The following is a 64128-nucleotide window of genomic DNA, read 5'->3' as shown; positions in this document are numbered from 1 at the left end:
TGATCATATCGATTACCAACGGACCCGTTAAATATAGGTACATGCATCCTAAAACTCCAAACAACATTATTATTTTTCGTTTTTATGATTTTTTGTTTTTGTTTTTTTCCTGATCGAGCCAGAGACTGATCGAGTAAAAAATATGTTTCTTAGTTAGGCATTAATTGAATATTAAAGATTTTGTAAAAAGAATTTTCATATTTTTGACAAAAAATGCACTAACATTTATATGTAGTTACATGTAGCAAGATAACGCTTCAATAAGTAATATTCCAATGCGCATGAATTAAGGACATATCCTCGATATTTCAGGGGTTCCTATCACTGCCGGATAGTACGATGGTGATAGTAACCCCTGAAATACCGAGGATGTCCTTTGAAGTAGACATTGAAGGATTTGTACAACTTTTTTTTTTTTTTTGAGAACAAATCTTTAGATGACTGTATATATTACCGCTTTTTTGAGTCACAAATTTCAATTTATGTGAACGTATTTCACTCTTTCGCATTTTGCTGGATTGTAGAAATCAAAATGCGTTATGCGTAACTCTAAATACAATATATTTAACGCATTATCTCATAACCAAAACTCAGGAAAATAAGATTTGAATGTTTCAGATAAATAATACGCAGGAACTCATCTTGAAGTACAGAATCTGGATATTTTTTGTCATACTGCGGTGTTGAGATCGGAAGTGATCAGAATCCCTGGTTATATAAGAAACGAAATTGAATGACTTACCTTTATTTCCATAAATACTAGTTTTGAGATAAATAGAATCTTACATTCGTTGCTACTTACATGTAATATGAAATCTAATAATTAGTTGGACAACTTGTGCCCGATCCCATTGTATATTATTTAATACAAATCAAATATGTTTCAATCAAATAAATCAGTAATAATTAATTTGATCATTTTATTAAACTTGTATATGGATTTCATATTACATAAACACTCATGTAACATCACAGGTTTGCGATGCAAAAAAAAACCAACAACTATAAATAACTCTTTTTTGCGCGCGTCGTAAACCTGTGGTAATATCCTTTAATTAAGTCTGTGTATCCGTTGCTATGGATTTTAAAGTTCAAGTGAGAGCACTGACGCCGAAAATAGTAAATATGAATATGAAAAGTTACCATTAAGCGACCATTAATAAGAATGTCGAAAATATGGTTGTAATGTCAATGGAGTTTCTTAGAGTCTATTATTCAGAGAGAAAAAAAATGCAAATTATTGATCATGTTTTAAATTATATAATATATATTATTATATTTCGATGTCTGCGCTGAGCCATTATCATGATCATCGTCGGAGACCCACGGGTGATCTCATGATCAGCGATATCAACTTTTTGTAGAATAAGGGAGATAACCCCTGGTTAAATATGCAGCAAGCATTTATTTCGACCACACTGGAAAATACATATAGATGATCATATTTAGACATTTTAGTCATCGATCAAGACCAAAACCCAATCAAAATATAAAAGTCTCTACATGCAGATCAAGGATTTATAAGTGACTTCTTGATGAGGATGAATTAAAAGTACACCAAATGAATGCAAGATTTTCTTTTTAAAACTAAAAAATTAAGGATTCGTGATAATATGACATACCCTGTTTCCAATATGTGTTGCTTTTACTGCTGTTTTGCCCAAGTGCGCAATATAAATTGTATATGACATCGCAAGGAAAGTCGACATGCACTTTAAATTGAGTGAAGACATATCATGTATATCGGTACGTATTGCTGACTGGTATATGAAAATTTCAACATTTTCTAAACAAACCAGGGAAATATGTTTCTTTAACATGTTCAATGCCGGCCTATAAGAAATTTCAGGAAATTTCAAGCATACACCCCGAAAGCACAATACTATTGTAAAATTTCCAAAATTATTTATATTTAAGGCCCGCTACCTTTTCCCAGCAAAATATAAAGGTTTCTTTAAAACATTAAAAACATCAGAAAATATACACCGATGACCTAAGATGAGATTACAATACCAAACATTTGCAAGATTTCCTGCGTAATATATGAAAACAGTGGAGAGTCATTTCGCTGTTTTGCCGTTTGGTGCAGTGTAAGTCAACTACCGCGCGAGGTATTTTGGACGACGGCAGGAAGCATAAGACTACCCGCGTTGTGAAAATTAACATTTTATTTATTTTAATTAATTTGTTCAGAAAGTGGTGGTAAATGTAGTATTATCAATAACTCAAAAGCCTTTTCGGATAGGTAGTGGGCCTTTAACACTGTCAGATATCTCGTCAATGTGATATTCGATAAACATCCTATAACGAGAGCTGACACCAGAGATGGAGTATAGTAGATAACATCCTATAACGAGAGCTGACACCAGAGATGGAGTATAGTAGAAAAGACCAAAAGTAAGCTACACAATTCTAGAGATTTAGATACCATCCCATCAAAATCCAGTGGATCGAGGCAGCCAGGTTTGAATATAAAGCCAGTTGGTGAAAATATTACACATTTTTTAGAATATATTTGCATAAGTTGTATTTTGGCAAACTTATTTTCAACTTTCGGTTTCCATGGTAATATATTATAGTTTGATGAGGGGAAGTAACTCTGGTGGATCAGAATGGCTGATTTCGTGGGGGAAAAAACCCAAACTTTTTAACTTATTTAAACATTTAGGTGAGAAAAAAATGCAATTTTTATAATATCGGTCAAAAAAGTAAAGTGCCGCTCCATGTGTTAGACAAGACATAAATGTATATGTTTTATGTTTTAACTGTCTTCTTGTATGGGACCGTATACAGGGCGACCCACTTTCTCCTAATCTATTTACATATAAAAAATTATTGCGGTTATTATGACATATTTAAAATGAAACAATATAGATATAAAATGGTGTGGTGACTGGTTTACAATTCTTTTGGCGGTACTTAAATCTTAAATGAAGATTAGTCGATACCTGCTTGCATGATGACAGGATAATATTTTTGGGAATTAAAAACATTTGAAAAGTTTTCTTTTGAAAATAAATGCAAAAACAAAATATACATATTAATTTTCCCTGAAAAAATACACCTTTTTTGTAAGCCTAATTTTGCGCCATTTTAACAGCAATACCGACCGGTATACCACTCCATTTCTTATAATTTGAAAAAGGTTTCATTAAATTAGTCAAAATAATCTGAATAGCTTAATTGTATAGCGTTTTGTTAAATCTATAACTTCATTAACTTTTTAATAACCACGACACTTTAAATTATGTTATATGGTTTTCAGTTGTGAAAAACACTATCTTCCTCCTCAGATATTATAATATACTTGCGGATTTTTTAAAGTCTTTTAATATACGATAATTGGTGACATTTATATAAACTGTACGTATTATAGTTAAAAAAAACCAACACTGTATCTCCCGTATAAAAAGGCAAATAGACCTAAAAAAATAAGTCAAGAATGTAGCACGCGGGTACCCAATCGTGCGAGTCCTCTGTGCGTTTGAATGAGACTTATTTTCCAACGCCGAGTCAAGTGTGTGTATGACGGCGACTGTTGTTTATTTTTGCTAGGTAGCGAGCGGTAGCCAGTCATGATCCAGGCCGTTCATACAGTGAATTAGAAATGTGACGCAAATGGGGATATATTTACTACCAGACCCAGCTGTAAGCCTCAATGTCCATCTTTGTTTTATTGGATTAACGGATGTCACACGATTTCTGGTCAATTGTGTCGATGCCCAATGCTAATTAAGGTTAATTAGCAAGTCTGGAGCCGGGAATTTAGAATTCAGTGAAAGATGTAAGAACAACATGGCTGTCAGTTTGAAAACTATCACCAGACGATAGAAGTGTGTTTTCTGCTGTAAGGATTTTTTAATTGTACGTCTGACGAAGTCTATAATAAAGTTAGAGGTGAGTTTACAACATTTTGTAAACAGTTATACAGTTACAGTTAGCTAATTATAGACTCTTAATTTATCGCACCTGTCACCATATTAAACTTAATTAATTTGCACTTTAAAATATAATTATAAGCTAATGTGACGGGGTCAGTCACTCTTTTTTTGGTTGTATTTGAGGCCAAATAAAGACCATTTTCCCTAAGAATTTTGGTGTATTTTCCCAATTCCTTATTGTGAATTAATCCCCAAATATAAAGGAAGAAATATACAAAAATGTAAGCTTACATATTTCAAGGAAGTTAATAAGGTATGATTTTCCCAATCCAATAGGTAGAGGCTCATGTTAAACTTTGTAAGCTAATTATATTTACTTTTCATGTTTAAATGACTTTTCATATAAAAAGGGTTCATCCCATCCTTGATACTCCAGGGGTTAATATCATAGACTTTATATCCATCCCTGGAATATGCCATACTATTAAAATTAAGGCAACAGAAGACAAAGGTAATTTATTCCTTTAATGTTCACCAAAGAAATTATATTTATAACAGTCAGACAGTACACTGTGGTTGAGTAGCTTCTGTTACAATCTTCAAAGGAAGTCTCTGCAGGCCTGTGATTGGTCAGTTTTTTCCCCATGAACTGCCTCCAATTTTACTATAGATAGTCCAGGGGTGAATATTATGTCAGTGGTAGTAATCCCAGGAGTATTGAGGATGCTTTCGTACATATTTGTGTATATATAATCTATAATCTCTTATGTACCGTCCTCACAGGATGATAGTTAATGATACTAGTACATGTGTATGTATACCATAATAAAGTTATTGATTGATGGAAACATTTGCTTTGTTTGATTGATGTCTTATTACAGTCAGGGTCATTTGAGGACATGCTAGGTTCAGATAGTAGAGTAAAACTGGAGTACCCCGAGAAAAAAACACCGAATAACAGCCTTCTGGTAATTGTCCCAGATGGGATTTGAGTTTGTGACCCAGAGGTGCATGGAGAACCTGTAGTAATATGTCAAGATATCTTAACCACTTGGCCACCACGGCTCCCAGTGGTACTTAAATTTTCGAGAAGGAGGGCCTAGCTATGTTAATATGACAACAAGGATGATCTGATAGCATTAGCTGTAGGATGCTGATGGTGACAATGATGATATAAAGTGTGTTTTAAGATAATGAGTTTTTTTGATGAAAATCAAACCTTTGTTTGTGATGATACAAGTGAAATGATTACCCTATCCTAGAGCAGGGTAAGATGACGTGTGCTGATGACTGATGATTGTTTCAATGATAATTATATAACGACTACTAGCGAGGTTTCACAACTGTACTGTTATGTGCCATCCTGTTTAGCTGGTAGGGGCAGAGTTAAAATATCTCCATGTTTCCAATATCTATCCTGTCAAATAATTGTATTAAAAGAAACTCAGTGAAATCTATTCTGTTTTTGAATAATACAGAGTCATCTACCCTTGCAGGTAGGTATTGATTGTGCGTCACGTGTTTCATAGGGTAACAACTTACTTTTCAGAGAAATTAATGTGACTTACGCTCACAAAATAATGACGTAATAATGGCTATGTCTACCCAAAAGGGAGATAACTCTTTAATATACAAAGACAGAGTAAAAATTAGAACAAAGACATATCACCTTCGACTTTCAGGTAGGGTGTAGAGAAGTTGGTCCTGACAGCCCCTTATTGCATGAGCGTAAAAGGTGATCAAATTTGGATTAAGAATAATATATTTTTCTGTCCATAACAGTTAACATTCTTTTTCCCAATGTCTCCCAGCTACCTTTTTGCCTTGAGATAATAATAGTTTATTGCTGTGATGAATGATCTGGGTTACCTCCCCTTTGCATTGAAAATTGTTCCTCTATATGATAGTCTGAACACAGGCTTTTGACTCTATAGATGCACAGGCATAGTATAAAATTGAAGTATGAGATAACACCTAAACTGTGTAATATGATACACCAACAAAAAAATAGATATCAGTGTCTTCCTCTCCAATAACCTTATCATCAACAATAGGGTGATTGGGTGGTGTAGTGGTTAAGCCACTTACTTTCACCCAGCCGGCCTGGGTACGAGGTTATAGGGGTCACCTGTCCGATGATCACGTGGGTTTTCTCCCCACACTATGATCCCTCGCGTGTTTACATCCGGGCCGTTGAGAGTGATTTAAATAAATTATTCAGGCCTTTTTCTCACTGCTTTGGGAATGGACCCTGTGGCTTTGAATTTGGGAAAATGTGCGACAAAACCAGGATTTGGGGAAAATTATGAAATATGAAATAAAATTATTTCCAGTGTAGTTTAGGTATTTTTCTTAACCCAATTCACAAGTATTTAAAGTCTTAACCAACTAAGTTCATGTAATATTTTTGGATATTTTTTATAGAAATTATGATTTTGGGAAATTTAAGGCTTGAATTGGGAAATTTTTAGAGGTTTTGACATGGGGAATGGGGCCGATTTACGGAATCGGCCCCAAATCATGTTGAAAAAAAACCCTGTTGTATAACTTGTTTCGTAATCGATGTAAAATTAATAATGTTTATATTTCAACAATACAATGACAATCTCAAACAACATCTACCGGTCATAGAGTTTTTAACATATATTTATACATTCTGCATTGATTATAAAGTTCCGTTTCATTTATGCATAAATCACTGCAACTTTGTGCTTTGTTGAGGAAGGTTTGAATTTTTTTGATAACTTCGTAAATGACTACTCAGATATTTTCTGCAATGCACATGTCCTGGTGTTCTCATGATAATACTTGTAAATAGCTACATGTAGATCTACAAAGCATTTCTGCAAAGTAGTAAAATATATCATTTTGGTCTACATTGGTACGCATACAAAATGCCTTTGTCATCTTGTAAAAGAAAGATTACAATTTCTTTTGTGCAATTTCTGAAAGGAAATCAAGAAAAATGAGATACAAAGACACCTTTTCATTTTTGTGAAAAGATTTCTGTAGTGAATAAGTGTCAAATACTCAATGGACATTTTAACTTTGAAGTTTAAAGAACTGAAACGTATCTCTTTTAAATGTAATTTTTTGTGTGCTACACAGTCCTATACCCAATTATTATTTAAACACACCTACAACGTGCATCTGAATTGATTATACCCTGAAATGACCCAGCCTTACAACAGTTTAAATACCATTACAGGTGAAAAAAGAACAGGTACATAATCAGCCCAGGCTTCTCCAATGATAAAAATTCAAACTAATTAACTAATTACAGTTGTGCTGATACAATCTTGAAATCATCCGAACCTTTACCCCCCTAAAGACACATTTGAACTTTAATTATTCAAAGTTGGAACTGGTCATTATAGAATACAGGGTGAAATTAGTTTTACAACCTAAGAACTTTTCTCATAGAGTGTAGAAAGAACATTTGATTATGTCCATTATTTTAATGTGTGATATCAATCAATTTCCATTATTATACTGACAATCTCTTAATTGCTCTAAGTGTTTCTTTCTCAATTTCAACAAAATTTTATTTCAATTATAATGAAAAGGGATTGAGCAAAAGGCAATGCCTATGTAAGGTTTTCTTTCTCCTGACTATATACAGAAGTGTTATCTCCTTGTTGCTAAGGAAAATATAATTGTATCTTTTATTGAGGTGTAGGGGATTGGGTGAGAAGTTAAGATGTCATGACATATTACCACAAGCCCTTCACCTCCGAGTCACCAGTTTGAATCCCATTTGGGGCAGTTGCCAGGTACTGGCAGCTGGTTGATGTTTTTTCTCCTGGTACTCCGGCTTTTTCCATCAACAAACAAAGCTGGCACATCCTTACATGACCCTGACTGTTAATATGACATTAAACTAATAAAACTAAACCTATACTGAGGTAGGGTAAAGACCGCTCAACTTACCTGAGTTTAACTTTTATGTGACATACTGTAATCAATCGATCATAACCTAAGGCAGTACATGTCACACTTAGTCAATAAAATCATTGATGTTTACTAAAATGACAAGTCTTTGATGGTGGCATGTGTGGAGAAAATTCCACTTTTTAATTGAAATTTTTTTTATATATATAAATAGATCTTTCAAAGAGACTTGTTGAAGTTTTTGTCTGGTCAGCACTTGGCGAGCTTCTTGCTAACCAAGCAAACCCTTTCATTGAGTCTCGGTTGACATATCCCTTATCTTCTTCACAAATTCTATAAGATTATCAAAGTATTTTCTTGTGACAACTATTTAGATGATTACCCTTTTTGATACTATATTGTATATATAAACCATGTACATAAGACACAACACGAACATATCGCAGTCTCCCAAAACACGCACCTCGTGCTTCAAACACACTATACACTACATACATGGGAGGCCGTCGTTACATGACCATAGCTGTTGGTCGATGAAATAATCAAACAAACAAACAAACAAGTTAAGTATACAAAAAGATAGGAATTCAATCATGAGAGCATTGCCTTAAGCTTGTTTTCATGGCTCCAATATTGTTCCTAATCATATCTCTGTTATTAATTATCTATGAAATAAAATATTTGTATTCTATTTTTAGACGTGTGAGGACAGCGAAAAAAATGGGGAACGGAGCATCATCCGATGCCCCAACTACGGTACAGGTCAAGGCCGCGCCTGAGAGTGCCCGATCTGCACCGTCCTCGGATCAAGCATCCTCATCCAAATCACCAAGTCATTCCAAAAACACAAAGGGTCAACCGAAACATAGAAGCACTCGATCAGAAGCTTCTACCCCTCGTAAAGGAAAATTTGAAGAAGTGGAAATTCGTAAAAATGGTGCACCTTCACGTCCACCTCAAAGAAGTCAAGGTCATTCAGGAGCGAGCTCTGTGGCGGCTAAGCAGGGCAAGGTAGGTACCTCTTTTAGAATGATTTTGTATAAGTAAGGTTCTCTGAACAATCGTTTGTAGACTATAGAAACCCCAACATTTCTCCATCCCAAGTGGTTTTAGTGTATAGAAATGTATAATAGAATATAGATATGTATGTAAGCATTTTAAAAACCTTTTTAGTATGATAGAATCCAAATAATTTTCTTTTACAAGTTTTTTGGGTTTTTTTGGTCTTGTGACATTTGCAGGTATCATCTCAGGGGCTTGAAGCATCTGATTGACAGAAAGCTTGATCAGGAATTCTGTATTTGCATATTACTGACTTATCTCCCCTTATGTATTGATATTTATTGTGACATCATGTGTTAATTTTACAAGCGCAATAACAAAGATACAATCGATAAAAACACCACAAAGGATACCTACCAGTAAGGGCAGATAACTCTATTATAGACAAAGACAGAATAATTGAGCTTCAGCCCCCGAGATAAAATATTTTATTTTTATAAAAGCAAGTCCCTGTGTAATCCACCTTCATGACTTAGTAAAAAAGACAATGCTTAGAATATAGAAAGAATACTGAGTGAGATGCTTCTGTTGCCTGCTAGCTAGTTGTAGGACTATATATATTGATTATCCTACAGTTTGTCACCTGTAGCAAATAACTATCACTAGCTCCACTGAACCGAAGATCTCAGGAGATTGAGTGAAAATGACATATGTATAAACGAACAAAACGACCCGCAGAGAATATTTTTAGTTTATTTTTCAGTGTTTACATCAAGTCACATTAGATTGATGAAATATGGCAGGAATTATGGTGATTTAGCATCCATTTATTTTTTTTTTGTGTTTTTTTTTTTACTTTTAATGAACTCGCAAATTTAATCTTGACTTGTTCTTAAACAAATATAGAAAAATTGTAGTTTAAGTAGAGAGTAAATTCCAAATTCCTGGTACACATATATAGCATTATAAACTCTAAATTTCTTCTGGGCAAATAAAAAAAAATCTGAGTGATTTCATTTCCAAGAATTCAGTAAACCCCATTTTAAAGGAAAACTATTTTATAGCATGCTTATTAAAGTTGGCCGACTTTTGCTGTTCATACCATAATGAAAATAGATTCAATACAAATATGTATTACCCACCTATTAGAATCAAAAGCATTTAGTCATATATCTTTGAGACGTTAATTTGCATAGTAATATGACTTTAAATCAATTCATCATATTTGTAAGTTACAGGAAACACTTCCTGCTTCTACGCTTACTGTATGCTAATTTTAGTGTAATTTTTGTATTTATGAAAACGATATGGTTGAATCTATACAAACAACAATAGGCCATGCCAGGGTGTTTCTCACACGATCAGCTATTGCTTGTTTTGTAGACCAACTCAACTCCCGGGGGCCAAACCCTGGAGAATGCATCGGTGAGCTATGAATGTTTAAACATGTTTTATAATATTTCACGGATTTGGATCTGGCAACTAACACTGGCATGCTTATAGTGCAGCTGTTTATCCTTGAAGAAACGTTCATTCTCAAAGTTTGTCGTTTTTGTTGTTTTTTGTAATTGAATTCCATGAAACAATATTGCAGAAGAGGTGGTTATAATAGAATGAAATAAAAATTGTAGGTTTGACCTCAACGATTTGTCATTTTTCCATGGCTTTTGGTCTTGAATTTTCAAAAAAAATATATAAAAGAAAAATGAAATTTTGTTATTTTCAAAGCAAGACACTTTGAGGAAGTTTTATAATTTTCAAAGCAAGAATGTTTTTTTTATTATTTTAACATTTGTTGATTTTGTTAAATGAATTGAACCTCATTTATGATTTTTTTACATGATAAATATGCTTTGTGAGAATCAAGAGATATATAAAAACCTCATGACCTCTGTATAAAGACCACCTGCGTAATAAGACCACTTTTTCTGTGGTCCAAAATGGACCCATTTGGACAAAAATTGACGAGTATATAATGACCACCTGTGTTTACCAGTAAAGACTATGTTTGTCTTGTCCCTCAGGTGGTCTTTATAGACAGGTTAGATTGTGGCTACAATATTTTGATGATACATACAACTTTAAATGAGAATGAAACTGAAGATTTCCAGCAGCACTATTGTCAATGTCAAACACCGCTTTATTTTGCATGTCACAGATTTCTTTATGTTCGTTTTTATTAGTACTTGATGTCACATTAAGAAAGTCTAATCCTGACTTTGTGCCATAAAGTGTTTATACTTATATGTATATAAGTATTGTGTATAGTTTCTTTGTAAGAGTGATAACATTTTAATTGGCGTCACAATGGAGTGTGTTCAACGTTCTGTTGTAGCGACTTGCACGATATGCTTAATTAACGTGCTTATTTTCCACAATAATGACTATGGTATATTATACTTTAAAATTATCCAATTGAAGTTGACTTTTCATGATATGTAGTTTTCTCATAAATTTACTCGACATACATGTACTAGATGTCATACTGTTGCTGTTTTTAGTATTGTTTGTAACAAACGCCTTTCATGAAGAATAAACTATTAATTATTGAACAATTATGAATTGTAAAGTACCCAGGTAGTTGATTTATAACTTTTCACATAATATGATACATGTATAATCAAAACAAACAGAAAAGAAAGTGAGTGAAAATAGCAAATTTAGGTTTAATTTTTTCTTATCATATTTGCAGTAAAAAATGCAATTTTTATATAATACTTTCAATAAGAAATGCAATTAAATCTGATTCTAGATACTACATATCATATTTTCAGTACGAAACGCAATAAATCTAATTCTAGATATCGTATATCATATTTTCAGTGAGAAATGCAATTAAATCTAATTCTAGATGTTGTATATATAATATTTCCTTTTGAAAATCATTACATTATCATATATCCTAATCCCCCGTCTGTGAATAAGCCCCCCCCCCTCCCTGACCCACCCATTACCCTTGTAGTAGAATTTTAAGAGCAAGTATAAATATTCAGAACTGGTACGAAGTCCTGACAGAAATCCCTTGTAGTAGAATTTTAAAGAACTGGTACAAAGTCCTGACAGAAATCCCTTGTAGTAGAATTTTAAGAGCAAGTATAAATTGGTATTCAGAACTGGTACAAAGTCCTGACAGAAATCCCTTGTAGTAGAATTTTAAGAGCCAAGTATAAATTGGTATTCAGAACTGGTACAAAGTCCTGACAGAAATCCCTTGTAGTAGAATTTTAAGAGCAAGTAAGTATAAATTGGTATTCAGAACTGGTACAAAGTCCTGACAGAAATCCCTTGTAGTAGAATTTTAAGAGCCAAGTATAAATTGGTATTCAGAACTGGTACAAAGTCCTGACAGAAATCCCTTGTAGTAGAATTTTAAGAGCCAAGTATAAATTGGTATTCAGAACTGGTACAAAGTCCTGACAGAAATCCCTTGTAGTAGAATTTTAAGAGCAAGTATAAATTGGTATTCAGAACTGGTACAAAGTCCTGACAGAAATCCCTTGTAGTAGAATTTTAAGAGCAAGTATAAATTGGTATTCAGAACTGGTACAAAGTCCTGACAGAAATCCCTTGTAGTAGAATTTTAAGAGCCAAGTATAAATTGGTATTCAGAACTGGTACAAAGTCCTGACAGAAATCCCTTGTAGTAGAATTTTAAGAGCAAGTATAAATTGGTATTCAGAACTGGTACAGATTCCTGACAGAAATTTGTCTACTAAGTGTAACAATGAGAGTATATTATTTTCATTTATAACTTATGAGGTAGATTGATCATTTGAATCAGGTGCCACCTTTGACTTCAGACCATGATAGTGTATGGTGACAGATTTTCATTAACAGTGGTATTGAAAGCTTGAAGCTTTGATATGCTTTCACTCCATGATTGAGGGTTAGGGGTGATCAGAGAGAATAAAAAATTCAAGTACTGGTTAAGTGAAAATTAAATATTTTTTTTTAAAACAGTGGTATTGAAAGCTTGAGTTTTGATTATTCTCAAGCTCTCACTCCTTGACTGAAGTTCATGTGTGCATGATCGGAGAATGAAAAATTCAAGTAGGTGAAAATGAATATGTCTTTAGAAATATTGAGTATGAGCATGAAAATAGTGTGTACATGTATTTAGAATATCTGTACACTGAAATATGCTCTGAGTTCTTGTATCTTTGTTGTGTGTAAGAATCAATGGATTTCTTGCAGAAAGTACAGTTTAGCATTATATATTCATACAGAACTTATTCTGAACTTGAGTATTTTTTTGAACCCAAAAGAAAATGCTCTTATCGAATCTGGGCAAACAAAAACGCCAGGCGCCCTAGCATTGCTAAAAGAATATGCATCGTGAGGAAGGTTTTGTATGTCATATTCTTTGATAACAAGGGTCAAATCATTCAAATCCCTGTTCCAAAAGGCAAAACTGTCACAGCGAAGTATTATAGAGATGTTGTACTTCGAAAACTTAAGAAAGTCTACAAACGTCGCCGCCCACAGACAGGTTTGAAGTACCTCAGGCTCTTACATGATAATGCGCCAGCATACAAGGCGCGCATTGTAATGGAGTTTTTGAAGGCAGAAAAGGTCACTGTCCTCCCACACCTGCATATTCACCAGACTTGGCCCCCTGTGACTTTTTCTTGTTCCCCAAACTAAAATTTCACCTGTCTGGAACAAAATATAAATCAAGAAATGCCCTTGGCTCTGCCATTTACCAGTATCTTATGAGTATACCAATTCAAGAGTACGAAAACTGTTTCCAAAAGTGGATCAATTGGTTGAAACGATGCATAAATGCAGAGGGGGAGTGCTTCGAGGGACAGGGCAAAGTAAAATGATCAGAATTACTTCTATCAAAGAGAAATCACCAAAGTAACAATAATTTTGGAACACCCCTCGTACATGAATGGATTTCCAAAGTGATTCTTGTGAGATCTGGTTCTATGATCCTAATGCTCAAATTAATGCCATCATCTGAATTAATAATTGTATAACCATGCATGGGTGCAATTTATATTAATGTGGATTTCTTGGATATACTACCGTACTTGACTCAATAAGCACCCATATCCCTATAAACGCTGCTCCACCTTTTGAGGCCTCTATTTCAATTGCCAGCGAAATAAAGACCAAAACTGTATAGGTTTGCAGTAATTTTGTCTTAAGTACCTTTTCATTTTTTTTACCAATTTTTAGATGTTTAGGGCGCTTATTGGGTCAAATACCGTATGTCATGTGATGTTGGAGCATAAGTTCATGGATATATCTTTGATTTATTGCTAGTCAAGATGTTGTAGTATCATTTACCGTATTTTCCCTAATGAGGGCGCCGGGCGCGGGTAAATGGCCAAAGGGGGCGCCGTTATTTGAGACCATTTTTAGATGTTTTTTCTGAAACAGACTATAGTCATCTTGCTTTTAGTTTCGTATTTTTCTGAAACTTACTATAACCAACTTACGTTTTGAAGTCAAGTAAGTGTTGAAATTACATAATTATGAAGAAATGTATGCACCAGAATTATCAAACATTGGTTAAATATGTCTGTTTCACGGAATTTTGGCATTTCATGCTAGCCTGTTTGTTTACCATGCGTACACAAAATGGCGGACGGTGCTTTCGATCGCTACTTTCGTTTTGTGGCAGATGGGAATTACCGACAAGAGCACACAATAAAATGCTTAGAAATGATAACATTCCTGTTATTTAGGAACCTTTATCATAGATATACAGTAAGTAATCATTAAACCTATATAGACATCGCTAAAATGTTGTTGCCAGTTATTCTTCATCCATACACGTGTGTGGAGCATTCAAGTGACACGTTTTATTTTGAATATGGCGTTCTCGCTATTTCTATGTGTAAACACTTGGCAAAGATGTCCTAAGTTGTCCAATGCAATAAATTTAGTGCTTATAAAAGCTGATCGGATATCTGTTAAGCATCAGATTGATGTGAAACAGTAATTTTTCAGCGTCTGCAAAGACAAATCGTCACAATCTGGCACAAAAATTGTATGAAATTAGTTAATTTTTTCAGCAAAAAACGTGGGGGCGCCCTTATTAGAGGAGGCGCTCTTAATAGGGAAAATACAGTATTTGATTTTTGTTTTACATTCTACAAATAGCCATTGTCACTTATTAAAGATGTTCCACTGGTGACAAATGGTAATTTTTCACTTTTAAAAACAGGAGCAGACTATTTAGTATTTTTCTTCAATTACAATTGTTAAACTTTACACTATTACCACCATTGAAAAGTTTGAGCTTGTGATTTTACTTCAAGTTAAAAATATAAAAAAAAATATTAAATTGCATGCCGAAAAAAATTCTGTGCCACTATATCCTATATGGAATGAAGTACTGATTGCACATGCACCAAAAGCAAAACAAATTATTTCATATTATTTTTTGTGTTAATTAGACATACACGATTAAACCCTAATTATTGTTCAAATAATGAGTATCATTTATGTTCTGTCAGAAGTGGAGCATCTTTAGTTTAGGAAGGAGAGAAAAGTTGAAAGTACCATGAGAAAAACCATTGACCTTTGATCAGTACATGGTAGCTGGTTCCCCATGTGGCATTCAAACATGAAACCCAAAGGTGGAGGGCTAATAATATGTCATATAGTAGAATGCATAATATATCAGTCTGCCATTGCATGAGGTATCGGTGTATAATGACTTGTTCTTGTTAGATACTTTTAATAAGGAATTAAATATTAAATTAGTCGCCACCAATAAGTCCTATGTAATTGAGGTATACCTTTTGTATGAATTAATAGGTATATTTAGTGAACTGTTGGAATTAATTATCATACCAGCACTGGTATAAAATGTCGTACGTTGACAAGTCTTAGTATACAGGATGTCACACTTCATCAGGTTCTGCTGTAGATCGTGTTCAGTCACCCGTACTATCTGGTACATTTGCCTGTTTATCATATATTGCGCTTTGTTAACAGTATTGAGTAACAGCATGCTACTTCAGAGAGAGAACTTACTCAGAGAGAGAACTTCATTCATATATACTGATAATATACTGATGTTTACCAGTACTTTGTATTTTGAATCGGAGAAAAAATGCCTTTATAAACCAACATGTATATATATATATATGTATATAGTTGTCAAAGGCCTATACATTATGTGTTAGAAAATCCTAAATGAACAGGAATAGCCAATTTATTTTGTAATTGGCAGATATCAGATAAGTGGGTGCATTTATTGAATGACTATGATGTCACATCTGTGAGTGTCCATCATGTCACATCTTTGAGTGGACATGACTTTACACCTGAGTCTGTCTATGACGTCATATCTGACACTGTCCATGACGTCTTGTCTGATTTTGTCCATAATGTCACATCTGAGTCTGTCTATGTTGTCATATTTGTGACTGTCCATGATGTCACATCTGTGAGCGTCCATCATGTCACATCTTTGAGTGTCCATGACGTGACATCTGTGACTGGACTGTCCATGACGTGACATCTGTGACTGGACTGTCCATGACATGTGACATCTGTGACTGGACTGTCATGACGTGACACATCTGTGACTGGACTGTCCATGACGTGACATCTGTGACTGGACTGTCCATGACGTGACATCTGTGACTGGACTGTCCATGATGTCACATCTGTGACTGGACTGTCCATGACGTCACATCTGTGACTGGACTGTTCATGACATCACATCTGTAAGGGTCCATGATGTCTTATCTGAGTCTGTCCATGATGTCACATCTGAGTCTGTGTATGACGTAATATTTGTAAGTGTTTATGGCGTCTCAATTTGTGACTATCCTTGAAGTCACATTTTATCTCCAGGTCATAATATGACATATAATTCATTTGAAATACATTTAAAGTAATTCACAAGATATACAACAGATTCTGTTATGATGAATTTTGTTTTCTTCACATTGCCATGAATATCAAATATTGTAGGATAGACTTCATATATATATGTAGGGATGTTTTTGCCGCTTGCAAATTTCACATTTGTACCCGAAAATAGAGGATATAAATGTAATTTCCGCCACTTCATATTTTCGCCATTGAAGATTATAATGGAGGTGAAAAGGCTAGCTGTGCATTTAAAGACTGCTCTTGCTCAGGACTGTTCTGATGAATATTTCATTTGCTTATTTTGTTGATAAGATAAACATCGGTCATATTTTAGTCCTAATTTTCGTCGAAGTGAGAAATTGGAGTGTTAAATGTATAGAGCAGTAGATCAATCATTGCAGCGTTAATGTTGTCCCATACACAATGGTTGTCGGGGGAAATATTGACAGGGAGACGCTGTGTTATTTATTGGGAATCAATACCTATAAATATACATCTAAGGACAGAGTAACAAGCATAGCTAGTAACTTTAAAACCAAAAGCTTTTGTTCTGACAGAAGTTTTTTTCATAAAGCTTACTTTTTCTATGGACTTTACCGTACAGGTATTTCAACACAGGATCGTATACATATATACTGAAATAGCATTTTAAATAATTAAGTTTTGAAATATAAATTGGTTGCTTTTCCATCAGCTCATTGAAAGAAAAATGTATTAACTGACGTCATTAATACTATGCCATCATATCAAGAAATTCAGGATGGATTTTATATAATGTATTTGACCCAATAAGCGCCCCCTCCCTCCTCTATGGCTATTTAGGCTTCAATTTCACTTTAAATTAGATGGAGACTGAAAATATGAAAAGTGTGTCAGTTTCCTTACTGATTTCTTTTGCTGATTGATTCATGGCTTAATTTGTAGAATAATTTTATGAATGGCATAAGTCCAAATTTGTTTCTATTAAGCGCCCCCTTATTTGCTTCAATTTTACAAGCACCCAATTCATGGGTCAAATACGATGGTTGTTTCTGTTTCTGTGTGCCTGAGAATGGTAAAGAGGCCGAAAAGGAGAAGGTACGTTAAGACTCAAATATGGCCTCAAAATTAATTCTCCAGTAAAGAACAACATATTTTGCCATATAACAGTTGAATACATTTGCTAACACATAACATCCCGAAAATATCCCGCATGTGCCAATTATGTTCACTATGACGTCATCAACATGCAGTTTCCCGCCATTTTTCACAAAAATCCTTGAAAAATCATACTTTTTGAGTGGTTTTCTCTAAAAATGAATGTGGCCGCCATCGTGGAGCAGAAAGAGATTTTCACACATTGTGTATCGTGTATTTACGCATATTCATGCAAAATATAAAGTTGCTCCAAGGTGGTGGCCAAATTTATTTCAAGCCATATCTAACCTAAAGATGATGAATTTCTAGCAAAATTTGGCGAGAAGAGGAAAATCATCAATTTGATGACGTCATAGGTGCAGCACATCGTGTACATGGTTATAAAAAGTTATGTTTTGATGAATTGCAAGTATGAGAGTATTTATTGATGTGAAATTGATGTGGAGCAGAGTTAATATTTTTCGGCCTGAAAAATTAAGGCCAAATACTGGTCCTATCATATCTACTCCTTTGTGAAAGGAGAGACATTTGTATGGCTTGAAAAGTATATAGTTTTATGAAAATTTATCACATTTTTAAAACAGGCTTGAACAAGATCACCAAGTGGCTAGTAATTTACTCTATTAAGCTTTTCACAGAATTAAAACTTTATAAAATTTTAAACTGATCATAAATGAATGACATCTCTTTATAATCTTTTAAAATAATTTTTCACAAGAAGATGAATTGGAGTATAAGAAAGATTTTGATTTAGAATATTCCTCCAAGAGTTTTAAGTAACCCTTTAAAGTTATAGGATCAGCGATTTTAAACTGACCATTCACAATTGGGTCATTAACTCATTCATCCCTGAGGACACATTTAGACTCTTCTTACTCAAAGACTAGACCAGTCCATTATGAAGTTTCAGGGGTGAATTAGTAAAGTCCACTTGAGTGGGTGGTAATACCAAACTTCACTTATCAAGTTACGGTAATATTGACATTGTTAAAGAACATTTATAAATACATTGGGGAAATTTAACTTGCGGCTCTTATAACTTCAGTCCATGTACTATACGAATGTTGACTGGATAATGAATACATGGTCAAATTTAACTCATAGGTTCTGTTACTTTAATTCATGTACTGATATTGATACATAGGTCAAATTTACGGTAACTTATGGCATTTTTAACTTCAGTCCAATATGGTACTGTACAAATAATGACTCGATAAGTTGAATATATTGGTCAAATTTTACTCATGACTCCTGTAAATTCAGTCCAATATTGTACTGTGCGAATATTGACTTGATAAACTCAATACCGTCGTAAAAATTTAACTCATGGCTCTAGTAACTAATCAGTCTGTGTACTGTATGAATACCATTATGATCTTGATTGAGTACATTGGTCAAATTTACCCCTAACTCACAGCTAGCTCCTGTAACTTTAGTCCCCGGTGTTCGATATGAAATATTGACTGGGTATGTTAAATTTCTATAGTCCTTTCATTGATAAAACTTATCATAGCGAATGAGTCGTACAGCACGACAACCACTCAGTCACAGTTCTGGGCTATGGTACAAGGAGCTCGATAAGCTTAACTTACATTTATGACAAAGCTTACAGAAACTAGCAGTAAGGTATTCAAAACAATTCTATAAAGGGTTAGTTTCATAATATCATTTCAGTTACAGAACAAATGTTGAGAGCTTTAAGTAAATTCACTGTCAAATAGTTAAATGTAGTTGATATTATATATAATATGAACTCTATAGTGTTAAATGACTATTTTCAAGCTAAGATTTTTCTTGGGCTTTTCAAAGCTTTCAAAACATGCATTGCTGGGTACCAATTGTATAGTATATGTACGCTATATTCAATTGGCTATATGACGTTTTGAGACAGGCAGTCTTAGGAATTATAACCGATTCCTTGGGGGCAAGGGGTCCAATTGGTTTTATGGAAATTATAATTCTTTACTCTTTTGGGGCAGGAGGGGCTGGGCCCTTAATAGCGTTGGGTTTATTAGTTAATGATCCTATTAACAACCAGGGTAATTCAAGGACGTGTCAGGTTTGTTGGTGGAGGAAAGCTGGAGTTCCTGGAGAAAAACTGCTGACCAGCGTTCAGTACTTTGCAACTGCCCCACATGGAATTTGAACTCTCCAGAGGTGGTGGGCTTTACAGAAAAAAATTCTTTGAAGTCTTCTTTCTCTGTAGAAATGACTGTTTTGTCATATGATCATTATGATATCCAGATGAGCAATACGGCCCCTCTGTGCCTCTTGTTACTGTTTTTTTACCTTGATTTCATAATCAATGGAAAATTGATATTATATGAACTAACAATGGCTTTAGATATGTATCAGAAGTATTGTAGCGTTCTGTGTATTGTATAAACACGCTGTTTGTCAAAGATTCCTACAGATATACACTGACAGCCTGTAAACATCATTATAACACTGTTGTAGATTTCTCTGATATTTCATATGGCACATTCTCCTCAAATAACCATCATTTGACTAGAATAAAATTCTTTGTGAAGCAGTATCCTTCAAATTATTAAGAACCATTTTAAATTTTAGTAACAAAATCTCCCAATTAGATGGAAAACTTCATAGTTCCACAATTATCCATAAATAAATGATCGGGTAATGTAATTGTTTAACTACTCGCCTTTCTCCAAGCTAACTGGGATTTGATTCCCGGCACAGACATGAAAAGGTCAGGGGTCACCTGCTTAATCTATTTCCTTCCACTTTAAGACCCTTTACATGCTTACATTCAGGCCATCGAAAGTGATTTGTATCAGTTATATATCTTATTTTGAAAGTGATATAAAATAAATAAGTCAATTATTACATACAAAAACTGTTTGTTTGAAAAAACCCCAAAACAACTAAATTCAGTTTCAAATAATCTGTCTCCTGCTTGTATATATACTGTATTTGACCCAATAAGCGCCCAGTGCGTTTAAAAATTTGAAAAAATGAAAAGGTGCTAATAAGACGCTATTACTGCAAATCTATACTGTTTTGTGTAGTTTTGGTCTTTATTTATGCTTGGGAAATTGAAATTGAGGCCTCAAAAAGGGGAAGGGGTGCTTATAGGGAGATGGGCGCTTATAGGGTTGAATACGATATGTAAATACCCTCATGGGCATCAAAGATATATATTCAATCATAAATGATCTAAACTATAGTTGTCAAGAAAGACTAAAAGACCTCCTCCCCAACCTGCCAAACCTCCACCAACCTATGATCAGGCGTCGTCAGAGAATACCGCACCTTCGTCGTCAGAGGTAACACAGGTGAGGGGTGTTGGTGTATAAAATGGCTGGTCACTATGCTTTCAGTCATTTACCTATATCTGAATTAACTTCGATCGTTACTGATCGACTTGCATATTAACTTGCATGCTCCTTTCATGATGGGTGAATCTTTGTAATTATTGGAATAAAACTCATCTTTTTGTTTTAAAAATTACATACTTCTCTGATATATATATGTCTGTAATATAAGATTGCAAACTTTTGTAATCATGTACAGCTTTGATTCTTACATTAAATCCTCTGCAATTGCATACTAACATCAAGTCACAAGATCTTGAAACAATCCTAGACTTGAGATTTTGCCTAGCCAATCAAAAATGATATAACTTTTTGTAACATAATCTGTGATTGGCTGGAACAAAACTTAATAAAGATATTTTAGAAATTGAAACTGTTTCTTGATCTTGGGGCCAAGTGCTTAGATCTATGGTATCATATGATGTGGTGGACTTTCTAAAAGTAATTAATCAGCCTATATGTGATTTTAGGAGTCTGTTGTGTATATTGCCAGTATAATTAAGTTGATACAGTAATATAAACTGTGTGAATTACAAGTGGCTATACACATAAAAAGTGCATGTTGTTGGGTGTGATGCAATTTTGTATTTTTAACACATTAAAACAAAATATTTTTAGTGTCAATGTATTGTTATTGGAACATTCGAATCAGTTATATTAATGAATTGTAAATAAATGATATTATTTATAACTTAATAATTCTTTATTGGCTATTTATAATGTGTGTATGCTCTCACTTCAGTCTAAGTAGCCTGAGTGAAGTGGTCAACAGATAGTCAGCCAATCGAAAGATGCATAAAATCATGTGATGTAGTCATGTTTAAAGTTCATTCTTTCAGCCAATCAAAGGAAACATTAAATCAAGTGATTGATAGAACAGTTGAAAGTCAAGGTTAAAGTTCATTCCACCAACCAATCAAAAGATATGTTGAATCATGTGATCGATAGAACAATGATAGACAGGGTTAAAGTTCATTGTGTCAGCCAATCAAAAGATACATTGAATCATGTGATCAAGAGAACAATTGATAGTCAGAGTTAAAGGTCAGTATGTCAACCAATCAAAACTGGATCAAACAGAGTTACATGTATACCATGTTTTGGATGCCCTGATAGATGAAAATGTTCATTTGTAGTATTGTAATAGAAATCAGAGCGTATTAATGACAATACTAAACTTACATGACCATGATATATTCGAACTATAGTTGTCAAGAAAGACTAAAAGGCAAGTCCCACCCCCTCAACCTGCTAATCCTCCACCGTCCTACGATCAGTTGGCGTCGGAGAATACCACACCTTCGTCTTCGGAGGTAGCACAGGTGAGCCTTGTATGCGGGTGTATTCTACAGTGACTGTTAACTGTACTAACTTCAATGTGCTTTAGGACAAACTAAAACTAATTTGTCAATAATTTGTACCACTGTAGAAAGTTTATAACCTAAATGTTAAATTAATCAACATTTGTAATTTTTATTCGATACCATAATTGAAGTTGAATACCTCTCAGAGATCAGGAAGTATTTCCTTAATGAAAATCTAAACATACCATGATAATAATTTAAACTGTAGTTGTCCAGAAAGACAAAAAGACAGGTCCCTCCTCCCAAACCTGCTAATACTCCCACCAATGATCAGGCGTCATCAGAAAATCATGGGCCTTCGTCTTCAGAGGTAGCACAGGTGAGCGTTATTATCGGGCGTATTCTATAATGGCCAGCTGTTAACTTTACTTCTTCAATGTGCTTAAGTCAAACCTTACATCAACAGTTCCCATCGCAGTAGAAAGTTTATAACCTGAATGTTAAATTAATCAACAGGTGTAATTTTTTATTTGATACCAGTAATCAAAGTTGAAAACCACTCACCTAGATAGAAAGCAGATTGTTTGTTTTTAATGATAATACTAACATATACATGTTCTAACTAGTTGTCAAGAAAGACTAAAAAGCAGGCTCTGCCTCCCCAACCTGCTACCCCTCCGTCGACTAATGATCAGTCGGCGTCGGAGAATACTGCACCTTCGTCGTCAAAGGTAGTGCAGGAGAGCGGACAGGTGAGCGGTGTGGATGTGTACTTTAATGTTAATTATACTACATAAGTCAGGCTTCAACTAATTTGTGATTGTTATTGACAGCTTATATAACATTCTATACCTGCTTCTTTGTATCAATATTGTGTGATACACATATTTATAATTTCCTGGCCCTGAGTTCTGTCTTGGCCCTGACCCTGCCATGGTTCTACCCCTTTGCCCTGAGTTATATCCCCTGCCATGGTTCTACCCCTTTGCCCTGAGTTATATCCCCTGAACTTGGGTTCTGCCCCTTTGCCCTGATTTATATCTCCTGACCCTTGGTTCTGTCCCTTTGTCCCATGTTATGTCCCCTGTCCGTGGGTTCTGACCTCTGACCGTACATTATATTCCCTGGTCCTGCAGGATTTTCATCTTTGGGCCCTGTTTTCTGTCCCCTGTTTCTGAGTTATGTCCCCTTGTCCTGTGAATTCTATTCCCTGGATCTAAGTTACCTGATAGACTCTGTGGCCCAGCCCTGTGTTCTGTCCCATGGCCCGTGGTTATGTGCCTTAGTACTTGGTATTGTGCCCTGGCCCTGTGTTCTGTGCCCTAGCTGACCTTGAGTTCAGTGCCCAGGGCCCTATGTGCTGTGCACTTGCTTTAATTAAGTCAGTATTCCACTTGGCCATTTGGCCCAAGATTATATTCCCTAATCCTGTATTCTGTACCTTGGCCCTGAGTTTTGTACCCAAGGGCCTGTGTTCTGTCTCCTGACCTTGTGTTTTGTCCCCTAGCTGATACTCAGGGTTACATCTTCATTTGTTCTATACCAAGGCCCTGTGTTCAGTCTTCTTCCCCAGAGTTCTGTCCCCTTATCCAGTATTATGTGGCCAAGCCCTGGGTTACATCTTCATTTGTTCTATACCAAGGCCCCGTGTTCAGTCTTCTGCCCCAGAGTTCTGTCCCCTTATCCAGTATTCTTTGCCTTCATATCAAACAGTTGGCCTCCATGACACAGAGGTGGAGGGCTTACAGTAAAATGTCTACTTGCCCACCATAGGTATGATACACCATTTACAGCAAATCACGGCCATTCAGACAGTTTCACACTATCAGAGGAGTTAACATGGTGTAAATGTAATCTAAAGTACCTCTTTTAAGATGTATCTAAGTTTTGATCCCTCGAAACTGGATGACAGTGAATTATTATGTGCCAGAATGAAAATATCTCAGATATTAGCTTATGGTTGATTTCTAAGAACTACGTGGTATCAGGTTTGCTATGGGAGACTATTATAAGTTTGAGAATTACCGTATTTGACCCAATAAGAAAACTGAAAAAAAGAAAATGTGTTCAACAAGACTAAATGATTGCAAACTACATATACAAATGTATACGCAGTTTTGTGTAGTTTTAGTCATTATCTATGCCCCGGGAGTCAATTGGGGATTAGGCGCTAATTGGGTCTAATATGGTATATGAACGGTACATTCTCCTTTGATATACAGGTCCTATAATGATTTCTGTGATATAGACAGATTTCTATTCTCTATACTAAAACAGTATTTGTTATTGTTTTTATTAGTTGTTTGTAACAGATATTCAGAGCTTGTTTGATGACTAATCTCTTTCTATAGATGTGTGGTCAAAGGGGCGATGTTATTATTCAGCTTTGTTCAATAACCAGAAATTTTATTGTTTGCAAGTAACCTGAAGATTATTTTGTACTTTTAGTGTTAAAATAAATATATTTTTATATGTTAAAAGGTTAATATATCTAAATATCTAGATTATCCTTCACTAAATAATTGGACCATATGCAATCATGTACTGGTAAATAAAATCATATTAAAGAAGATTTAGTTTAGATTGTAGTTATAAAAAAAAATATATATATACTTCCTGTTTCTTCAGATGATATAATATATATCTTATACAAAAATAAAAATAAATGATATGTAATAAAAGTATAGAATTTCGAATTTTTCCACAATGGTTTCAATATCCTGGCTTCTTGTTGTAAATGTATCTGATACAAGCCCTCTGGGCCTTCTTGTTGTAAATGTATCTGATACAAGCCCTCTGGGCCTTTTGTTGTCATATATATGATGTATCTATGGTAGTTCTTTCCATGGTAACTATATAGTTATTGTATTTTGGAGTGCTTTGTGTAATCTATTCATAGTTGTGGTCATTATACTTTTAAAATTGACTCATTCACCCCTGAAATTTCATAATGGACTGGTCTAGTCTTTGATTTAGAAGAGTCTAAATGTGTCTTCAGGGGTGAATGAGTTCAATTGTGTCTGTGACCGAATCTTGTTTTACTGTACAGCAACAGGTACCAGATGGTTCGTCTGCCTCTCAGCCAACTAAGGTGAGAATATTTATTTTGGAATTTCAGGGGTGAATAAGTTAGATATTTCAAAAGCATAGATTTGAAAATGATATTTGAATTAAAAATAAATGATGAAAGTGAAATATAAACTTTCAAGTGAATAATTAGCAATTATGACTAGAATTAAGATATCCTGGTAATTTTTCGCTGTCTTTTCCGAAGCTGCAAGTTTTTAGAAAATACTTGACAGATCATCTATAACTTGACAGACATGTTCAAACTGGTTTATATATATGGTTATAAGGGATGCCAAACAAAATGGTTACTGAGTTGTGAAAAGATTTGTTACCATTGTAACAAAACCTGTTCTCAGATTTGCCAAAATTTAAAAGTCGTCAGACTTCTGAGATAAAAATTGGTGGAAAGGATTTTAGTAATTACTGAATGGAGAATCCTATACACCATGATACAGATGCGCCCTGGGTTGTTTTGGGAACATCAGTAACCATCACATTGTTTGTTTTATTCAGCCTGATCCACCGAAATATCCGCAGGTGAGGTTTGATTGAAAGATATAATACTTGTGTGGGGAAATAAGTTTTAACTTATGAAAGCCTATATTTTATCAAATGCAGAAGGAATGCCTAATTATTAGGAACATTTTAAAACAAATTTACAATTGATTTGACAGAATGTAATATGACATCAGGTGGACCTATATAATTTAGTTAGCATGGTGGGCATTTTCTCTGTGTGTTTTGCAATCAATGTAAAATAAAAAATTAACTTACATTAATGGTGTTCTTCTGGGAACTTTTCACATTTTTAACTTCTAAATGTTCCCACTCTTGGATTAAACTGAAACCTAACTTCCAGGAAGGATACTACGATGGTTCTAACAAATATTTATTGAAGTTTGGGGTCAATCTTAACACCAAAATGGCTGCCACAGCTGCAATCATTAAAAGAATTTTTTTTTTACTTTTCCCACTGGCTCTGTTTCACAGGTGTCATTGAGCTGATGTAAATAGGGATGTATAGGGGAGGTAACTCACAGTGTGTTGTTCAGTTCAGATAGAAACTGTGGTTGCCATCATGACCATTATGATATTTCAAAATTCTGATAGGAATCCTCATTACTTCACTGCCACACTACACTGGCTTGACATATGAATACTATAGCCCATTGGGCCTTTTGTTTGGGACTGAATAGTTAACACCTAAGCTGTTTGTTAGCTTTATACAGTGATGGAGATTTGTGTCTGGCAAATAATTTTATTTAAGGTAGATAAGTAAAATAAATTTTTGATAATTAATCTTTCATTGATGAAGAATCAGTTGTAAAAGTTTCACAATTTTAGGCTCCAAATTTGTTTCTGGCAGATTGGTTTTGTAGAAAGTTTAGGTTTGTTTTAAAACTCTAATCCCCAAGAAAAAATTTGCCATTAGGTCGGTAATTAAAACAAAATGCCTGATATTAATCAATATCAGACTATCTTCGTTTGTTGCAAATGAAGATAATGTACCTGTAATGATTTGGCAAGAAACATACAAAGAATACTTGGGCTGGTGATGGTGTGTGATTGTAAAACTTGATTTTTTTAATGACAATTTTAGCTGTGTGGATTATGTTTGAAGCAGAAATCAAGCCTTATAAATCATTGAATTTTTATGACATGAGAGGTTTGTTTTTCATTCAAATTAAATTTTGCTGTACCTGAAAGGTTGGTAATGATCATGTTTTGTAATTGTTTAAACATCTGTTAAGGGGAACAACTCAAGGGGAACAACTCAAATCAAGGGGAACAACTCAAGTCAAGGGAAACAACTGTTAATAGTTTTCTTATTTACTAGGTGTCTATTTTCAGTTCTTTTATTGAAAACTTCAGTCTCTGTCAAACAAACATTGCTTTACATTGCTGCGACTTCCCTTCACATTATCTTCAAAAGATTTCATTAACTATGGAAAAAAGTTGACATAGTAATTAGGGTTTGTTTCTTTTAATTAGCCACAACAATCTCAAAGGAGCCAACCGCAGGGCAATAAGGTATAAAAATATATTTGTTTGGTGTCGTCTGTCTGTATGATGTGATATATATGTATATTTCAGTATATATACTTGTTAGCGATTTTTGTTTTTGTTTTGTATTCTATTATGTATCGATTTTGGAGCTTTATATTCTGCTTGCACTGCATGCGACATTAGCATTGGTTAACAAGTGCTGCTGGAATCTTTTTTATTAACAAGCATTTCATAATTGGTGCAAGATTGATTTTTAAACTGCTTGCTTCTTTTTTTTCATTTTTTTAAAAATAATTTTTCACACAATTCAGAGATGTTTTCTGTATACATGTATTTCTTACTAAAATGCCATTGGTGTGAATGTAGTGATAAGGATCAATTTCAATGTCATGTTGGGGAATGAAAGAGAACGTATTTTATTGAAACAAAAGTATGGACACACATTATTGTAACTCATATTAGTTCTCTCCTTAATACACTAACTATACCATAACGAGACAATACATGTACATTTGTATAAACAAAATTTGATATAAATGAATATTTTTATAAACATTTATTGTTGACACATATCAGCGTTCCAACAATAAACTTGAAAGATTTTTTTCTCAACAACTAGTTTTAACTAGTAGAAATAAGATGAAGCATTTGACCACCAATCATTCCGTACAAAAATGATTTTATTGAGTTAAATTGACATGTTGGAATTCTCCAGCGAAACTTCACCAACCATCATATACCATATATGTACACAACTAGTTTTAAGTATACTGAGTGACCAGACAGTGGAACAACCAGAGTTACCGGCGATTATACTGATTGATATTTATTCTTTGAGTTTAAAAATCAGGACTATCTATATCTACTGGTACACGATCTGTACTATTTGTGGAATGTCGCCCTTATACGCCGACGTAACGGTACAGCGTGAGGTCAGAAGAGTACTATCAAATCACTTTAAAAGACAAATGTCAACACCTGAAATCATATAGTGTACATTTAAATCCACCAATTACAATACAGTCGTTATAATACCTATAGAATCTTTTATAATGCTGGGTCACTGTTTTAATAGACATTACCTCAACAAGATTTTGACCTAGTAATTTAATCCCCTTTAAAGCAGCCACATGTATACATTACCTATAGTTGTCCTATATGGGTCACTGGTATAAAAAAGCTTTAAGTCTGTTATATATAGAACTTTGCTAATCACCGTATATCTGGATTAGTGTGGTAGATTAATGGTAAGGTTCTTATTACCAACATTACATATCACTTCATATACCATTACCAGTAAAGTCCCCCTAACGTTTTTGACTTAAATCAAGGTCCCAAATTCATTTGTCAATTTCACATATAAAAATGGATGAAGTGAAATAAGTATACATTGAATTGACAATAATCTGACGTCAAATGTTTGTAAAAATCACAATCCAGAATAAAATGGCAGGTAGTGGATTTTGTCGTTGACAAAGTTAAATTACCCAATCTGGAAATTTTGCTATTCGAAGGGTTTACTCTCAGACTGGTAACAAAGTTGTCCAGATTATTGAAGGTCTACATAACTGAGGAAAAATTTTGGCCTGTTCATTTTTCTTCAGTGAATTATTGAAAACCATAAGGTTTGATGAATTAAGTTTTTGAAACAACCTGTAGCAGTATTTTTTTATAAGTGCATTACAGCCTAAGTAATTGTTGGCTGGAGTTTTGCAGGGATTTGTAAAGTATTAAATTATAGTTTTGTAAAGGTAGCACCAATGTCTTATCCACAATAAATGTTAGAGCTGGGTTTGTGTCGTCAATAACACTTGTCTTTTTGTCATCTGACTGCATGTTCTGGGGCTTACATGATGGTGGTATGGATATTATACTAATGTTAAAACTCGTTTGATTTAATTGATTAGTATCCTAGTTTAGTCTATAATGTAACACAATGTAAAAATGGTTTATGTACATCTAACATAGATCCAGAGATTAAGTGAATTTTTATGTTGCAGAGCCTTTCTCAGGATTACTGTAAAACAAATTGGAATATTATTATTTTCAGCATGGAAGATTTTGCGTATTTTCCGTTCATTAAAATTCTGTGAATATGTCTAAACACATGAATATGTCTAAACACATGAATATGTCTAAATACATGAATATGTCTAAACACATGAATATGTCTAAATACATGAATATGTCTAAACACATGAATATGCAAAGAAGACCATAGTGTAAATCTTGACATGTTAATATTTAAACTGTACATGACAGTTGTTCAAGTGCACAGCGCGAGCATATTCACATCGCAAAGAGTTTAATGAAAGCTAGCCAACATACTGAAAATTTCCTTATTTACAGTAATGTAAATTCAACATGATACTGTATCTGAATACAGAAGATTTTATTTTGTCAAACAATTCCATATAAGATGATGTTGTGAAATATATTGAGGATAAAGACCATGCTAACATGGAATTGTTTTGCATGAAATTGTAATTTCTAATTCAAAAATAAGTTGATGCTGTTGGCTAGACATATTTGGGGGTTATGGTTCATATGAATGCATGACCCTATGACCTCATTGGTTTTTGAATACATTTGTACGTATATAAACTATGTACATAATTTTGTAGATGATGAACATACAATGTAGATTTATGTTCAATAAATACGTATCTACATGTGATATTTAGAAGACTTACTATCTGTAGACAATGTGTTTGATGATAAGTGTTGACAAGTACATCAGGAAATCAGTCTCGTGCAATGTCCGCTCAGGTCCTGATATCTTAAAAAATAAAGGCCAAACTAAACTTTTTATCGATTATAAATACTGGTAGGTGACGTAAAGACTTTTTGTGGTAAGGGATTTCATGGTGCAGTCAGAAGCAAAATGTGATCGCTCTTGAATACCCAATATTGAATAATCTGAACACACCTTATCACAAGCTGACAAGCATCCATTGATATAACACACATGCTGTATGATGTGACTTAATGATATGGTGACATATATTTGTTTGTTTTTCAGAAATTTAGCTCTATTTTGCAGAAGACCTTATATCATTTGAAATTAATATGTGGTTTTTCGATTGAAACTTTAACATGTTACCGCACCTTTATTTTGAATTTTTTTGTCTGACAGAGAAAAGTGTCCTAGAACTTCACGATGCTATGTTGACAAACATAATCCTTATATATATTTGGTCATCATTACTAAAATATGTGAAAAACATTTTAGCAGCCAAGTTTGTTTTGGTGATATTTTCTAAATAATCTTTTGGTTATTTTTCATTTCACTAAGGTTAAAGTTTATAAGGTTTTTGAACTTTTTTGATTACGACCTCTTACTATTTTACCTACAGGTATAACCTCTCAACTGTCACCTTTTCTAGGTTTTCTGAATGGAAAGTACAACCTATTACTTCTTTACCTTTGACCTCTAAACTTTCACCCTTTGAAATTTTCTACTGTTTGACTATTTCCTCTTACCCGTTGACCTACAAATGAAAAACCTCTCAACTCTGACCTTTTGATACTTGCAGGGCCAGGATGACATTGTGTTTGAGACATTTTACCATCGCAGTGGAAAGGAAATTCAGTGTATGTACCTCGGCAACACACGATATTACCTTGACGACTGGGGATCTAAGGTAAGATTGATAATAAGACCAAACCGGTCCTTGTGTATGTATGTATCTCGGCAACATTACCTTGACGACTAGGGTTCAAAGGTAAGATTAATAGTAAAAACAATTTAAAACAGTCTTTATATATATGTATGTATATGTATCTCAGCAACACGCTTTTTGTCTTGATGACTTTGGATGCAAGGTAAGATTATTATTAATGCATATCACAAAGAAAAAGGTGAAGGCTTAAGATATTTATTAAGAAATCTTGAAAACTATAAGCCTCAAATGATAAAAGCAAATACTTTGCTGTAGCCTAGAAGGGGTGTGACTCACTCGGTACAAATAGAAGTAAGGTGCTGTCCAAGTTAGAAGTATAGCTTAACTCAGATCTTAGAGAAATAAATAGCTTTACTTCGGGTAAACCCTAGAGAAACAGTACATTTTGCAAGAATCAGAAAAAGCCATGGTAAAAGACTGCCAGCCCCTGTGATCATGAGACACCCACCATTATATGATTAGTGCCGAGAAACACCAGTTAACATTTCTGTTAAACCTTAAAGAAATCATTAGATTCCATGTAGTATTTTCAGGGAAATTCACAAAATGTTGTAATTTGACGCTGACTTTTGTTTTTATAGGAATGGCAAGCCTTCCCTAAGCGCTGGTACAACGAAGGCCTTCTCATCACCAATAATGTACTCAAAGACGACCAGGCGGTGGCTCAGGTTTGTTTCTTATCTGTGTAGAGTTATCTCCTCTTGTAATATATTAAATCGCTTGTTTTCAAGAAAAATTCATTTTGTAAGAAGAGAATTACCTTATTTTTCCATTCCTTTGAATAATCATTATACAATGAACACTTGATAATCTGAGTATTTGCATAAAATCTTTCTGATTGCAAATTTTCCGTACTTCTGGATTCCGTTCACTGTATTTTCTTGAGTATAAGCTACTCTTGTACTTTAGAAGCTGAGAAAATTGTTAAAAAAAGCCTTATTTGCGGCTTATACTAGGATTTGACTTACCATCCAGAAAATGGTAATAAACAACTGGCGCAGTGAGAGTCAACTTTAAATGCATGGTAATTAGGACGATGGCAGGAAAGATAAGACGATCCATGTTATGAAAATTAACATTTGATTTATTATAATCAAATTTTTCAGAAGTTGATGATTAGTGTAAGCTAATTGCTTTAATCAAAATTATCAACCTCATTTTACATTCTCATTTTAAAAATCAAAATCCATTTTGGAAATGTACTGGGCTTTTAAAGACATTGCTATTTGTTGTTTTGTAGGCCACTATGGCTGCCCAGCAGAGCCGAGGGGCCGCGGCGGGAGCGGGAGCGGGAGCATCTGGATCAGGGGAGGCAACTCAACAGGGAGCGTCACGATCCAGAAGAAGTGGAGATGACAGAGAAGGGGTTCTCAAACATCCCACCAAGGGCCGGATACCGACTTACATTTATCAGGTAGATAATATATTGTGCTGTATTTGCCATATTTATCGCCCAGTTAGAATTATAACAAAGTGGGGCATTTATTTCCTGAACCAAAATGTATGTTGTGGACGAAAAACATCTAAAAAAAGGTCAGTCTTATGTAAGATCTTTCTATTGTCATGGCAACATAATAATCTATCATAGTAAACATGTAATTTGCCTGTTTTCCATTGAAATGTATTAATACATGGTGTTTTAACTGTGATAAACTCACAAGTTCATGTAATATGGGATACCAATGTTATAAGGATAACACAGTTGTAAAACACCGTTAAATCCATGTGACAGAGGTGTTTACATCAACTCCATCACCAGAAAATGTAGGGCGCACTTATGGGGGAGGGGTGCTTATAGGGTGAGGGGTGGTTTTAGGGTGGGGGAGATGGCTATAGGGGGAGGCGCACTTATAGGTGAAGGGGTGTTTATAGGGGAAGGGGCATTAATGGGGGGGGCGCTTATAGGAGGAGATATGCTTATAGGGGTAGGGGTGTTGTTTTGGCTAGGGGCACTTTTAGGGGTAGGGGTGTTGATTCGGCTAGGGGCACTTTTAGGGGTAGGAGCGCATATAGGGGTAAGAGCACTTAATGCCCTTAACTCCCAGGATTTTTTTAGAGAGTCAATAAAAATTGTCATTTTATTTAAATCCAATTTTTCACTATTTTCCGTAGAAATATGTAGTTGGGAGTTAAGGGGTTAAAAGGGAGGGACATTATAGTGGTGGGGGTGCTACTTATGGCGAATATGGTATAATATGTACAATTCTGGTGAAAGTTAGTATCAAATTTGTACTTCTCTCTCGATGATAAATCTGATCCTACCAAAAATCATACTTAATGTGGCTCTATTGTTCTTTTTCCACAGAGGAAACACAACGTCCATTTCTTCTTTGATCCGGATCAAGGCCAGTGGATGAGGATGCCTATAGGATGGGAGCTCCATCACGAGATGGTCGGAAGATTGGTAAACCAGGTCGAGGAGATGTTACCAGCATGGGGTGACCGAGGGGACATCCTGGCACTTCTGAGGCAGTGTAACTACGACATTGATGAATGCATTTCTACGTATTTGACACTACAGGGCGATCGTAAGTACACCAGTAAGATTAGATGTAAATTTGTGAATACTGAATTCACCGTAATTAGCATCCAGGGCTTTTAAAAAATTATAACAGAGGACACTTATTAGTGAACCAAAATTTTGGACGAAAAATATCAGGTACATTTTAACTCTTTCTGTACTCATGACACATTAATCTGTTACAGTAAACATGCAAATGGCTTTTAACCTTTGAAACGCATTCAATTTTTATTTTACTATTCCGTCTTTGCATTTTACAGAGTTAGCTCCCTTGCGGGTAGTATTGATTGTTACCTCATTATTTTTTTAGCGCAATTCACGTCGTTTTCTCCAAAAAATATGACGATTCACTCTTAAACACATGACGTAACAATCGATACCTACCCGCAAAGGCAGATAACTCTGTAATATGCAAATACAGAATAGTAATGTGTACAAAATGTAGTTGCGTTTGTATTGATTTAATTACATGTATCAATGAAACACTAGAACATTACACAGACTTGTATATCTGCTGATATTCTGTATATTTTACACTAAACTTTAATGTACATTTTATGATTTTTTCAGCATGGCTTAAAGTTGCTAAAACTTCAAAGGAAGTTAAAGGAGGGGAAGAAAAGGATGAGAAAATTGCAGAGCTGGAGAAAAGGGTCAAAGAATTGGTAAGTATTTTCTTCACCCCTGAAGACATATTTAGGATCTTCTTAATCAAAGGCTAGAACAGTCCATTGTAAAATTTCAGGGGAAGATGGAGGGTAAAATCCTGTCAACTAAAGTTAACAATTACGGAGAGAGTTAAATCTCATCAACACCAATCTGAAGTCGAATTTCCAGCCATACAAATGATATTTAGTTGTGTCTGATTTTATTCTGTTATTTTTTTTCAGGAAAATCAACTTAGTAAAGAGAGCAAAGACAGGCAGGAAGCAGAGAAGATTGTAAGTTTGGGTCATTTGTTTGTTTATTTTTTTATGACTGGTTACAAAAATATCTAGTTTTAATCATTTTCTGATACAAAATGATCTACTTTGAGATAACAGTTTGAAATTGTTGAGAAAAATTTTATCATAGCAACCTTGATCATGCTGATTAATTTTCGTGATTTTTAATTGTTTCCGAAAAATTTGTGAATTTCAATTGCACGGCTTACAGTTTTATGATGGGTCATGCTGGGTATTATGATGTCACACTTGGTATTATGATGTCACACTGGGTATTATGATGTCACACTTGGTATTATGATGTCATGCTGGGTATTATGATTTCACACTTGGTATTATGATGTCACACTGCGTATTATGATGTCATGCTGGGTATTATGATGTCACACTGCGTATTATGATGTCCCACTGCGTATTATGATGTCACACTGCGTATTATGATGTCACACTGTGTATTATGATGTCATGCTGGGTAATATGATGTCACACTGGGTATTATGATGTCACACTGGGTATTATGATGTCACACTGTGTATTATGATGTCACACTTGGTATTATGATGTCACACTGGGTATTATGATGTCACACTGTGTATTATGATGTCACACTGGGTATTATGATGTCACACTGCGTATTATGATGTCATGCTGGGTATTATGATGTCACACTGTGTATTATGATGTCACATTGTAATTAACAGATAAAGGACCAGCAGGAGAAGCTGACTGACCTTGAAGTGAATTATAAACAAGCAGAAGCACAACTTTCCTCTATGGCTTCTACTCGTCCTAAATCTAGCATGCGACCAAAGACGCCTCAGGTAAATCATGTTTTAACCCTATTCCAAATTTGCATATTACAGAGTTATCTGCACTTGCGGGTAGGTATTGATTGTGATGTCATGTTTTCGCGAGCGTAATGTCATACGTTTCGGAGCAAACAACGTGAATTGCGCTCACAAAATAATGACGTAACAATTGATACCTACCCACAAGGGAGCTAACTCTGTAATATGAAAAGACGGAATACTGGTATACTTATTAACAGACTACATGTATATTGGTTACATTATTTTCATCTAGAATTGATGAAATTACTGATAATCTGAATGCTGTTAGTCCGAAAAACTCAGGATGGAAATGTCGAGAAACATAGAATATAGCAGTTCAGAAAATTCCTAATCCGAAGGGTTAAGGAGGAGAACAAAGGTGTCTGATTATTAAGGATTAACTGTAATTGAAAATTTCACACTTAATTAATCTCATTACATACAATTTACCACATTCCTATTTTTCATGGTTCAAATATCCTCCGAAAATAGCATTAAATTACCATTTTCTCAAATATAATGCGCCTATTAGTCAGTTATAACTGGTTTTTTCTGTCTTATTATGTTAATCAATCTGTTTATCCTTAATTTCAAAGGTTGTCACAACGGTGGTCAAGGAAGATACCGTGAACCCTGATGATATAGAGGAACTTAACGACACAGCCAAGACTGTGAGGAAAGCACACGCACAACTAAAGATGGAGGTCCAAAGGAACTTTGAAAGTTTGGGAGGAATGATGGCACAGGTTTGTACTGTGGTCAATAGATATCTGTGGTCAGTTTGGTTTGTTTAATATCCTATTTAAGTTAAGGTCATTTAAGTACAGGCCAGTTTAAGTGGTGGAGAAAAGCCAGATAACCCAGAGAGAAACCACTGACCAGCTGTCAATACCTGGCAGCTGCCCCACATGGGATCTTAACTCGCGACCCAGAGGTGGAGAGCTCGTGGAAATATGTTTGAATATCTTAACCACTCGGCCATTGCGGTCAAGGGGCTTTGTATCATGTATAGGGACATCACAAAATATTGACCCTGTGGATTTAAGGCACTATCAGTAATATTGTTTGTTATACACATATTAGAGACATCTGAAAGGAACCTTGCAATTTACAAGAAATGAAAATTTGTTATTATGCATATTGCAAACATCTTATAGGAGCTTTGATGGGAAATAGAAATTACACTTCATTATTGTATTCACTGCAATTGTCGTTTACAGTAATCTTATTATTTGATGGAGTGATATACATCTACTACTTTTCCCCTACAGGCGTTGAAGCATGTGAAGATGTTGAAGAGTTCAGGACAAGGACAGGTGGAAGAACTGGAAGAAGTGCGAGCTCTCTACAGAAAGGAGGCAATGCAGCGCCGATTACTTTACAACCAGGTAAGTTATATCCATCATATACGCTCAGGTAACCATGTATTCTGGTCATGATGTTTTTTCCAAAGTCCTGTTACGGTTTTTGAAGATGAAATATTTTTGTTGCAGTAAAATTAATATTTATATGAATAGTTCCATATATATGATATTTTTTTTCTAAAGTTGATCATTTTCACTTCAAATCTTATATCCATAGTGATCCTGGTGGAAAAAAAAGACCTGGTAGACACGAAAAGTTCTATTTGTATTTGAAACAGTTATTGTGATCAAAAACACAAATCTGGAAACATAAATGCAAACCTGAAAGAACCGAACTAAAAACTAAATAATGTGAAATTTTCTGCTCATTTCTTTACAGCTTCAAGAACTTCGAGGCAATATCCGAGTATTCTGTCGGGCAAGGAAAGACGACCGTGTAGATAACTGTCTCAAGTTTCCGTCGGATCAGGACATTGTTGCGATACATCCACAGCAGGGCAAGAAGATGTTTACCTTTGACCGCGTGTTTGGTATAGACACAACCCAAGAACAGGTTTGTTGTATAACAGGGAACTTTGACCTTTTCTCCAATCAATCTGAAATCAATACAACTTTTTTCTTGGCTAACAAATTTCGCGATTTCTGTTTGAAAACAAATTTGTGAAAATTAACTTTTGTTGATCTAAAAAATAAATGGAAGTATCTTTCAACATAATATAAATAAAATAAATAACTTAAAGGTATATTCATATACTTTTGTGGAGATAAACGTTCACGAATTTACCGTGATCGCGACATGTGCAAAAAGTAAATCGTACGCGAAAGGAAGTTGGTTTATAGTACCCATATACCTGGTAAACATAATTAGCATATTCTATTAAGTGACGTTAGGGTACGACTTGAAACCAACTGATTTTCATCCACATAATACCAGAAAATTCACATGCAAAAATAAGTAATTGTTTTATGCTCGACCCGCTCGTACTTTTAGATGGAGCTTTTATCAAGTGTTTGCGGTGTTTGCTTCTTTAATTAGAGGTTTTGCTTTATCAGATTTATGTCTTTTAAAATGAGATTTGATTTTTTTTTAAAATTTGTCACATTTAAAGGGAGATTTTGCCATTTTCAGGTGTTTGCTGACACAAAACCAATTATCACATCCTGTGTTGATGGATACAATGTATGTTTGATGGCCTATGGTCAAACTGGATCTGGAAAAACATTTACCATGATGGGACCAGAAAACAACCCTGGAATCAATAACAGGTACTGCTATTTACTGATTCATATTGACCTTTAATTGTATTATTGGAATGCTGCAATGTGAATTATAACTCAAGCTGATACTGATCTAAGAGCTTGTGCATACATTTGAACTCATTCACCCTTGAACATTTAGGCTTTTTTAAATACAATCTAATTAAAATTATACTTGTAATTCCGTTCCAATACAAGATCTAACAACTCTTAGTTTTGGGTCCCCTCAGCATAACTCCTATGGTTAATCAATCAGTGTGTCGCTTATGTAATATTAGATGTGGTTAATCCTCTCGAAGTATAAATGGCTAACTGTACGTCCCGAGATGTTCTGATTCAAGGCCAGGGGTCATGCTGAGGTGACCCGAACAGGAAGTTGTTAGATCATAGAGCCCTTTCAATACAGAATTTTAACTACCAGAACAGTACAAGGAACACAGAATAGCATATAAACATATTTACAGGTTACAGAGACAGATTGTGTAACTATTAACAAGATTTTCTGCATTGTAAACAGATCCGGGTTATCTGTTTTAAGTTTGAATGTTTAACTTGTAGGGCGATTAAGGAACTGTTCCAAGTGTGTCAGGATCGCAAGGAAACACAGACCTACACAATGTTGGTAAGATAATTACACAATCAATCGTAATTAGGACAGAGTTCATAAGTTCACGCAACTTCAGATGTCCTAATCCCAACTTGATAATCCTATTTGCTCTCGTAATAATATCCCTCATGCAGGTGGACATGTGATATAAAAGAGTTTATAGCTATAATCAGTTGTCTTATTAGAATACTTAAAAATAATAAGATATAGTATATTGGTCAATTATGTAGCATCTTGTGCTCGCACACATGCACATTAGCCTATTCAATGTTGGAAAAAATGTCATAGCATACACAATACGAAATGCACAATTATGTGCTGTTTGACAGCTGACAAACCGTCAATTGAAGAAATAGCCTCTTGTGACTTATTGCTACAAACTTGCGGCAAGTTGGTTACTGTAAGCTTGCAGCAGGCTCTCATTTCATATGCAAATTAGTTTGCTGCAAACTTTGTCGCAATCTTGCTGCAACCCTTTATCGCAAACATTTTATTTTATAAGTGGGTCAATAAATTGATTAATGAATGATTACATATCTATTTATCATGAAACTTGGGAAGATTTATCTGTTTTTGTAGTGCGTACAGTACTTTCAGTACTTTGATTGTATTGTAGGTGGGACTGATTGAGATCTACAATGAGACCGTGGTGGATCTACTATCAGACGATGCCAAAGTAATCGACCTTAAAACAGTGGGCAACAAAGTCAATTTGCCTGGTCTGATTGAAATCCAGATTAAGACGCCAGATGACATCAAGAGTGTCATGAAGAAAGGCGACAAAAATAGATCAGTGGCATCAACAAAAATGAATTCAACCAGGTTTGTTATTCTTTCATATTTTATCAGTAATAAGTCCTCGCTACCCTAGAAATACATGTTGGGTTTTATGGGGAAGGGTCTTATTACTGAATGTAGGCCAAAGCAGAGTTGGATTTTCAGCTAACAGAAATGAAATTAAGTGGAAATATATTATCTGTATAGTTTGTTGTGGTGTTTTTTTCCTTAGTTTAATCATTTTTTTGCTCCTTTTCCTAAGATTGAAAATTAGTTTCATTTGATTTTACATGTATCTATACTTAATTAGGATGTATGTGTCTTATAACCGTAAGCTTGAAATTAGCTTTAAGTTTAATATGAGTCTATTATTGCTGATTAGCCAAGTTTCACGATTGAATTAACATTCCATAGGAAAGCATTAGATATTAAAAGAAGGCTTGACCGATCCTTTACTTACGATTTCTGTAACTTTATGGTAAGGAATGCTAGTGAAACTGGATCATGGTTAGTTACTCTCTGCTCAAGTCAGAATTAATATCTCCATTGGGAACTTGATCAGTTTAAAGTCATGTATATCTCAGAAGAAATGTATCGGAAATATTCCAACTAATTATATAAGTTGAGCAAACCAACACAGTGAATACATTATGTTTATTTTAATGCTTGCAGCTCCCGATCACATCTTCTTCTGCTTTTGAGAGTTGAAGGTCAAGATAAGGTCACAGGGTCAATGACCAAGGGCACACTGACCTTGTGTGATTTAGCTGGGTCAGAAAGGATATCTAAGACAGAGGCTGAAGGACAACGTCTGGTGGAGGCTGCGGCCATTAACAAGTCTCTGTCAGCTCTTGGACAGGTAAACTATTTATACTGTATACTGCAGAGTTGTTCATATTGGTGGGGATTTTAATTTGTCTGCTCCTCAATAGGCAAATAATTTATACTGTATATATACACTGTAGTAGTAGTTGTTATTATTGGTGAACTTTTAATTTGTCTGCCCTAATTATAAGACAGGTAAGCAATTTATACTGTATAGATGTAAATATTGGTGAGCTTTTAATTTGTCTGGACTCCTTGAACAGGTAAATAATGTATAATGTAGTTATTAATATTTGTGGGGTTTTATTTTATCTGCCCTTGGACAGGTAAATAATGTATAGTGTAGTTGTAAATATTGGTGGGGTTTTATTTTGTCTGCCCTTGGACAGGTAAATAATGTATAATGTAGTTGTAAATATTGGTGGGGTTTTATTTTGTCTGCCCTTGGACAGGTAAATATAATGTATTTGTTAATATTTGTGGGGTTTTATTTTGTCTGCCCTTGGACAGGTAAATAATGTATAATGTATTTGTTAATATTTGTGGGGTTTTATTTTGTCTGCCCTTGGACAGGTAAATAATGTATAATGTAGTTGTTAATATTTGTGGGGTTTTATTTTGTCTGCCCTTGGACAGGTAAATAATGTATAATGTAGTTGTTAATATTTGTGGGGTTTTATTTTGTCTGCCCTTGGACAGGTAAATAATGTATAATGTAGTTATTGATATTGGTGAGGATTTAAATTTGTCTGCTCTTTGACAGGTAAATAATTTATACTGTATCAGAGTGCTAATTGTGGCGATTATAGTATTTCCAATTAAAGATGGATGGCATCACAGTGATGATTATGTCTTCACTCTGTTATCAGGTTTTCCAAGCATTACGGACCAGCCAGCTACATATACCATACAGAAACTCCAAACTCACTCAGATCCTACAGCCTTCACTTGGAGGGGATGCTAAGGTAATCATTTTCAACTGTAATTGATAAAGATATTGATAATTTTCCGAAAAATAGAGTTGCTATGGTAACCAGGTTACTATACTGTGTTTGTATAGTATAGAGTTACCTCCCCTAAGCTTGCGGAAAGGTATCCTTTGTGGTGTCATTATTTTGTGAGCAAAATTCTCAATTGAATATTGACCAATTAAACTGAAGTCATGTTTGTTCTCTAATAAGATTTTGGAGAATGACTTTTTGCATAGTTTTTGTAAACAGTCAATTATACAGCTGGTTTTCATAGGAATTTGTAACTTTTATAAATTGATTAATTGACATAACATTTGATTTTCAGGCATGTCTGTTCGTGAATGTGAGTCCTGATGTAAACAACTCCAGCGAGACCGTCAGTACCCTCACATTTGGTGCGAATGCGAAACAAGTTGCGCTGGGACAGGCGAAACAGAACATCAAAAAGGGCGGACCACTATCTTGATGACAATCAGCGGCATTAGAACTTTAATTTTAGCTTCACAAAATAATTGTCATGGAAAGCTCTGTCAAAATGTTATAATAGAAATTTGGATTCAAGTCATTCACCCCTGAAGACACATTTAGGCTCTTCTGAATCAAAGACTAGACCAGTCCATTATGAAATTTTAGAGGTGAATTAGTTGATGTCTGATTTATTGTGCTAGCATGTGCTCCCCACAACCAAGTTTGGATAGGAACTGTACTGTAATCAACCTGTGTCTGTCTGTCTGATTGTCGTCTGCAGATATTGTTCAGACATTAACAGGATGCTCGGTTAAACCTGTGACCAATTTTGATGAGTCTTTTGAACTACTTATTTTCTAAAGTTGTTGCCATGGTAACCAGGTCACTATACACACATTTTGTGAACATACCAATAGACACTTTGTAATCTTGGATCATTTTTCTTCAAACATATTTACTTGGTGTAGCATTACCTATTAATTGATGTTTTACATGTTTCAATAACTTTTTACCATGAAAACATAACAAAAGTTTCTGATGGGTCGAAATCAAGTGTTTGTCTATATGATGAATCTGATATTGCATGCTTCAAAGAAGTTTTTAATAGGCCTAATGACGAATACACAGCTAGTTATAGTTTTCAAAACTTCAAATATCATATTTGATTTCCATAGTTACCAAATGAAACTTCATAATACACAAAAGTTAAAATTTCTATATGTAATCAGCGTTGGTAAGCATCAATTTTGTTTGGTTTTGAAAGATGTAAATTGTTATATGTGGTCCAATTTCCAAAAAAGAACATGGCATTCTGTTGCCATGGTCTCAAGTGAGGAGTAGCAATCCATTAGCGATAGTTACCAATTATCTTAGTTCTTAGTCTGAATCTTTTAGATACTGTATTGTCATAAAACTTGGCATGAGATGAAAATTGATTTTACATCATTTTTTTAAAACACAACATATGAATTATACATTTTAAAGTATAATGTTGAATATTGTTATTGTAGAATGTATTGTGCAAAAACATGGATTTAAAGGCATCTTGTATTGGTGTTCACGGAATAATACAGTGAGAATAAAAAAAAGGTGCCCATATCTACCATATAAATATTATAGATATACGATTAAGCTGTTTCTATGTTGGTTAAAATGTTTTATCCTTACAAAAAGCACTTTTATTTAACTAAGTTGTGAATTTGCAGGTAATAATAGAATTATAATGTTTGCACTAAATGAGCCTTGTTTGTGAACGGATCAATTATACAGTTATTACAATTAGGATTTATTTGGTGTTGGTGGAAAAAATAAAGAACACACTAAAAAGTAGTGATTTGACAGTATGACAGCATTCCAAGTAACTTCTATATTGGGACAATGTAATGGCTTGTGCAATAGTTTATAGTGTGGTAAAAAATGGCTGGATTTAATTTGTGTATTACCCTAGGGTACAATGGCTCCATCTTTGTTAATTCCTTATTGTTTTATTATAGATATATATATGTGTATACAATTTGATTTATGAAGTGTTTTGCAGTGATTTTTTATCATAGTTCTTAATGATATGATTAGAGAGATTATACATTTTACATTGGCTCATATTTCTCAGGTTTTTAAACATTAATTAGTAGCTTAGGATTAGCTAATTTGGGAATCTGATTCCATCCTATGAGAGGTCATCTGATTCCATCCTTTTAGGAGTCATGTGATTGCCTCTTTTCATTTTGAGAGGTCATGTGATTCCGTCCTTCGAGAGGCAATGACAGTATGATTCTAAGTAAACAGAAGTCATGTGGTTGCCTCCTTTGTTAGGTCATGTGATTCCATCCTTGGACAGGTCATGTGATTCCATCCTTTTTGAGGTCATGTGATTCCATCCTTTTTTAAGGTCATGTGATTCCATCCCTTCGGTTTCCATATTTTAAGATGTCATCATTCTGTCATTTAAAAAGTTATGCGATTTAATTTACTGTGTAGTCAGGTTATATGGATGTACAGTAGAAAAATCATGACATTAGAACTCTGTTTGTTTTACCATCATGATCCATTTCTTATATTATTGCTTACAGTGTATTATTTATATATATATAATGTTAAGTTACCCTGACAATGTGCTTATTTTACTAAGTTGATATATGTTCTGTTCTTTTAGAACTCATATATTTGTGATATTCCGTCCTTTGAAAGAGTCATGTGATTTTGTTCTTTGAAAAGTCAATATGTGTTTTTGCACTTTTCAAAAGAAGTCATTATAATTATTGTTTCTCCTGAGTCGTCCATTAATCAGCAAAATACAAACTATTGATACATTCCATATCTGACCTTTTATTTTGATCTATTTCTTATATAATTGATCTTGATGTGCCAGACAATGAAGTAATTTATTATTATATATTTTAATATACTATATTATTATTATAATGATAATTAAATTATAAATATCTACTTAAAAATGTGTTTCTTTATAATGACTCTATTTTTTCATATACGGTGATATACCTAAAGCACAGCTACATGTAGACCTCTGATAGATAGATATATATATAGATGTGTAAAAAATAGTTGAAAACTGAGGTAAAGGAGACAAGATGATCTGTGATATTTATTTATTTTTATAAAATATGTTGTATGTAAAGTGTTTTATTATTTACATGTATATTTAGATTGACATTTCATATAATAATTATAACCAGTTCCGATTCTTCATGTAGTTTGTTAATTTTTGTGTCAAATTTTGGGTAAATACATGTTGGAAATATATTGATTACACACACTGTATATTTCAATTGAAAAGTGTCCATAGTAATTGAACATGTTGAAAAAAAAAGATATTTGTCACATGGTTGTAACTTAACTTCAAGTTTTTGATGCATTTTTTTGTCAATTTTTTTTTTTTTTTTTTTGATGATGATTTCCAATTAAGAAAATTAATTGCACACAAAGCTGGTTAATGTACAGTATCTAGTTGAAGCCTAACTATTTTTAATAATGGACGATTGGTTTGAAATCATAATCAATTATCAGTTTGTAATCGAAAGTCATGATTAAAATTTGCTGTTATTAATTATACTTAAGTGCTATTTTCTTCATATATGGAATATTCACACAAAAGCTTAAAAGTCTTAATTAATACATGTACAGTACTCTGACATGTAATGTTTCATTTTCTGTCGAGAATGTAGAGTAAATTTAAAAGCAACCAAGTAACGATCGAAAATTAAAATATCTGTTAAATTACATTGTACCAATTTGATTAGCGATTTTCTTTTTCGGACCTTCATAATTGATAATCGGGAATCGGAAAGGGCATATCAACCGATATTCGATTATAATCTATAATCGGTCTACCACTCACTTCACACATATATTGCTAACACTTGCTATTCTGTATTAGGAATACGGATTGTGAGATCATGTCTCTGCAAGCTTTCATGACAAATTTTTATGAGGAATGATGCAAGTTTTGCTCATAAATGATGGCCGAGTGGTTAAGATGTCCCGACATATTACCACAAGCCCTCCACCTCTGGGGATGCGGATTCGAATCCCATGTGGGGCAGTTGCCAGGTACTGACTGTGGCCGGTGGTTTTTTCTCCGGGTAATCCGGCTTTCCTCCACCAACAAACCTGGCACGTCCTTACATGACCCTGGGCTGTTTGGACGTAAAACTAAAAAAAACAAACCATTTGCTCATAAAAGGGGCAGATAACTCTGTAGTGGCTCAGGGAATTTGGTTTGGTTTTGTTTAAAAGGAAGATTTTTGCTCATTTTTTGGTGTTTTTTTATATAAAAATATCTATGTTAGGTACATTTAACTGTGTTTCATGTATTTACCCAAATATGAATAAGGATACTTCAATGATATGTTCTGTTCATCGATCTATATATGTCCTTGTCTGTGTGCAATATTGCAAATGGTGTGTTGTCCTTAATATGCATTAGGTATATTATATATTGTAAATATATATTATAAATCCGAAATAAGTATATATTCCTGAAAATTATTATTCTGTTTTTGCAAATTGCAGTTATCTGCTCTTATAGAGTCAGATATTTCAACAGAGTAAAATTATGGTGTTTTTTTTTCTTCTGAAAAATATGACATTGATGCACACAAATACATGATGTAACTATATCAAGCTATACCTGCAAGGGCAGATAACTCTGAAATATGCAAATACAAAATATTGAATTTGATAACAAATAAGCTCATTCAAGTGTACTTACTGACAGTTCACATATGAATTGTTCAAACCCCTTTTAGGCCCCACCATATTAAAACCCAGATTGTTATAGTCACTATAGGTATATATGTACATAAATAGATCTTTGATTAGAAGAAAATATAATTAACTGTGATCGTTACTTAGCTCAGGAATATCCACCATGTTCAATTAAAAATACACTGCTGTAACATTGATATCCGATTAAATAAAAACAAACTGCTTTTGTCTCAAATAAAGTGATATTTGTTAAATTATCTTCTTTTTTATATAATTGTTGTAACATGTACTGTATAGAGATAATCTGTCTATTACTTGATCATTTTGTACTGTATTTTCCTGAGTTGAAGTCATGACTTTTCCCCCTGAAAATCGGGATTGCAAGCGACTTATCTGTGAAAACTAAAATGTGACGTACCAGGTAATCACAGAGGCATCAGAATAACATGGTTCCTAATACAGTAAAACCTACCCTAACGACCACCTGATCAGTAAGAACGTTTTCTCTTTGTCTCAAATTATCTATTTTAACATTTAGAAAAATCACTTGCATTGCTTTGGTTGGCCTTTTACAAATCTGATCAATATATTTCTTGAGATTACAACTGCAAAGTCAATTCGGTTATTTGATCTTCTAATTCCTGTACAATAGTTGTTTGACACACAGCCTTGAGTATTTCAGGGGCAATTGATTGTTATATAAACACTTCTGACTAGGCCACAAACATTCTCAAATTGTATGGATAGTGCCTCACCGTCTGCAATGATTTCATACAAAGGAAATTCAACCGATTTGATTATTACCGGTATCGGCAATTCCATCTCTCGTCATACACCGGTATCGGCAATTCCATCTCTCGTCATACAACATGTTTGTGCTCTTAATTCCCTTCAAATACTATAAACATGAAAATGTTCATGATTTCGTGATACAAACACTTGTTACAGCGCTGCAACATGATTCCTATACTGTATTTGACCAAATAAGTGCCCAGGGTATTTAAAAGATAAATAAGGGGGAACTTTAATTAAAACAATTGGACTAGCTTTTCATACAATTATTGCCCAAAGTAAGCTAGAAATCATTTTGAAAAAATATTTGATAAAGAAACCTTCAGTTTTTGTATTTTACAGTCTACTTTAATTCATGGTTCACAATTTGTTGGGTCGAATACAATATCTATACCAATTTATTAGGCACAGGGTGAATATTCCTTCTGCTTGTAATCAGCATAAATTTCCATGTTTAAAGTAAATAATCCTGTTGTGGATCAAGTATTTGTCAACAAGTCCTCCTTTGGGTTACGAGTTTGAATCCCACATGCGGTAGCTTCCAAATACATAGCTAACTACAGCTTTCCTCCATCTCCTAAACCTTCCACATCCTTAAAGATGTTCCATCGTCGACAGAGCATAATTGGTATTCATAATTTGAACAATAATTGATGGTTAATCGTGTATATATGTCTAATTAACACACAAAGTAATATTAAATGATTTATTTTACTTTTGGTGCATGTGCAATCAGTCTTTTTTCGGGATGCAATTAATTATTTTTCATATTTTTAACTTTGAAGTAAAATTAGAGGCTTAAACTTTTCAATGGTGATAATGGTGTAAAGTAACTTTTGTAACTGAAGAAAAATACTTAATCGTCTGCTCCTGTTTTTGGTAGTAAAAAAATACCAATTGTCAGTGGTGGAGCATCTTTAATGACCAGAATAATTCTGTCTTTGCATTACAAAATTACCTCTCGTGCTGGTAGGTATCCATTCACGTCATTACTTTGGGAGCGAAATCCACATTGTTTTTCCCCTGAAAAGCATAATGTCATGCTTCAAATGAATGACGTCACGATATCTACCCACAAAGGCAGATAATTCTGCAGCATGCAAATCCATAATAGGACATTAATAAGTCAAAACGAACCAAGAAATAATAGACATCGTGACCTTCTTGTACATTTGTTTTATTTGAAAATGTTCATTTCAGTTCATTGCTTCCAGAACATTGGACTGGATATTTCACCAAAGATCAATAGAGAGAGAGAAATGTTTCAACATCTTGGAATGATCTCCGGTAATATATTTAATACAATACAGATATGTATCGCTACTTCTTTCTACGGTTTCCAGATGACCATGTTTTGGCAGCAGTGGCCTTGTTCAATGTTGGCGATATCTTACAATCCCATAGGAAAATGTAGTACTGCGGATATCCAAATACCAATTACCAATGAAAGTCACATCTTTAGTAGAAGTACCATTTTTTTTCTCCTCACATGCAAATTGTTTACCAGGTATCTTAAATTCATATATGTGAATGATTATATCCTACGCCATCATAAAGTATCACAAACATTGAAATGAAACATTTAACACAAGCCATTCGTGGGCTGATCAATATTTTTTTTAGTAATATAATTGGTAAACTATATATATAAACTCCTCACTCCATCAACTTCAAAAATAAGCTGCCTTTGAGAGAATGTGAACACCACCTCCTCTTCCAACTACCTCCAAGTGTAGACATAGCAGGGAACACAAATGTCTCTTTACCCAGCATGTGGGCTTGATTATGACAGAACTTTCTGTTGAGACAGATCTGATCACATATGGTTCCCTTTTGTATCCTCTGCTATTACGACATCACCTCAGTCAACATCACCAGTAAGGGAGCCATAACACCAAACAAATGGCCACAAAAAATTAATGCATGCAGCTTCACGCAAGGCCTAACAAATTTAAACATATACATGGATGTACTGCAACATTTAGTGTTGTTTGGTGTATGGCTCCATTTCAGAATTGAAAACTTTTAAAATATTAAAATTTTATTTCACACATTTAAAGTGAAATGATTTCTGCCCAATCAATGTATAAAAATAAGTCATCTTCGAAAACTTTTAAAGGTCATCTGACAAGAATAACCTTCACCTGTGCTAATTATAGTTAAGGTGACAAGCCTGACCTTGAACTCTGAATGTTAGATCATCAATCTACTGTACAAGTCATGTCTACTTATTTACAAGCGGACATGATTGAAGTAATTTAATATGAAACATGTATCACCAAAACCTACTAACAAAATGAATGGGGACAACTTGTTGCAGTACAACCAAACTGGATATTGCCATTTCATTGCCCCGAGGTATTTACTTCAAAAATCAGCAATACACAAAACTCAATAATAGTTCTCTTTCAGAATTATCTGATCAATTTGGCTCAAAGCAATTGGTCTTTTGTACAATATTATTTTCAATAAAATGAATTACAAAAAAATCTCTCGTAACATTGTACAAATTCTTCTTCTTTCCTTCCTACAACAAAACATAAGCCTACTCACCTTAAATACCATTGTAGGCTATAAATATAGAGTGGTCAAAAAAATACAATCTTCTTTTCATTTTTCTAAATTGTCAATGCCGATTACGAGTTATAACTTCCAAACTTAACCAAAGCTTCTCAACTTCAACATTTAACTGTAATTTGTAAGTCTGAAAAGTTCATCAAATATAAAATTAAAATGCAACGAAGATAAACGATGAATCTGGACTAACATGCTTTAGCTTACAACAACTCGGGAGTTCAGTACAAAAACACAATACAAATATCTATGTACAGGTTTAGAATAAGCATCAAACATAATTTTCCTAACAGAACTGATCTTTGGGCGGAATTCAACACCCTAACACAAAGCAACACTATTATGTAGGTATGTCTCTGAGAAAGGTCACTGGGGGAGCAAAAATATCCAAAACAAAAACAGAAGATAACAGGAATATAATGGATTTTTAAAATACATATATTTATATGAGCAATCCTTCATCTCTATCATGAAATAAAATACTGATAACTATTTTGAACTCTTCAACAGTGTCTCTAAAACAAAATTTCAGCTGGATTAAATTTGATTTGAAGACAACATAAAATTGTGAAGTTGATGATGCTTATTCAAATACATAATAATAGTAAACTTTTCACAAAAACAAACCGACTGTACCTAAAATTTTACCTTTCATGACTACCTCCCTTAATTCTTTACCTCACTACTATCCAATATAAGACCACTTCCCTTTTTTGACCATCATTTAATTCCAAACTCCTGAAGCAGATTTTTAAACAATAAGATTTTTTCAACAACATGTAAGTGTCAACACTAGAATTAATGTTTTCCGCAAGTGCACATTACAGAACTATTTGTCCTTGCAAGTAGGTAATAATTGTAATATTGTCTAATATTTACAAACGCACATTATAATTTTTAGAGAATGTGTGCGTTCTGCTCACAAATTAATGATGTCGCTATGGATACCCACTCCTAAGGGCAGATAACGGTCATATACAATGGCAGAATGGCCAAAAATGTACGAAACAAGGGAACGTGGCTCCCACAAATTCTGTAACCAGACAAGGAGATAGAACAGTTGATGTTTTCTCGACTCGTGTTGTTTGCAAGCTGCAGACTTGAAGGTCCTGTCTAGTTGTTATCTGGGCAGTCCCGAGCAAAGTGTCCAATCAGTTCACATTTGTAACATTTCAACTCCCGTGTATCATTGTTTTTGCATTCTCGAGCAAAGTGACCAGCCTCGCCACATCTAAAAAGAAAAAGAACAAACACAAAAGTTTTGATTAATACAATTACTTAGTAGTGTTCTAGTTCCCAAACATTTTGAAGTAAACATTTTCTTTTATTTCAAAAAGAAACTTTAGATAGTTTTCGGTTTTTAGGATAATATTATACATTTATGTATCTGGCCCCCTATTTGTCAAAACAAACTTAATTTAAAAATTTACTAAATTAATAAAATTGCTTACATAGGGAGAAAAACTCAAGAAATCAGAGCCCAATATTCAAACATTCAAGTAATTATGCAAACAGCTTTCCCTGTCTGGAAATGAATTACTCTGAATCTTACTTGTAACATGTGTTGTCACCGCCACCACCACCGCGGCGCTGCCGATTGTTTTCTGGGCATTCCCGTGCAAAATGACCACCACCACAATTAAAGCAGCCAGAGTTGCCACCGCCATTACGACGTCCACCACCACCTCCACCGCCACTATTGGAAGATTCACAATCTCGGGCGATGTGGCCAGCATTTCCACAGTTGTAGCATGTCTTTTCCTGTGGGGCCTCTTCACAGTCACGACTCAAGTGCCCAGGCTTGTTACAATTGTAGCAAGTACCTGAAACGCAAAAACATTCATATAATAAAACTTGCTCAATAGAAATTCTTTTCCATTCCTTCTCTTTATGATGTTCTTCTAGTCTTGTCCACCAACTGCCTGAAGGAAATGTTGCAGAACCATTTGATATAAAGAAATTATTTCTTTGTTTTTTATTTATGCTATTAAAGGGGGACAAGTCACATGGTCATTTTTTATTATTATCAAAATTTGTTCAATATATTAACAAGCAGTATTTTTTCTGCAATATTTGACCTAATTCCAAATGGTAATTAGTCTGAATTTTCCCCCCCAATTCAAGCCTTCAATCTACCCATATCCCCAAATCCAAAGTAACAGTAACAGTCGGTGTTAGTTAAGGATTATTTTTTTTATTTTTTTTGCTTAAAAAATTTACAAGTTGAACTAGAAATCAAAAATCTTGATATTTTGCACATTTTACCAAATTTAAAGACTGAAACAAAAAGCTGAATTTTTCACATCAAAATTATTCATTTCATATGAAGAAATATTACCCGTGTAAAAAGCAAATTGATATGGCTGAAAATTTTGGAAAAAATGTATGTCTAAACAATATGATAAAACTGATAATTTTTTTGTTGAAATTCTTCTTATAGCCAGTACAACAAATACAAAATATCGAAGACAGACAGTCAGAAGCACCACAGCTTATATATTAAACTTAGTGAATCAAGAAACTGTTTCTGACAAAAATTCATCTTAACAATAAATACTACCATTTCTTAACACTAACCTAATACCAATACTGTCTTGATAAATTACATCATATAGTACATTAACTTTGTCAACACTTTGAAAACAAAAAAACAAAAAACCTTTGCATTACCAGGAAAAAATATTAAATTGTCAAGGAGTAGACTGTGACGTCATTAAGGGAGACGCACCCTTTACTCTGTCCTGGGTGCAGTCTTCTGCTAAATGACCCATCTGGTTACAGTTGTAGCAGCGAGGTTGATTGTCGCATTCTCGAGCCATATGGCCGAATCGATTGCACTTGTAACACTTGACTGATGCCAAACAAAAACATAAGCAAATGTAGTAGTACCACTACAATCGGTTCTATAATTTTATAAAAATAATTTAAAGTTGAAATTGGGCAGGTAACTAAAACTAATAATGAAAAAGTTATATTTACTTTTCAAAATTTTTGCCAATCCAATTTAATTAAAATAAATCAGGATTACAAGCAAGAAAATAATCTATTCACAAAATAAGTAGTAGCATATTTAATAGTACATGTGAATTCCAAAATAAATTTGATATTCAACATTTTGTATTTGCATGTTTCAGAGTTATCTGCCCTTCTGGTTTATCAATTTTTGTGTTCTTTAATAATTAATTAATTATAACCCAAAAAATGTTAAAACCACTTGCAAAAACAGGACACACAAGAACAGGTAACTATCATAGCTATGTAAAGTAAAATGCAAATGTTTGAATCCTCTTTGGTAGCATAGTATTATGCATACATAATTAATATCATTGATATACTGGAAACTTATCATTATAAACATATAATTAACTTTAATCTTTATTGTTTTTATTGTCGTTTAATTTACCTCAATTTGGAAAGCTTACCATGATAAAATTGTTTAAAAATTTGTAGCAGGAATTTTTCGCTTAACTATTCTGTCTTTGCATATTACAGAGTCACCTCCCTTGCAGGTAGGTATTAATTGCGACGTCATTATTTAATGAGCGAAAATTACGCAGCTTCCTCTGAAAATTATGAAGTTGCGCTCGTAAACAAATGACTTCACATACAATACCTACCCCCAAGGGCAGATAACTCTGACATGCAAATATGAATGACATAGACCTACTAGTTCGGCCTTTTCCTCGGAAACCGCCACCTCCACTTTTGTTATTGGTAGGACTAGGACAATCCCTCGCAAAGTGGCCAGTCTTGCCACAGCCGTAACACGTTGACCCACTCATCCTTACTCTTCACAACTGTTAAAACAAATCAGTATCTTTATGTAGCAATGGTAGTTTTAACTTGTTACAATGTTCTGTGCAATTCATAATTTTTCATCTACATTCTTTTCTCAGAAATTGTGCGCAAACAGAATTTTGACAGTTGCGTAACAATGAAATTGAAAGCTTTGATACAATGTAGAACATATAAGAGTGTATAGGCTTGCTGTTAGTGTAGGCTTACGACCGACCTTTTTTCATTACAATGTTTAACAAATGTGTGAAGTGAGGTTGGTACAAATTTGATTGGGGTGCAGTAGCTCGAAACCCTGTTGCTCTCCATAAACCTAACATATAATTGTGGCAGGTTTTAGAATGTAGTCAGGAGATTAATAAAATCTTGCATGTGCAGGAGTTTCATTATCTTTCAGGTGAGGCGGTACAATTGCAATTCCAGGGGGTACTTTTCTATACCATCTGTATTCTATCTATGTAATTTAGCCCAAATCAGGCGGTACAACAGCTAGGTTTATAGCCAGCAAAAAGTACCGGTTACCGCCTGATAATGAAACCCCTGCATGGGTAACATGGGTCTGTCAAGTGGACTGGGATATCTCAACCAAAAAGACAGCCAAATTATTTTACAAAGGGTTGAGATATCTCTGGCCACTTGAGGCTTGTCAATGCCAAAATATTTTATGATTGTTCAGATATCACTGTCCTCTTGACAGATCCATGTTCGATTCTTTTTTTCTTCCTTACTCTATCAAATATCACTGAAATTTCAACAGCTTTTACGCCTTGTATCACAAGAACGTGCTAGATAAATCAGGAAAATTCTATAACAGTTTTGCACTAAGTCATTATCATTGTAAAACCGTACAAAATTCAAGGCGGCATTTAGTCAGCATGTCCATTGTCAAAATTTAATTTTTGTTTCTACTACAAAAATATCTATTCATACATTATTACATTTTATCCTGAAAGCCCTTGCCCTGCAGTTCTGACGACGAATTTCTGAGAAACTTTTTCGTCGTTTTTACCTATGTGTCCATGTAAAGCGGTACACAGTCGGCCTTACTTGTTGGATTTTGTCGTGTTGTTATTTTTATCATCACTATTATATCTTGAACAGCTAGCTAGGGTTTGAACATCAAATCAACAAACTGTCAGTGCCCAACATGTATGTCATCATCTTCTTTCATTTTGTTTTTATAACTTTATCGGCAGCATTTTCCGTTTTTGACTGCATTTTGTTGTTACTGCTACGCTGAATAGTAACCTGGATGACCATTTGGAAATACTCTTTTTTCATTCATGGGACAAATATATATAATGATAAGCAAGGCTTTTGTCTCGTTTACACAGAAAATTGGAGATTTTTCTTTAAATTTTAACATATTTGTTTTAGCAATACATGTAATATACCAGCAGTAATAACTTGTCCGGCGGGCGAGTGCCACAATTTTTTTTTTACTTGCCCGGTTCAATTTTCACTCGTCTGGTTTTTCAGTCTGCTAATTCGAGTCTGATGCCCTAGACTAGTAATTTTACATTCAGACAATTGTCATTTGTAATGAACTAGTGCAATCAGACCCAATTAAATCAGTAAATACTATTTTTACAAGAGCAGTTTCAGGTCAATTGTATTTTTCAAACACATTTGAAGTGCATTCTGTATACCATTATTTCAGTCCGATGCATAACTTTGTGAGAATTTGCATTCACAAACACATCCAGACTGTAATTTGGGTCAAAAATGACTGAAGACATGAACTCCTAATCGGCTGTACTTTTGATTTGGACTGGTGATTAAATAGTTGGGACTCGTAAAATTTCAAGGTCCAAGTGACTACTGGCAGGCAACCACTTCTCGCCGAGTACCAATTCTCGCCATTGCCAGGTCCGGTAGCACGCTAAATCTAGCTATATAGCTAGATTTGACTATATAGCCAAATCTGACAACACGTTATAGTAGGCAAATGTAAACAAACAGGTGAGGTCTGGTCACATTTTCCTCTTGCAGTATGAAAGCATGGATGACGAAACATGTCAGTCGGTGATATGAATAATGTTTGCGTATTTGTTCATTTGCAGGCGACTTTTTAAAATTCCATCGTTGCAATTATTTAGTATCCATTATCACTATTCCTCGGTAACAAAACTATAGCGAGACGAACCAATATGGCGTCGTTGTGTCGTCTGCAGATAAAGCATCCACCTGATGAAGATTTGGGCCACAGGTGCGCTTGGAGCATGCAGATCCCATGCAAATTGACTATGTGTAAAACGTGCTATAGTCGGCTCGTAAAAAACAAGATATGCGACATATTTCAGATGGGAAATTTGGATTTTATATCTTTTTCATCAGAACATGAGAATAAATGGATGCGAGTACCAAAAAATGCAACGACGGATTTTTAAAAATTCACCGGAAATTATCTTGGATGACAAAAATATTTCGTTTTTGTCGATTCTCAAGATTCGTCATTCAATTTTCGATGTTATACGCTGATTTTGTGACCAGGTATGTCACTTTTGTTTTCCTTTGTCCACTTTTACATGTTGTCAGATTTGGCTATATAGTCAAATCTAGCTATATAGCCAGTTTTAGCGTGCTACCGGACCCGATTGCATCTATATCGGTACGATTTACAAGCAAATTTATTAGATAAGTCTTCTGCTGATAGAATACACTACCATGCTGATTTCCAAAAAAATTGTTTCAAAATTTGTCTATGATCATACATGTACATATGCGATGGCAAGAATTGGTACCCGGAAAGAAATGGTCGCTTGCCTGTAACGGCTAAAAAATTAGACTGAGGTTTTTAATCTTCGCTTCCAGTAATGGCTAAAAAAATTAGACTGGTTTTTAATAAGTATTGTCTCTCGTTTGCTTTTCTAACCAAACACAGAATGAAGTGCTTGTTGATAGTGATGTCTTAATTGCTCATTATCAAACATAACATGCAGATTTTTCTCGAAAAAAATAAAAATCTGCCATCTCGAGAAATAATTCGCTATACATTCATTTCTGAACTCTGGTAAAGCGTCCTTCGTTAGTCATTCTTGTTATCTCCGGTCTCGCATCTCGTGCGTGGTCATCTTTTTCATTTCCCGGCCTGAAGCTGCGACAAATAACCACCACAACATTGAAATAAACCTCGAAAAGATCCCAAAACGTTTTGAAATAGCGAGTGTCATGTTTACTAGATGTTGTCTGTAAAATTCTAACTACGCATTTCGAGGCGCATTTAGAACACGAGGGTTGTACTTTCGGATTGCCTTATTTTAGCTTTAAGGGAAAGGTCAAGAGGGATTCCGCATGGCTTCCGCCCTGACCGAATTCCAAGCAATGTCCAATATTTTTCGACGATAACACATCACGATAAACTAAATTGTTCACCGTGTGTAGAACCTATTATGGATCTATTTATACAGGAAAACCGACAATGAACATTTTCTGGAGTTTATCGATTTGATACTCTAACACAAATTCCAATATGGTAGGTGAATTACGAACCACGCGGTTGGCGAACCATGTGGTGGTCATATTCACCTACAGTAGGCCTATCAATTTTAAATGTCCGCGTGCCTAGGAACCAATGTCATGTCAAAACAATAACGAATTCATCATTAATGTCATATTTTCAACAAAACACAAAAGAAAATAATTTCCTTCCATGTTATATTTTACCTCTCCCTTCTCTCTGCACCTCAACTTCAACCTAGCTTCTTTACCCGCGGTGATCATGTATGTTTTGCACACGGAACCCTATTTCGACGGACCATCACGTATAGTTTGCACACGGTACCTCTATTTGGGGAACATTATTAAATTGCACGGCTAGTTTGAGGCCCCAATATGGGTGAAAATAGAACAAGGTGACAATATTGACAATATTTAGACGCCATCCGCAGTACAGCACATAGATGCGCCTATGCTTACATTGTACGTGTGTTATATACTTCACTGGGCTATTCTTAGAACTTCCAATATTCCAATATTTAGAGACTTAGATCATATTGAAAAGAAAGAAGTAATATCAACAGGATTTTCCAGATATACGTACAATGTATATGGGACAAGGAAGTAATATTCCAACCGTGTGGACAAAACAAAATATGTATAAATATATATATTTGTCATTTTGTGTTCTTTGTTATATTATTAATGACAATTCTGTAGGGAAAGGGCTTCATATTAGCTGTCATAATGTTGTAGCTCAAAAAACTTTTGACAGATAATGATGTCTTCCGGCCCACAGGGGCCCGTAACTACTGTTTATATTATAATATATATTTTCAGTCACTGGGTACGTTATATCCCATATAACGTACCCAGTGACTGAAAATATATATTATAATATAAACAGTAGTTACGGGCCCCTGTGTCCGGCCAAAAGATAGTAGGCCGGATACGTAAAACTTGTGCCCTAAAAATGTATCTCAATCAGGGGCGTAGGAAGCGGGGGGGGGGGGGGGGGGGGGGCAACTGCCCTCCTCCCCCCGTTCCCCAGGACGGGGGACAAACATGTCTTTTTGCCCCCCCCCCCCCCCCCCCCCCTTTCGCCGACTGAAATTTTCTAAAAATGCTTATTTGAAAGAAAAAAGGGTCCTCCTGTACATTTTTCGTACTTCATTCTAGAAAATTTTCCGCTGCGCGGCGCATTTCCTAAAACGTTCAAGCATATAATGTCAAACCTTAAATAGTGAAAATTCAATACACACAAACTAGACTAAAAATGTCCATCAAGATATTCTATGTGCTATTTAAAAAAATGTCTCTTAAAAGATCAATTTGTTTATATGTCTTAGCGAGACAATTAATTCATTTTTTTATGTTACACAACAATGTGCCGATGGTGTGAAGCCGGTATATTCAGATCGAGTAGGGTTGCATAATGTTATGACGACACAATTATCATTTCTAAATGCAGGTAGCTTTAAATCGAAAAATTACCATGTTAAGAACGCTTTATAATCATTCAACTTTATCGTAAAACTCATCTCAGCCATTCTAAATCGTAATTTTTTTTCCCCGGGGGAGACCCCCGGACCCCACTAACACCAAATTCTCGCGCCTTTGGGCGCTCGCAAATTCATCAAAATGCATCGTAAAAATCATCTAAGCCATTCTAAATCGTAATTTTTTTTCCCGGGGGAGACCCCCGGACCCCCCTAACACCAAATTCTCAAATTCTCACGCCTTTGGGCGCTCTCACGCAAATTCATCAAAATGCATCGTAAAAATCATCTAAGCCATTCTAAATCGTAATTTTTTTCCCGGGGGAGACCCCCGGACCCCCCAAACACCAAAATCTCGCGCTGTCGGGCGATCGCAAAATCATCAAAATACATAAAACTAATCCCGGGGGTCACCGTCAGACCCTAATAAAACACCCAAAATCTCGCGCCTTCGACGCTCACACGCTAATTCGGCCAATTTGCGTATTCGTTAATTTCCTTTTAGCGACCCCACTGTCTATAAATGTGTACAAGGATTAAATTTAGTGATATATGAAAAATGTACATAAAGCATATATTATATGGTTGGGAGTTGAATTAATCTCCTCCTGTAGGTGTGGCGGGGGGGGGGGGGTTTACAAAATATTGAGGACCTTTGCCCCCCCATGACGTTTCATCTTCCTACGCCACTGAATGTAAATCATAACTAAATCTACAGCCCTATACATGTAACTATATAGTGCATCCTTGATGCATCTTAGCTGCAAAATATATTAGACTAGATTTTAGTGTCACCGGGGCGTAGAATAAAAAGCCAGAGACAAGCTTTTATTGATTGACGTTTATGACCGTAGCGGTAAATAAGTAAAAAAAAAAAAAAAAAAGAAAAGAAAAAAAAACCGCTATAGATGTGCAACTGCCTAACACCAGTAGTTCCTGTTTTGCTGGACCGCTGGCGCTGACGTCCAACGATAGAATGCAAGAAAGGGAGAGACAGAAAGCCAGAAATAGATAACTTAGATAGTTGTGAGAACGTAACAAGGGTGCAAAGCAGGTGCGGGTGTTAATTGCTGAGTTGTGTTCCAGGTGATGTCCATGTCACGTCGGACTGGTCCGGCCACTTTGTGCACATACTTTACATTCCACAGGACATTGACGGGGTCACACGTAAACAGCATGTTACTAATCAGAAACATCATATACATGTTTCTGGTATCATCATATACGCTATATTCGTACTTGTTGTTGCACATAAAAAATCCTAGTAACAGTTATTCATTGTCTTGTAAAGTTAAAACATCCGTCAAAGTCTTGAATGTAATTTAAAATAAATGTTACAATAACCTAGATGATTTAGCTAAAATTAATAATACTGCCCGTCAACGAAGTAAATGGAAACGATCGTATCCGGTTTTTTACGATAACCTACGGGTCCTGTGTGTTTAGTGCTTGTGTTGTTTGGTGCGTTAATGTGAATCTTCTGAGACACAAAATTGCTTTTTCAAGCTTAAAACGAAAGACACGCAAAGTCAAAGGACGACAGATGAAATAGCGAAAAGTGACACCTCGCAAGTTATAGTTACACAGAGTAGATTATACAAGTACTTAGATAGTCCGCTATTTTTATTATTTTTTTTTAACAAATATAAAGTCTATATATTAGGCGAAAAAAAAAAAACACAAAAAACTTATAATATAGGCAGGTTTAGCGGACTAGATTCTATTCAGTAATCTAAATAGGAAAAAGCCACTTTATCTAGATATGGGATTATTGTTCCAAAATCCCAACCCAGAGTAAATGTACAATCTACTGACACATACTCTTGTTGGAACGATATAGAGATATAAAACTTCCCGTCAAGATAGACTTTAAGAAGACAAAATACTTTTTCTATCAGTGCGACTTTTATGCCTTATAATATGAGGCGCTGTTTTTATATTCATTCATTTTTTTCACATATATGTATAATTCGATTTTTACACATGAAAAATTTCCGTAACGTAAGAAAGTTCCGTCAAATCAACTTAGAGTCACTCAAGATACATGTAGGACGTACGATCGACTTATCATGAGATTTTCATACACTTTGTACTACTTAACGCATAATTATCAGGTACATGTACAGGTAGAAAACAGGCCTATGCATTTGATTTTAATAAATCTAGTTAATCAGTGCAATACCAAGCATTATCAAAGATCATTTTCGGGGCTAAAAAATTCCTTAAAAACCATTTTCCGTCGGGGGGCTTCGCCCCCCTGAACCCCCTAACCAGGGCGCTGCCCTGGACCGCTGGGGGGCCTAAGCGGCCCCCAGACCCCTCGCCTGGGCTTGCACATGTAAAAGACTCTAGCTCCTCCCCTGGACATTGTATTCCTCTTCATCGTATTGATCATGAAAATTTAACCATGATTCAAAGATGACTAGGCTTCATACCACACGAATTCCTAACCAACAGTATTTATCCTAAATCTATAGATTTATACTATAATATACTGTTGGATAGAAATTCGCGCCACGTCCCTGTGTTTCATACATATATAAATTATAGAGTAAAATTTTAGATATATGGAGTGGAAAACACATTTGGCTATGGAGTTATCAGTTGGATCAAGGATTTATATTCGTCCTTGGTTGGATTACACAGAATTTTCGAGTCCATTCAGTGACCAAAATATCAGTCGTAAATTTACGTTGAAGATTAAATAAAAATTAATTAATGAGTTGACAAGAGAGCTGTATTTTGACAGAAGTACAATAATAATTTATTTGAATTACAATTTTCATAATCACATCGTAATGTTAACATTTTCATAATTGTCGGTAGAGGTGTAATTTACACTAAAGTAAACGTAATGTTAACTGTGAGACGCCTATGTCCGGAAAGAATAAAAACCGTTTTCTCTCGAACAATACTATCCCAAGTCAAACGAAACATGAGAGTTATTAAATTACACGACGTTTATAACTTCCTCGATCGGTACAAAATTTTCGTTAAAAAAATCGCCCCGTGAAATATTTCAGAAAAGTAAGACGGTAACCCTCGCACCCGCAAGCTACATCAAAGGCATGCCGCCGGCGGATATCAAAGTGAAAATCAGTCGTCGCCCAAGCGGTCCACGTCAGTGCACAAACACAAAAGCTGCTCGGTTCCCAAAAAAACCCAGTGTTTATCGTTTCTCAATATACGTCCTTGATAAACCCAGGCCCACAATACTCTTGAAATAATTGAACCGATTTTTCAAAAAATAGTTTGTTAGCTTGGTAAATTTAAATTGTTTAATATATTAAAATTGATCTAATTTAAAACATCATTGATCTTTGTGAATTTACGGAGGTTAAATCTGGTACACAATTCATCGGAAGCTACCCTAAATTTATTATTATTGGCGGACCGTTCTGTTCAGATTAGGGTCGCACAATTTTAAAACCATGTACTTGATTTCAATAATTGACTGATTTCCATTTAGTTTTCAAATATTAATTTTCTATTGATTGAGTTTGTACATATGGAAACTTTTAAAGCTCAAGTACAAGTGTTAACAAAATTATCGAAGGTAACCCAATATATCATGGCGAAGAGATACAGTGCCGATCGAGCTGTGATAGATAGCATAATTTGATATCTAATTAACGGAAAGTGATTTGCAACTGCTACATAGTACAGGTGTCATACTGTCATAGGTGAACCGTCGGCCAGAATACCTGGCCACCGCCCCAGGTCATCGCCTCAACTTAACTCAACGGGGTCTCGATTACAGTAAGTTTGTAAATTAGATAATATTTTTCTACCTGTGTTTAAATAAAAGTCTATTCTAAGTGTTTAAATGAAATTTGCTTTACCATAGATTTGAATTCATTTATTTAAATATAATTGCTTTACCAAGCAATTTTTTTTACTAAAGCCGAATTGAATTTCCAGGGTTTAACTCATTAAATTTATATGTGTCGTATTTTTCATTTTCTAACAAATCAAGAAAAGCTTTTTATAATATGTCATTTAATCACCAAAATTTACCAACATTTTGATCATTACTTTCATTGCATAGGTTTTAATTTTACAATTTTTCATAAAAAACACAACACAGAAATATATATACACGCATGAGATGAGCGTCTCTGATGCAACAGTAAAAAAGCTATGAGATACTTTTCGATGTTTATTGGTTTGTATATAGTCAAAATATGCCGTACACAGCTTCAAGGGCTAACACTATGATAACTCGCCTCCAGCTATGAGTGCGCAGACGCACGGCTTGGTCTCGCGGTAACCGTTCATCCGTTTACGATAACAATAGGCGGGTACGTGATATCGCGAGAACAGCCCTAGTTACTTATCCCAATTATTTAAATCTCTGATAATATACAAAGTAATCCATTTGACTACATGTACAAGAAACATATGTATATACATGTATGTTCTGCATGTACATGATGTATACATGTATTTCACATACTGACATTGTACCAGAGTCTGAGATTTAAATAGTTATATTATAATTAATTACTAGATCTGTCTAAATTCTTCATAATATTGAGTAGTCCCTCTCTCCATATAAAGTATACCGTATTCCAAAGAAAGAAATGAAGGCTGATGATATCAATAAAATAAAGAGTTAAGCTTATAGCACATAGGGACCTAATACATGTTCGTTCTATTTGAGAATCACAATTTGAGGTTAGAGGGGGCGTGCTCAGACCAAGCAAATCCACGGAGACTTGAGAATCAGTTACAGGTCATTATGACATATGGACCCAACAGAGTGTCCTAAGGTCGTTTTCAGCCGTTCTAGGGGTATAGAATAAGAAAATCGGTAAAAATCATTCTCTCCTACAAGTATAAAAACTTACTACATCATAAATAATGTATACATACATGTACATGTGCGTATAACGGGTACACACAGCTTTTCACTTATAAATCCTTGATGTATTTTTCTATGTCCCTAATTATAAAACGTCTATAAATGGTCTATGAGCTCTCATGTGGATCCGTAATTATAAAATACAGTACAATACAAGTTTTCTATATTTGGGTACGGCCTCGGTCTTTTGGAAATTTTCTTGTGGATATCGTGTTGCATCGTGGCGGGAAAGTGTAGTTTCTAACAGCTTCCGTAACGCTCTAATAGCAACTCATTATAAGCATTCAGGTTGTCATGTCTAATGCATTTGTTAAACCCTGCTTACGCGTTTAACATTTTCTTAAGAAGACACTTTTATTTCGCAGAAACAATTTTTACTGGTGATTCTGGATGTGTTGCAGAAGATTAAATAAGCTTTCGTTAAAAGCATTTCCTATTTCGGCACATATCGATAGGATGACTGAATAGAACATGTCTTGTGGTGTTGGTAATAATTATAAATATATATATATATAATGTAACATCATCGTTAAAAAATGTGATTTTTGTCATATATTCATAGAAATGTTCATATCTAAACGAGCGACAGAGATAAAACTGGATTCAGTTCATTTTAAATTATTACAGCTTTAATGATAAGGTGACTGCTTTAACTATATTTTCTAAATTACGCATGCAAAAATGCTGCAGACTGGTATAGCTGTACGCATATATGGAACACATAAAACGACGTTGGAACGAAACCGATTCATCTAGTTAGGTATTGTTTGAGGGTTCTAAGAAGCTTATCCGTCATTTTAAATAATTCATGCTTAGAATATGATTGGTTCAGAGTATAAATCAGAATGTTCCCAAAAACTTAAATGTTGCTGTTCACAGTTTATGTATTGAACTGTTTTCAGTTGGCTATATAATCAGAATAGGGTGAATTACAATGCTAAAACGTGAATTGATTTTATTCTTTATACACTGTATTTCAAGTCAAATTATAAATCTTTGTCCATATCCTACTGAAAAATGAGAAATTATTTAGGAACTATGACGTACATTATCCACTGTATACTGGTTAGTGTAAACCGGTTAGCGTTTTCACATGCGTAATTTGGAAAATATAGTTGTAACAGTAACATTCAAAAAGAAAAACCTACAACAAAGTATTAAAAAAACTGTGCCTGAGTGATTTTCTGAGGCAGTGCTCCACTACGACATATATCTACATTGTAGGGA

At 34.6% G+C, this 64128-nt stretch overlaps 2 protein-coding genes across 14 annotated transcripts; one reads left to right on the top strand and one right to left on the bottom strand.

Annotated features, from left to right (window-relative positions):
* Positions 1-3551: 3551 nt before the first annotated feature.
* On the top strand, positions 3552-43269 carry LOC138335562 (uncharacterized). 12 transcript variants are annotated; one of them, XM_069284708.1, is made up of 26 exons: positions 3552-3897; positions 8471-8783; positions 10158-10199; positions 20942-21040; positions 22297-22410; positions 22661-22771; positions 23019-23144; positions 25442-25483; positions 25975-25998; positions 27454-27492; positions 31005-31112; positions 31733-31819; positions 32392-32565; positions 33457-33679; positions 34243-34337; positions 34563-34613; positions 35318-35437; positions 36043-36192; positions 36718-36834; positions 37190-37363; positions 37940-38076; positions 38626-38689; positions 39291-39496; positions 40124-40310; positions 41146-41241; positions 41573-43269. In XM_069284708.1, the coding sequence occupies exons 2-26, from the start codon at positions 8493-8495 to the stop codon at positions 41711-41713; spliced, it is 3018 nt and encodes a 1005-aa protein (XP_069140809.1). In that variant the 5' UTR covers positions 3552-3897; positions 8471-8492; the 3' UTR covers positions 41714-43269. The 12 variants fall into 12 exon arrangements, with proteins under 12 accessions (XP_069140809.1, XP_069140808.1, XP_069140813.1 ...); XM_069284707.1 differs by having other exon boundaries at positions 20942-21049; XM_069284712.1 differs by lacking the exon at positions 10158-10199 and having other exon boundaries at positions 20942-21049.
* A 4622-nt stretch (positions 43270-47891) lies between these two features.
* Positions 47892-56911, bottom strand: LOC138335561 (uncharacterized). Of its 2 annotated transcripts, XM_069284705.1 has the most exons (5): positions 56767-56911; positions 52973-53102; positions 52034-52156; positions 50858-51128; positions 47892-50536 (listed from the first exon to the last, which is right to left on the bottom strand). In XM_069284705.1, the coding sequence occupies exons 2-5, from the start codon at positions 53085-53087 to the stop codon at positions 50419-50421; spliced, it is 627 nt and encodes a 208-aa protein (XP_069140806.1). In that variant the 5' UTR covers positions 53088-53102; positions 56767-56911; the 3' UTR covers positions 47892-50418. The 2 variants fall into 2 exon arrangements, with proteins under 2 accessions (XP_069140806.1, XP_069140807.1); XM_069284706.1 differs by lacking the exon at positions 52034-52156 and having other exon boundaries at positions 56767-56910.
* Between the last annotated feature and the right edge of the window lie 7217 nt (positions 56912-64128).

This window comes from Argopecten irradians, chromosome 11 (assembly GCF_041381155.1).
Source record: "Argopecten irradians isolate NY chromosome 11, Ai_NY, whole genome shotgun sequence".
NCBI classification, from domain to species: domain Eukaryota; kingdom Metazoa; phylum Mollusca; class Bivalvia; order Pectinida; family Pectinidae; genus Argopecten; species Argopecten irradians.
Note: the sequence above shows the minus strand (reverse complement) of the source record. Positions and strands in the feature narration are given on the sequence as shown.

Bases quoted from the DNA above. Each gene is read 5' to 3' on its own strand.
- LOC138335561 (XM_069284705.1), bottom strand. From the start codon at position 53,087: ATGAGTGGGTCAACGTGTTACGGCTGTGGCAAGACTGGCCACTTTGCG. The intron at 52,157-52,972 runs GTAGGTCTATGT...GTTTGGCATCAG, and splicing joins CCGAGGAAAAGGCCGAACTA to TCAAGTGTTACAAGTGCAAT. The intron at 50,537-50,857 runs GTAAGATTCAGA...TTTTCTTTTTAG, and splicing joins GGTGACAACACATGTTACAA to ATGTGGCGAGGCTGGTCACT.
- LOC138335562 (XM_069284707.1), top strand. From the start codon at position 8,493: ATGGGGAACGGAGCATCATCCGATGCCCCAACTACGGTACAGGTCAAG. The intron at 33,680-34,242 runs GTAAGTACACCA...TGATTTTTTCAG, and splicing joins TTTGACACTACAGGGCGATC to CATGGCTTAAAGTTGCTAAA. The intron at 34,614-35,317 runs GTAAGTTTGGGT...TGTAATTAACAG, and splicing joins GGCAGGAAGCAGAGAAGATT to ATAAAGGACCAGCAGGAGAA.